At 38.8% G+C, this 72,089-nt stretch overlaps 5 protein-coding genes across 6 annotated transcripts; 3 read left to right on the forward strand and 2 right to left on the reverse strand.

The window, feature by feature from the left end:
- Positions 1-350: 350 nt before the first annotated feature.
- Positions 351-2,319, forward strand: LOC115627029 (innexin inx7). Its single transcript, XM_030522558.1, has 3 exons — positions 351-630; positions 707-1,413; positions 1,817-2,319. Exons 1-3 carry the CDS (start codon positions 397-399, stop codon positions 2,154-2,156), a joined length of 1,281 nt encoding a protein of 426 aa, XP_030378418.1. The 5' UTR covers positions 351-396; the 3' UTR covers positions 2,157-2,319.
- Positions 2,320-16,202: 13,883 nt separating this feature from the next.
- Positions 16,203-17,434, reverse strand: LOC115627033. The gene has a single exon (XM_030522564.1). The coding sequence runs from the start codon at positions 17,236-17,238 to the stop codon at positions 16,780-16,782; it is 459 nt and encodes a 152-aa protein (XP_030378424.1). The 5' UTR covers positions 17,239-17,434; the 3' UTR covers positions 16,203-16,779.
- A 9,124-nt stretch (positions 17,435-26,558) lies between these two features.
- Positions 26,559-42,532, forward strand: LOC115627032 (innexin inx1). Of its 2 annotated transcripts, none has more exons than XM_030522562.1 (6): positions 26,559-27,551; positions 34,267-34,772; positions 39,143-39,250; positions 41,144-41,299; positions 41,377-41,729; positions 41,798-42,532. In XM_030522562.1, the coding sequence occupies exons 2-6, from the start codon at positions 34,524-34,526 to the stop codon at positions 42,018-42,020; spliced, it is 1,089 nt and encodes a 362-aa protein (XP_030378422.1). In that variant the 5' UTR covers positions 26,559-27,551; positions 34,267-34,523; the 3' UTR covers positions 42,021-42,532. The 2 variants fall into 2 exon arrangements, with proteins under 2 accessions (XP_030378422.1, XP_030378423.1); XM_030522563.1 differs by lacking the exon at positions 26,559-27,551 and adding an exon at positions 34,010-34,056.
- Positions 42,533-46,772: 4,240 nt separating this feature from the next.
- Positions 46,773-54,143, forward strand: LOC115627026. The gene is made up of 3 exons (XM_030522556.1): positions 46,773-50,033; positions 50,106-51,019; positions 51,232-54,143. The coding sequence occupies exons 1-3, from the start codon at positions 48,199-48,201 to the stop codon at positions 52,230-52,232; spliced, it is 3,750 nt and encodes a 1,249-aa protein (XP_030378416.1). The 5' UTR covers positions 46,773-48,198; the 3' UTR covers positions 52,233-54,143.
- A 10,497-nt stretch (positions 54,144-64,640) lies between these two features.
- On the reverse strand, positions 64,641-71,800 carry LOC115626752 (transcriptional regulator ovo). The gene is made up of 5 exons (XM_030522207.1): positions 71,765-71,800; positions 69,896-71,509; positions 67,947-69,772; positions 67,086-67,772; positions 64,641-66,391 (listed from the first exon to the last, which is right to left on the reverse strand). The coding sequence occupies exons 2-5, from the start codon at positions 70,272-70,274 to the stop codon at positions 66,206-66,208; spliced, it is 3,078 nt and encodes a 1,025-aa protein (XP_030378067.1). The 5' UTR covers positions 70,275-71,509; positions 71,765-71,800; the 3' UTR covers positions 64,641-66,205.
- Between the last annotated feature and the right edge of the window lie 289 nt (positions 71,801-72,089).

Below are 72,089 nucleotides of genomic sequence, written 5' to 3' on the forward strand. Positions count from 1 at the left end.
TGCGAATAAATTTATAGCAGGATCTACGGACTTATTCGTAAACTTAAGTCCTGCATTATCCAAGGAGGTAAGCATCTCGCTCTCTCTAAATCGCTCTCTACATCAATCTCTCTCTCGCTCTTTCTGTCGCACCAATTATTAAACTTTTACAATTACCTCAATTTAATGCAGGTTCAGTTCATATTATCTTATCACATAATTTAAAGAGTCTTTAAACCGCCAGAGCGTAAGACATCTTATCGCATTTCAAAAGTGGGCTACGAACCACAAGTTGGTGAGTGACCCGTTTCGCATTTAGTAGACTACTTGTGTGTTTTGTGGATCAATAAACGAAACGGTGCGGAGCACTACGAATTTTTTGTACCATTACTTGGTTGTTCGAGCTAAGATCGCAAAATGCTGAAGACATTTAGCTCGATTTCTCAGTATATTAAGATCGATATCCATCGCGTGATCATCGACAACTTTGTGTTCAAACTTCATTATCGTCTAAGCTTTGTCATATTGCTGGCAGCCACTTTGCTCATAACCTCGCGCCAATATATCGGTGAACATATCCAATGCATATCGGACGCCGTGGTTGCCCCCGTGATCAACACCTTCTGTTTTTTCACCCCAACCTTCACAGTGGTAAGTAGTTGGTCAGGAGGCAGGAGAGCCAAGAGACTACAATACTACAAGACTACAAAGTTGTTTTCGTCGGCAGGTCGGTAATGGTACGGCGCCCAACAAGAGTCTCCTCTCTCAGCAAGGCATTCGACCCTATGACAGGGAAACGGATACCATTAAACGCCATGCCTACTATCAGTGGGTCCCATTCGTGCTGTTTGCCCAAGCCATCTGCTTCTACATCCCGCACGCTCTGTGGAAGAAATGGGAGGGGGGACGCATAAAGGCTCTGGTATTCGGCTTGCGCATGGTCGGCCTGGCTAAGTACCTAAAGGGCAAGAGTCTGGATGTTGATAATCTCAATCTGCCCTCAATCGGATTTGTAGAGCAGCGCGTTAGGGACATTCGTCGCACAATGATCGATCGCATGCGCCTGAATCAATCGTGGGGTGCACATCTTGTCTTCTGCGAGACGCTTAATTTATGTAATCTGCTGCTGCAAATCTACTGGACGAATAGTTTCCTCGGCAATCAGTTCATCTCGCTGGGTCCCAAAGTGCTTCGAGAACGTTGGGTGGACAAAGTGGACATTCTGGACATTGTCTTCCCCAAAATGACGAAGTGCACGTTTTTTAAGTACGGTTCGGGAGGCTCCCTGCAGGAGCACGATACACTCTGCGTCATGGCTCTCAATATTATGAATGAGAAGATCTATACGATTCTCTGGTTCTGGTATGCCGTTCTCCTCTGCCTCACCATTCTGGGTCTGATCTGGCGTGTCCTTACGTTGTTTATGTACAAAAAGTAAGTACTTTATGACTTTATTTAAGGCAAATATGAGCTAGTCTTTCTTTCTTTTTATATTCCATGATGTGTGCATTCTCTTAAAGAGTTTTCAATTTTCAAGTGCATTTAATACTTTACTTTTATAATTTTATTTTATTCAGCTTTCGGAAACGAACATATCTTGAGCATTTGGTAGCATTTCAGTAATAGTAATAATATGGAAAATTAGTAACATGGAAGGAAGATGCATACACATCTAGAATATGTAGAAGATGCTCTCAGATCAGTCTGTAGATCGCATATAAATAAGTTTATAAATATATAGAACAAAGGCAGTTGGGAATACAATACATATAGCAAATAGATAGTTAAATGAGGATTTACCTGAAATTAACTCACCCTTAAAATTGCTTCCTTTCAGCTTGTTCTTCAGCAAGTGGTCCCTGTACTGGGCCAAGCCGGGCCGCCTCGATGATAAAGAACTGTCAGCTGTCATAGAGAAGTGCAATTTCTCCAACTGGATGTTCCTATTCTTCCTGCGCAGTAATCTCTCTGAGTTCATGTTTAAGAAGATCATCTATCATTTGGCCAGCGAGTTTCCAGATCCATCGGACGACAACATCATTAACGCTAACTGGGCGCGTAAGCGAGAGCACGATGATGATGATGGCATAACCAGCTACCCAAAGCTGGACACCATCGATGCACCTCTTTTGCATCAACGCCCTACAGCTGCTACAGGCGGTGCACAGGCAGTCTAACCCGAAATAATTTATATTTACTATATATTGTTACATGTATTATTTAGGTTCTAAGTCTTCCCAGTTATAATACCTTAATTTTTAAGTCAAGTTTTTTTTTAAATACTTGAGAGCGGCATAAACTTGGTTCCAATCAAAAACCAGAAGGGAATGCTAAAGTCGAGCGGGCTGAACTCTTAAATACCCTGTACACCGCACCCCCCCCCCCACCCAAACAAAAAATAATTAGTTAAAAAAATTTAATTAATTTAATCATACATAAAATATTCAACACATGCATACACACATAAGTGTTTGTGAACAATTTACATCAGAATCGTGTCTATGTCTAAGAACAACAGCTGCCGGCAGAGCTGCAGGCAGAGCTTCGGCAGAGATTATGTTTATGGCTATAACTTTCTTCATAATTCACCTATCATGATGAAACGGCATACAGACACATAATCATAATCTGGAGGTATTTGCCAAATTTGAGTACAAAATTACAAAAGTACCAGGAGTTATGGAAAAAACAGGAATTGCGGGGAAGTGGGGGGGAGGGGTGTTTCAGAAAAAATAAACAAACTTGATCTGCTTAGGAGAACCTGAATACCAAGTTTGGTTATTCCAGCTCTTGTACTTGCTGAAATCCCTGCGATCATACAGACAGACAGACGGACGGACAGACGGACATGGTCATATCTACTCGTCTTCTCATGCTGATCAACAATATGAATGTGTGTTACATACATTCGCACGAAACTAGTATACCCTTTTACCCTTTAGATACATGGTATAAAAAAAATTTAAAAAAAAATAAAATTGCCCCGTAGAGGCCGTAAAAAATTTAAAATTCCAACTACAGGGGATCCCCAACGCAGATGCATGTGGGTGTGGCTTATGTCGCACTTGGAGATTACTGCTATCGAGTTCTGTAGCCTATCTGTTAACCTATATCTGTCAAATCCCAAGTCAATCCGACCAAAGCGATGTCTGTGGCTTGTCTGTCTTCGGCATATCAAGTATATGGTGCTATAATTGGAGATGGGTGTGTGTCGCGTTTTTATCGTGGCTTTTGGTGACCCTGGCAATAGCTTCAATTCGTATATTTGTTCACACATGAGACGAAAGAAGACAAAGCATTACTGTTATTGCTATAAACGAATAAAGAGAATAAATTATGAATGCTTGATAACTAGCAATTAATGAAAAGCTTTTACCAATGTGTCCATAGCTAACTTATTTTTGAAAGTCAAAGTAATTAAACAAATGGTTACAAAAACAACATAAATGTTTATTATTTATATGTGTGTGTTATAATGTGTAGAGCATTAATGTACCTTCTACGGACGGGCCACAGTTCTTCAACTAAATAAAAAAGCTTAAACAATGATATGGTGAAGCGAATGTGATCATATTTCAGAATATTGCGAGGCACTTTAAAATACCTTTAAATATCAAATTTGCCTATGATATATAAAAAAGAGCTTGTCACCTATATAGAGAATTGAACTAGATTAAACTTCCATTACAATTTTATTTAAATAATCATTTCATCCAAGCTCTTCGCTGTTAAATATAACACCTTCCCTACAGCTTTAAAGCTGTTTGGAGGCTGCTTTTGGGCGGACACAGATAATTAGTCCGATCTGCCTTTCATATCGCTATCATAAAAAGAATATTATAGTGCTTTTGTAATGTATGCATGCTTTTTATTGGCGACTAGTTAATGGACAGATTGATAGGACATAGTAGGATACATACTATGTACACAGTTTGTAGCCCATAGCCATTAAAAAATAACATACAAGTATTTGTTAAAAGTGAAGCTACAATGAAGAGCTTCTTGTTGGTTCTAAAATAAATCATAACATCTTTCCTTTAAGGCTTTTTTCCCGGTTAATCAGCGGATCAACCTGTGCAATCAATTAAACGGCAATTAATGGCGATACTTAGAAGATTTGAACGCAATGATGCGGAATAAATTAATATCAAGTTATGCGATAATAATGAATATATTGTACAAAAGCATTGCTTGTTAACCTTTAAATATAATTTGGGGGCTTTATTTAAAAATGAACACGCACATTTTTTATCTTCATTTTATAATTTGAACTGATTTAACTGGTTTCGAAGCCGAAAGACAAGTTGTGCCTTTCACCCAGTTACCTGGACATGTGGGTGTGGCTCTCTGTTTGTACTGTGATAATCGTGCTTTAAGCGTATAGCAATCAAAATGTCGAAGGCAGAATGGCAGTTAACCCAATTCTTTTAAGCCACAGCTCAATTTGATTTCAGCTCAGACAGTCCATAATGACATGTCTCGGCTCGGGCCCCTGTCTGTTCTGACTTGAGACAAGCTGAGCGTAGGCTGCACAATTTGTAGCTTAACACTAAGACTTAAGCTATCGCAAATGTTAAATGTAATTAAAATGTATGTATAAAGTATGATTACGCATTGAGCATTTTTTCTTCGCAACTCAATTTGTTTTGCAATTGTTTTTTTAATTTATTTGAAACTCCATCAGACAAAAGCACGTGTCGTGCCTCAGATTGTAAAGATCGTGATCGTTGACAGATTTATGTGTACATATATAAATAAGTTACTCAGAAGTTTCCACAAACTGATGTAAGCTGAATGTTAATCGTTAAAAACTCAAAATAAGTTTCAGACACGCTCAACACATAGAAGCAATTGACTTGTGTGTCATATATGTATGTTGGAAGAACAATGGATAGTTGAAGTGTCTCTGACAAAACTGATCTTTCTTAGAATACCCATAACATCGAAGCCATATTTATAAGAATTGTTAAGCACAACAATGAGAAGAATGCATTTATTTAGTTCTGCCTGACGGTCTGTTTCTACTACGCATGAACGCCCAGATCTACATAAACATTAATATTTTTATACACTATATCCAAAGAGTAAAACGGTATTTTTTGCGAGCATTTACAAGACCTTAATGGAGACCCCACAAACCATATATTCGTGCATACATTCCAAATCAATATAAGATGAGTTGATTTAGCCATGTCTGTCTATCTATATAACATAATATAATAATGTAAGAGCGAAAATAACCCCAAATCCAGACAAATTTGTTTTACATACAGCCCCTGCCCATGCGCCAGAAATATCTTATAATAACTGCCGTACATTTTGAAAATTTGTTTTCAAAGTCATATTCGTAATAATACGAGCTGAGTTGCATGTAGTATTTAGATCATATTTTATTTTTTTATTTAATAGATCAACAAATAATGCTGTCGATACAGATAATTAATTTATAATTTAAACTTTAAAAAATAAGAAAGCCTCAAAAATAACTAATCAATTAATAGTTATTATTAATGCCCCCAACACATTGCGGGAGTTTTATTTGCCATTTGGCCAGCTATGCCCCGATTCACAGCCATATAGTATGTTTCCAGAAACAGTATAGACCTAAAAAACTAAAAAAAAATAATAATATTTACAAAAAATAGACAGTAGGAGAAGGAGAAAACTTAATTCTACTTAAGGGCTATCTAGTAAAGCAAGTAAAGGAAAATCTCCAACCCGTTGGGGGAAAACATGATTGCCAGTCCAGAGAGTTAGAACAACTCTGATTGAAGATGTATGGAAGATAGTCATTTTTTCTAGTTTATTGCATAAAATACGATCTAGCTAATAAGATATATGATCAAATTTGATTTCCAACTAAATTATACAAAATAAATTGAATGTGCGATGTGACAAACTCAACGATGAGAAGTACAAGTATGACCAAGTTTAGAACAAACCATATGATTGCTATTCAAAGACTTCGATGTTTGCGCTGTAAGTTGGACAGAGCCGTAGTTTAGTGTTTGTTTGCATTTTTATTGCAAACAATTTGTACAGAAATACCTTTTACCATTTTTAAGTGTAAATTCATGTAAGTTATGACACCTGCTCAGCAACATATTTATTTAGCAGTCACTGCGCGCTTATTTCTACTTTTTTACTGCATTAGAAAAATAGCAAAATATTGTAAATGTTTGGTTTATTTGTATTTGTTGGCTGTGCTCGTCCGTTTTGCGGTCAATGGCGACGAGTCGGTATGTATGTATGTGTGTACATATGTGCTCGTATGTATAAGGCGGTTTTAAGTTCTGACCGCTGCCCCAGCCCCCTCCTCCTTGGATCCAGTGACATGTGTAAGCTGTCGTTTAGTTGAGAGCAGGTTTGTCAAAAAACTAAACAAACAACAAAATCCATTAATGCACATTTCAGTCCGACTCTTAATTGCAATATAATGTATTTGTTGTAACTCAACTTAAAGAACAAAAACAGCAAAACGAATAACAAATAAACACGTTTTGTCAAAATTTAAATAAAAGATAAAGAAATTTAAGAAGAAGAGCAAGAAGAAGAGCAAGAAGGAGAAAGAAATAAATCTGTCACATAAGCAATTTATTGTTGTTGCTGTTATTGTTCCCGATACTGTTATGGTGTTTTCGTTTGCATGCCTCGCGATTTCTTTAATATCATTTATTTATTTATTCTTGCGGCTTCTCAAACTTCTGCCCCCTTTTTTCTTTTGTTCTGACACAGCGAAAAATAGCCAAAGCGCCAGAAATTTAAAACTGTATTTAAATAAATGTAAATCCGAATATACTTGTTTGTGTGTTAGAGATGGACACAAGCTGTGGGCCCATCGCGTAACTTCTAACTTGTCCATCACAAATTTCCCTTAAAGATGGGGAACATACTTATTTGAAAATGTGATGCATTTCTGAAGCTTAATGAAGATATAAGTAATTTTCAAAATTATTATTAGATAAATATTACAAATTATTAAGAAATGTATACAAAAAGCGTGGAGTCGTCGAGACGACTTAAATTAATGTTTGTAATAGTTTGTCTCTCTCTTGTAAATAAAATGGATTGAAGAAACAACACTTGGGGTACGATTAGTGTTAAAGCAACTTGATGTTTCAAAATCTGAAAACTAATTATTTAAAATAAATCGTGAACTGACGTGTCAAGAAAACGGCAATAATTTAAATCGCTCAGCACATGTAACAGACACTTTCTTAACATCTTATTAATAAACTTTAAAACAGGTCAGCAATACATTTCAAATTTTATAAATTATTGCTCCCACATCGAAATTTGTAGCAAGTATTTTTTATTTATTTCTTAACAAATTAATTTCTTGTGGCCCCCGGGCTGTTAAAAATTTTGGCTCGTGACTCGTGACCGTGTCGTGTTGTGTCCATCTCTAAAATAGGTGATCGTATGAACGCACTTTCAATACATAACCTGCTTAGTTTTATTTCTTTTTGACGCACATATATACACATCGATATACACATACATATATAAGTATGTGTTCAGGTATGGTGAATGACCGTTAACATTTACGTTTGAAAGTTCGAGCTTTTTTGAATAGGTATTTGAAATTTTATGTGACAAGTATTGTCTAGCCGCCGAAGTAGAAAGTAGAAGCTTGACACACACGCATGCGCACAGCTGGAGCTGTGAACTTGATTCTGACCCACAAAACAATAGCCAATAGCCACAGAAGATATACTTGACATAATAAGTCCCCGACAATGCAGGCACACACACACACGAAGTAGCTTCATCTTATGCATAAGTATTTTGAATTTCACAAAGCTGTCCATTTGAAGAGTGGTTTTTAAAGATATCTTGACAAAACATATACTTGTATTCTACATTTTGGAGATATAACTTAAAGTCAATCAGCTTTGTTACTGCCGATCAGATATTATTGTGTGATATCTCTGACTATATATTCATAACAATCACTATTCAACATATCATTAAAGATCTATTTATATATTTTAAACTGCAACTTTTTAGAATTCTGGCTAAAATTATATTTCTTTACAAGCAAACTATTTACAAAAACAAATCGAAAAACTGCAAATATAACAATTATATCATAATTTCATCTAATCTAGATGCATAACAAAATGCAGAGAGATTACTAAATCCTTACAGTGAGAAAAAATTAAAAATATTAGTCAAATGTCAAAGAAATATTTAGCCCGGTGGCAGACAATTTATTAGTCAGTCTGGCAAGATGTATAATTTATGACTGCATTGACTTTTGCACCCATTATTTATTTACCCCACTCTACTATATCTGTAAGCAAATATTTCTACAAAGCCGATAGCTGTTTATTTGTAGTGCATTTTTGTATCCGGCAAGTGCAACCCAATAGAATTTACTTTAACATTTTTTAACAAATTTGTTGTAAGCAAACTTGTATGTAAGACAACACTGCAATTAATTTATTTATTGTTGGGTATAAAACACTGTTCTTTTTATTCGATGTACGAGTATATGAGGTAGCTCGAATGGTCTTTCTAGGCAATATTAAAGGCAATAAAAGCAAATCGCATGTCATAAAATAAGCCTTTTGTGCCACACAATTGCTTTGCCTTTGTCATCAACTCCTTGATATGCCATACCTTTCCGACCCCGCACTGGGGATATTGTACTTGTATATACGAATACACTCAAACTGATAAACGATTATGCAACGAAGAAAACGTATATATATATTAATGTTGTATAACCGGGTTCTTTATTTGCCCCTAATCGCAAAGGTTTGCTCAAAATTGATTTCTGTCAAGTGCTGTTCTGTTCATTGATAAAGACATCTGGTTGCATTTCGGCATTTATGACTTTATTGTTGCTTAGTGGGTAATCGGTCAAATGTTGGCCTTTGGCTTGATGACGTATAAAGCTCGATAGCTTTATATTTTCCGTATAAATCCTATTAATCAACAAGTGGTTGTTTGCCCTTATTGTGGGCGTGTCGATTGTGGCAGCACCGCTTCATGCGGCACTTGAGCTTCGAAGTTCGAACAGACAAATTGGTGCGAAAAGAGAACGTCAGAGTTATTTTCATTTTGCAAAAATAAAATAAGCAAAATAAACTAGTATGGAGAGAAACTAAAATTTCTTCGCGCAAAATTAATTCAATCCGGCATTCATATTTATAAAGCTTGATAAACCAGACACCAAGTATAGGCGAACATAAATGGATATCGAAATGGTCTGCCTAAAGATTGCCAATTTAAGCTTTTGTCAGCTTTGTATTGCTTTCATTTTGTGGCTAAACTCATGGGCGATGCTGTGTTGGTGTTAAACTAAAGCTACCAGTATTGGCAACAGTTCAAAAGGCCGCAAAAACAGAACAGGAACTTCAAAGCAATAGCTTGCATAGCTGGATTGGATGGAGATTAGGTGGACCAACTACCAATTGGCTGGCCACAGAATGGCACAATAAATTTAGAAAAATTATACAATTTGATGTGAGAATTAACACTCTTTAAACTTTAAACTATGGAAGCACTCTGGGTGCATTAGGGTGTCTGCTGCTGTCGTTTGCCTTACGCGTATGCACGGGGGTCACCTCTATCGGACGGCATTTGGAATTCGTTGCCAATAAATTTATGCAATTGGAGCAATTGGAGTGTGCCTGCCATGCCGCACTTGTTGCATATGCGAGTCGAAGCCTGAGTCTGGGCCGTACAGCTTGTGGTTCTTCTTGGCATGCAAATTTATTTCAATTGCATTTAATTTGTGCGGATTAGCAAATGTGTCGCCAATGGCACACGTTCCAGCCGGGCCAGCAGCCTCAGTGCCGCTGGGCAGCGGTCATCAGATCATATGTTTGCATAAATGTACGTGTATGTGTGTATGTATGCTCGTATATCCATGTGGTATGCATATTTTGCTGCATGGCATCATGCCCCTTTTATTGAGATTTATTAGCAATTTCGATTTCGATAATTGTCGTGCTCATTTAATTAACCCACGTGCTTTGCAGGTTGGCAGCACAAAAAACCAGCCACCCAACAATTAACCTTCGTACTCGCAAATAATCATCTTATTGCACTAATTATATATTAATAGAGAGAAATAGAAATATCCTTAGTACGCTTCTCAGCAAGTATGTAATGTAGCTAGGATTTCTTGATCCCCTTTTGGGTGAGGATTGTACTCGATTTTACGTCTGTCTGCCGGTCTGTCTGTTTCAATCAATACTCCTCGCTCCTACACAGATTATGTGTCGAAACCGATCATATCAGCTCACTATATCAAACAGCTATCATACAAAAGATTTGAATGCGAAACCAAATTCCATATTGTTGCATCAATCGTTGGATGGAAGGATGACCAAATGCAAAATGAGTAAAAAAAACAGCTTCTCATTGAAAATAAGATAGTACGGAAGCAATAGTATATATACTATATGTACAATGAAATCTTTAAAGACCTCATGAACAAAATAAAAAATAGACAGGTAAAGCACCTACAATTTGTTAAACATCGAGAATAAAATGTACCCAACAATTTTTAATTGTGGTTTTAGAATGAATTCTGTTGGTCACAGCTTATTACCATGACCATCCAAAATTAAAGTATTTAATAAATTAATTAAATGTTAAGCTTACCTTTAAGTTTTGTGAAGCTTATTATTTGTAGTTATGAAAAAAAGGTTTGTGTATTATGAACACTAACTTGTTCTTTGAGGTACAGGGTGCGCCTTTTTTTTAAGTCGGTATGTAAACATTGAATATCTTTGAAAATAAACAACCGTTTTTCAAGTATGAGATATTTTTGTTTAATTTGGTTCTGTACAATTTCTTCAGACTAATTTTTCAACACTGGTCTACTGAAGTAAATCGGTTCACTAATGACAAAGTTATTCAATATTTACATACCGACATAAAAGATGGCGCACCCTGTACATTGAAGGGATAAATGAGAAGTAAGGACACCCATTATTCTGTCTATGAGTGCAGGTCTTTTATAGTTTATTTTTTAACACTTCTGAATTGTGAGTCGAAAAAATCAAGCTATCACTCAAAAATGTAACGTGATGAGAAAATCCTAAGTACAAGACGAAATCGAAAGGGTCAATTTTAATTGGAACAATTTTGTATACATCGACTGCATTGTTTGTCGATGAAATAAATACGTTTGTGTATACATAAGTCTTAAGTTTAAATCTTTAAAAAAATTGTAAAACTAATGAGGCGAGTTGAGGGCAGCTAAATTCTTCAAATGATAATTAGTTATACAGATGAGGAATTTAAAATGTTTTCTAGACTAAGGGCTGCTTCCGCATCGCTTCTTGTAGGGCAGACCAATACATACACGTACTCATGTATATGCATGGGTGTACAATGCCAATGCCATCCACAAATGTGCGCACTTCCTGGGTAGGTCAGTTCGAACCAAATCATTTGCATGCCCGGCATTCCACTCAATCTCAGTACAGTTGGCAATACAAAACGAGCATTTGAGTGCAACTCTCGCGCGTTCGCAACAAAGAAGGCACCAGAGGTGCGCTCTCGCAGCACAGGATCGAAGGGTGTGTAGTGTGTGGTTGTGTGTGTAATTTGTGTGTGTGTGTAGCATTAACGGCGAGCAACCCTCGACTCGTGCTGTTCTGCGACGTCATTGAAATGACGTCGTCGAAAAACAGGAAACGCAAAAGCCAAGCGTCAAACTACACGTATAGCAGGAAAACATCCAAAATAATATCCGCAACACACCCGCACATGCACACGTAGTTCGAATACGGAGACGAACACGGGCCCGGACCCGGACCCGGACCCAGCTACGTCATGGCCCTGGCCGTGGCCCTCATAAAATGCGTTTTACTTTCATCTTCACAGACTACTCTGGGACTTTTCTAGGAAAATGTGTGCATTAGATGATGGCTGGGAAAACATTAATGCGCGACGTTTCTGCCCGGGGTTGGCTCTGGCTGGCTGGCTGGCTGGCTGGCTCGAGTGCATCGAGGGATGTTTCAGCATCTAGTGTATAGACCTACTACATACATATATATGAGTGTTTGTTTGCATGTGTGTGTGTGTGAGTAACATGTGGCACGTTTTATTGTCGTCTACGAGTAGCTGCATGTTGCAGGAAATTTTTCCATTTGCCCGTCTGCGCTTTGTTTACTGCCCGTCTGCATTTCCACTGCCATTTTCACACATCTGAATGCCATCAGTTCGGTTCTATTTTGTTCTGCTCTGTTCTGTTCTGTTCTGCTCTGTTCTGTTCTGTTCTGCTCTGTTTTGCTCTGTTTTGCTTTGCATGGCATTTTTATAAATACGAAAAGCTGCTGTTGTTGTTGCAGTGGCTGTTGCTGGTTCTGCTTGTGGAGCTTGTAATGTTTCAGCACTTGACAATGACCTTGACAATGTGCCTGGGCATCGTCTACTCCATTTGCCGGTTAGACCAAATGTTTATTCATTTCCCGTTTTAGAAACTACCGCAAAACAAAACAACAAGCAAATACAACAAACGAGCAGCAACCGAACCGAAGCATCTCTTCATATCAACACTTTGCAATGTTATTGACCTCTCGGGTCATAGCTGAATGAATAACAAACAAACTATAAAGTCATTTAAATTAAAAAAAAAAAAACACACACACACATAATCGACTAGCTTATCATATTCCACTTAATAGGTTCGATTAGTATAAAATGAAGAAAGCCACTTACGCGAAATATTAAAAAATAGTTATCGGCACGCGCCCCAATTGATAGCTACGTATTGCCTCATAATGCTGGGGTTTGTTCAAAGTTAAATCTTTTCGTGCATGCCCATGACCATAAGTATTAACACTAACAGACAAGTTACAAAACACTCATATACGAGTAGTTAGCCCACCTCTGTATTACTGAATATTCTGCATTTTTACTCCTAAATGTTGCCCATGTTTTATTTCTCACTACTGTCAATCAAATGGTAACTAAATATAGCAGCAATAAGTGGAATGCTTAATATCGTCTAAGGAAAAACGATTTAGTTCAACTTTTTTTCTATAGGCAGTCTACTAACATTAACGCTCTAAGTTCTACAAATGTAAACACTCATATTCATAAAAACTATATTCCATTACGTTACATAAGATTCAAAAATAATATAAGTGAAAACTTTTAAAGATAACATTGTGTTTTTTATAATAATAATAAAAAAGTATAGCTGTTACCCCACAAAGTAAAATGTTCAAGGTTTTCATAAATGTTTTTCCAGCTACTATGTGGCGGGTTCCACCTCAGTTTCTCGCCTTTTATAGAGAATGTGAAGATAATCTAATCTATCAAAAAAATGTACAAAATTCCAAAAAAGAAAATCATATTTCTGCATTTCATACACTCTTAAAACAAATGCCCAAAATTGAGATATAAGCGCAGATCGTTACTAAGCTGCTTGACGCAGTGGAAGATTTTGGCTTAATTATTATTTCCAAATGAATTTTTGTTCCTTAATGGGGGATCCTTAAAAAGGCTCTATCAAAATCTAAAACATCATGTGCTCTTACATGAATCAGGAAAGCTTTTAAGAGCGAACTGAATACATTCTTACAAATTTCGCTTCTATCTGCATTTTTAAATACATTTAAGTCATTCGCCCAAAAATATTACTTAAAAACACAAAATGAATGTTATTTACTAACATCTACAAAACTAAATTAATTGAAAAGCCTACATAGTACAAAAATAAGAATTGAAATGCCAATAATTAAGAAGCTTTCATGTATGTCATACATTTTGTATTCATTTTTATTATCTGTATTTTTAAAGCATGTTATATTTGTATTCTTTTGCTTAAAAAATAAATATATTTATAAAAAAGCCTAAGTATTACAATAATAATAATTGAAATGCCAATTAATATTCTGTTTACGATGTTCATTCATAAATGCCTTCATTGAGTGTGAGTGTCAATATACTTTATTCGTAGTTCTTTTTTAATGTCATTTTACTTTTTTATGTGCTTATTAACTCATCAAATTCACTTTTTAAAATCTTACTCAGTTGGCTTAAAACATTTAACACATATGTGCCACTTTTTCTTCCAAACCCTGATTTACTCACATCTGCTCATGTCTATATTCTCTTATCATCAAAAACTCGCTAACATAGTCACATTTTATGTTTGTAACAGAATATCTATGTATTTATTGAAATAAAATTGTAAAAGAAAACAAAAAAATATATATGTTATAGCTATGGACAATTTATCTACATACAGTGTACGTAAATATTTACAAATATTCGTATTCAAACAATCATTTAAATATAACAAAACAGAATGTTAGAGTCGAGGAGGAAGGGGAGGAAATAAGACAAAAACCTGGAAGGTCTAGAATAGTCAGCATACAATGTTTGTTGAAACCTAGCGGTCAATTAGATTTGTAAATAGATATATAAACATGATTAGATCGGTTTGTCTCGTTATGCTTATCACATATATATACAAGTATGTTGTTTGGGGTCCGATTTAGAGATTTCTCCTGGCTAGACTTTCACCTTCGAACGTTAAGTAATTATAAGAAAATATACTATGACCAGTCCAAAAATAGTAGTCAATTGATCATAGGTACATAAGTATATAAGAAAGTATCAGACATCTATACATAACAATAATAAAATAGTCATGCTCTAGATCGGGGCATCTCGGATTCTCTAGAAGTACGTTTTTCTTTTCTCAGCCCTCGTCTTGTCAGCAGGTCTCTCGAACAATAACAGATTAACGAGTACACTGGCTCACAAAGCGGCTGATAACAATTCCGCTTATCAAATACGTAACAATACCTTTAGCATGTTCGAAGCTTCCAAGTTAATCTAATTACAAGTGTCGAAAGGCGGCAACTAGATCGTGACGAGCAAGAAATTTCGTTGCTCAAAGTGCCTTTGGGTGTCGATGTCGCCTAGTTGGGTGTTCGATTCGTGTCGGCTTCGATGTCAAGTCGACATGGGGAGAAGACACATGATAGCCCAAGTCTGTATCTGCAAAGTGCGCAGCTCAAAAATTATCGCCTCATGCCAATGATAGCGCTCAAGGCACTTTCAATTTAGACAATTACGCAATTGTTGGGCTTAGGGGCAGGCTGGGTGGGTGTGTAAAGCTGCGATGTGCGTGTGTGTGTGTGTGTGTGTGTAGACACACAGGTTGTTGTTGCTTCATTAAATGTCGGGACAAGTCTCTACTCTTATAGTTTTGTCAATCGAGCTTGCGCTGCTGAGTCTTCGTTCAAATCGCCGTGTAAGTGGATTAAATACATTTTCAATTGTTTTTCTTGGCTCTTTTAATGAAATGTCAAAAACAATTAGACATCACACAAAGCGAGATGTGTCCACATGCTATATGTATATACATACGTGCATGCATATAGACATAAATATGGTTACGTATATGTATTTAGAAACATAAATTGCTATATTGATTGAAAACCGCACAGGTTCTACATTTGGATCGGGGGTCAGCCATTCAAGGCTCGCCTGGTTGCCGCCGATAGACAACTTTCAAAAACATTTTTTTAAATGAGCGGCACACTGCCTTTAAGTATGTCACAGTTGCAGTTGTTGTTTTGTTTTTGATGTTGTTGTGGCTGCAACAGATTGATTTCCGATTGCGAATTGGTGCGTACTCGTACACGTATTGTGTACGGCGTTCATTCCTATTGCGCATACGCCCCATGTGCGGTTGCTTGCTGGCATAGCTGAGCGCCGAAGGGCGGCCTGCGGCGTGCTTCGGATTAGTCTATATAGGTGAAGTATTTTGCATTTTAAAAATCATTCCAACGACTGCTCATGCTTACCATGTTTTGAAGAAATACTTAGAAATATTATAAAATTCCTATGCAAAAAAAAATGTTTTTAGATAAAAGATTTACAAAATAAAAAGGAATAAAAACAAGTACACAATAAGCAAAAAAGGCCCAGTTTTAAAAAGCGTGCACACCTAATTCTGTTTTTACACGGTAGATTGGTTCCAAAAAAAACCGTGTAAAAAAATTGATCATATGGTATTTTGAATCGTGCTAGATGGAATAAAGTCGGGCAACCATATATACAACTTTTAATTTTCAAACCGTGTAAAAAGAGACCTTCTAAAAACAGAATTAGGTGTACTCATAAAAAGCATATTGTTCATTTAAAAAATATAATAATTTTTTGTTCAACAAAAAGATAATGCCGGCTAAATGGTAAACTAAACCAAAAGAAGGCCCGACAGACCCCCCAACACATTTACTTTATATTCTTTTATTTCATATACAAGTATAGCACAGACATCAAAGTTGTGGAAAACATTTGGCACATTAGCATAAATGTAGTAGAATAATAAATACAAATTAATACTCGTAGATATGTAATACATTTTGGAGGAAACATTCATAATATACTTGTATAGTTTGAATGGTGGCAGCACGCTTTCCAAATCCGAAAACCAGCAGGTGTGGTGTTTTAAGCACCAACCCAAAAAAAGGAGCCACTTCATGGGCCCTCTCCTACTATCTTTATAGTTTGGTTGCCAATGACAGCAGTTGGTTGACATGGAAAACACACTGATTTGTTATTGTTTTTAAGTAACATTATTAGTAGCAACTTTATTTTTTGTTCGGCTTACAAACTAATTAGACACTATTAAAAAAAAAAACTAACGAAAAAAACGCTAACCGCAAGACAACACACAAAGACAATAGCTTGCTGGGGTTGTAGTTGTAGTTTTGTTATAAGAGCAGCATTGTTGTTGTTGGTGGCGCGTCTTCTTTGTTTACAAAGCTAAAAACGCTCTCTCGCCTGACTCTCTGAGCACAGCAGAGCTCAGCGTTGCCACACTGTTGCCAGAGACGCAGCGGTTAGAGCGGAGGCGAGCATCACACCCCAGCCAAGTGTGGACTGATGAGCCCCAAGCGGGGCTCCATTGCACCCGTCCGTGTCGCAGGTATAGATGCAGCTGCGATATTCCATGCGATCGCCCTTATTGCTCACATAGTCGCAATAGTTGCCCAAGTCCTTGGAGCTGCAGAAGCGCTTCGCACCAATGCCGCCCTCAAAGCGACCCACATGCTTCACACAGAACTTGGCGCCGTGCACGTTGGAGCAGTTGTGGGGCTGTATGTCGGGCTCGTCGAAGCGGTCGAACCATTCCCCGCATTGGAACGGATTCAGCGTATCGGAGGCATCGCACACGTAGCACTCGATGGCCAGGCAGTGCTGGAGGCTCAGCAGCATCAGGAAAGCGGCCAGCCACAATGGCAGAGCTCGGTGTGTCGCTGACATGTTCGACTCTCCTCGATTGCACAATCGGGCGGACGGTCGTGATGACGCACTAAGCTTAATGCCAGCTACAACAAGCGCACACAAACAAGCAAACAAACAATTAATGACGCAGGCGGCGCGCGCAGAGGAGAGTGGCAGCGGTAAAAAGCGGAGAAAAACGCGCAGCAAACCGAACCCACAGACAACAAACTGCCGTCGTCAGCGTCGCAAATGCCAAGCCCGTACTGAAGCGTTGTCTCAACTTCGTTTCAGCTCGCTTCATTCGTGGCCGGTGGCGGCGGCTGCGACGGCAGCGGAGGCGGAGCACGCGCGCTGAGAGCACAACAACCTGACCGATGGTTGTCCAACTTCTCAGCAGCCACTCTGCCACAGCCAGCCGTCGCCCTCATCAAGGTCTAGACTCTAGAGTTAGCCGCTAACTGAAACAAGCCTCTCTCAATCGGTAGCCGCTAACGAGTGTGTGTGAGTGACTGTTTTTGTCTGTGTGGGTGCCTGTGTCTGTGTTACCAATGTGGCTTGGCTCTCAGAAAAAAATTTGCCGACTATTTGTAACTCGGTTGCTAGGCGCTGTCTCTAGCCCTAGCCCTCTAGCCAGCCCCAGTCCTCTCTCTTTCTCTCCCTCTGTCTCTCTGTCTCTCTATATTGCTTTCGTTCATTGGATCCTTGGCGTCCCCGAGCAATCGCTTGAGACTCGCCTTATCGTTATCGCTTGACCCCCAAGTCTGAACCCTTAATAAAAAATTTCGTAATGCTTGCATTTCGTTGCGTTGCTGCTTCAATGTACGAGTACGAGTATACTATATGTATGTATATACGATATGTGCTATATATGTAGTTATTTTTTCCAACCTGATAGTTGGAGCTGCTGCTTTTGGTGCATGTTTTTCTTCTTGCAATGCGCTGAAACTTGTTGCTGCTGCGCAACACTGTCAGCAACAGGTATTCTGTGTATACACACACACACACTCACACAGACACAGATACAACACACTCACATACCAAGATAGGCAACCATTGCTGGCAACTCTTCAAACATGTCCAAAATGTGCGCTTGCCGCCGCCATTACTGCCGACGTCGACGTTACCTCTTTGTTCTTGTTGGCTTCAGCCGTGACTTTTTCTTTTTCATGTTTTCTGTTCTTTGGCACTATGGGACATTCGAACAATGTTCTGCTCAAAAAAAACACATTCAAAATCAAATTTCTTGGTTATAGGAATAGCAGTTCCCAGTTTTTTGGGCCCATTTAATTTTATCCCACATTCTCCTTCACATCTATCTCCAGCCCAGAGAAGAATAGGAATAACAGAAAAGGCCCCGTTCCTTTAATTACCAAATGGTATACGATATACGGTAGGTCCTACAGGATACATTTCAGCCTTGATAGCAGACTTCCCAATTTCAATTAGTTGCTGTGAATCTTTGCCCAACAATTGTTGCCGCAAAATTTGCAAGCATTCCAAAAAATAAAAATTAAACAGTTAGTGTAAAACTAAAGTGATTTTACCTCAATTTTGGGACGAATTGTACATAACCATTTTCATTCAGTAATTCAATCCGGCATGGCAGCAGCAACGTTTTCATATTTGATACCGATTGGAAGAGCGGTATTAATTTTATTTCATACATTTTTATCGCTATTAATCTTGTTAATCTAATCTTTTTGCTGCATCTCAGTTGTCTTCAAAGATGTAGCCCTATGGGAATATTGTACCTGCCAGTCATCCTCTTGATATGTAATATGTCTAAATATGGTGAGACATTATAGCAAAAACTCATGAATACCGAATTATCTCCAGAAACAAAATCGTTATTGGAATTTATCAACTAGGCAGTCAAACGTATACTTGATTTCTGCCCCAATCGATGCTATGACACCTACTACTAAAAGTGTTTTATAATCTGTTATATATAACTATATAACACAATAAGGCTGCAAATGGTTTGTACGAGTAAGAAACTTGGTCTGATATCCCAGCTATTATGGTTCAAAAGTTCTCGGTGTTCATACGTGCAGACGAACTGTTAAAGCATATATGTACCTATAACTGGGAGTCTGCTGTTTTTCCCCCAAATTCTTAAAAAGTGTGGATAGCCAAAGAAATGAGATCATATCAGTTTACAAAGAGTATTGAGGAAGCATAGTTTAAGAGAGAGAGAAGGGGGACTAAAAGATGATTGAAGACCCCTATTTGATAAGTTACATTAGATTGGCGTTCACATTTTCATTTATTTTTAATCAACTTACAGTTTAGGTAAGTCCAAACTCAAAACTTCACACAATTATTTGGATAATTTCGAACACTCAACTTTTTCATTTCAAGTGTTCTTTTGGCATACCATTAATGTTTCTAGGAAATATCAATAGTTAAGTACGTGTCTATAGTTCAAAATAGGTTGCTGATATCGCAAAATATGATTTAAATATCATTCTATTTATTTATTTGGTTTCGCTTTAGAAATTTCTATATTTTTGTTTATATTTGTCGTCACGTAAAGATTATTCACATTCTTAAAGTTATTTTTATGTTGTTTCCCGACGAGCATTTTGTTTAGTTTCAATCGCGATTTGTCCCATGGTAGATATTAAGAATGAGGTATGGAGTGAAACGTCTGCGATTGCTTATTGGAATTTCATTAGAGGTGCTACCAGCAACGTCATCCTTCCTTCCATCCCCACCGCCCCCTTTGCCATTTGGCTTGCTTCATCGAACAACGTTGTCTTCGTCGTCGACTTGGTCGCCTATTGGCGGCGTCGCCGTCTTTGTCGTCTTCATCGTCGTCCCAATGCGGTTTGTTTGAAAGAACTCCAATTTAAGAAGCAACAAGAACCACGCATACCACAAGAAATCAACCGAACGAGGGCAATAAACTTTGAAGAGCCAAACGCTCACACACCAACACACCAACATACCAACATACATATACAAACATCGCACTACACAAACAAAGCGAAAGCTGCTTTTGGTTGTCGCGGTTTCAGTGGTTCTGCTCACAAGGCTTAAACCGTTTTTGTCAACGATCTTGCAACGGATTCTCAAACCGCACAGCCTGCGAGTTCAAAGTCTCGCCAAGCCAAGCGCTTGTAATTGAAACCATACACAAATGCAGTCAGTCTATGTATATATGTATGTACAAGTATGTACAAGTATGTATATGTACATACATATAAAGTATATAAATAAATGCGCAGACAGACCTCCAGGTTTGGTTTCTTTTCGTGGTTTATGCTCCATTGCAATAGCAGCGCCAACGTTTGTACTATGTATGTACGTATACGGATTGTAGCTTTATGGCAAGAGCAACTTGTGGCTTGGCCAACAAATTTCCCCAGCGATCTCAAGCATGGGTGTGACCACAGAGTCTTGTTTACAGTTGTGAAAAGCCTGCGTTGGAAAGCCTATAAATACCTCCACACCTGGGTGCCACTTCACACATGCATCGTTTTGTTTCACCAAAATGAAGCTTTGGCCAAACTTCGAGCTAGTACTTGAAGCTGGCAGGTACTCCTCTTGGAGTGTAAACTTTTCAAAAAGAGTACGAGAGGCTTTCGAGAATTTATAAATAGAAATTCTAAATCGAATGGAAGCATTTTATTGTACGTGTATTGTTCAGAATAATGTGCTTGACAAGCATGCTGAACACAAACAATGCTACTCTAATCCCAAATGCGTGCTTGCCTACAACTTCCTTGTAGCGATACTTGAATTGGTATGCTTCCAGGCATTATTTCGAATAGTATCTCGTTCACGTAGAGTGTGATGGCCATTAAGTTTGAGTGGTACTTGAATTCGTTTTTTATATCCAACAGTCCATTAAAAATACATAAGCATGATCTTTTATAGAACCTAATGCTCGGCTTTTTACTCGCTGCTTCTCACTACTCTCCATCCCACTAATTAGATCCAACCAACGTGACTATTGTGTGAGTTTCGATATCTTTCTTATAAAAATTGAAGTCTTCTACATATAGAATATTCAAGATTGATATTTTAATGGTTGAGCCCAGATGAATACATATGAATGCCTTTGTAGATCTATCACATCTCCTAAGAACTTGTTATTTCATATGCGATAGCGTTTGTTTCACAAAACACCTTTGTTTAGACAATGGAGATAGTGATTGGGTCTGACAAACAAATTCTTAACTTTCACTTGCTCATGAACGCAGGGCACTATTTGGGTCGACCATAGCTGCACCCTTCTAGAGCGACCCAAGCGTATGCGTACGTTGCGCGTACTTCACAGACCCGGCAACATTGTTATGTTATGGTTGCACATTGAACAATGCGTTTATCGTTGGATGGCTGTGTGCGAGACATCTAAGAAAGGATTTATAACGAAGCCAGCAATACAACGCACAGTGGTACGCAAGTCATTGAATGCTGACACAAATTGCATGCCCTTCTGAAATTAGTAAAACGGTAAGAATAGATTTAAGAACAAGTTTCGCCCTGCGAAAGAAAACAAACATTAGATACATTCCATTTGAAATGCAATTTATTAACATTTTAAATATTAATGGACATCATATGATATAATGGGAACAGGAAAAAAAAATCCATTGATTGTTGCACTTGAAGTTTATTCCTTAAAATATCAAATTTTGATTGAATATATATAAATAAATATAAATTTCAACAATATATATAAATAATATAAAACATATGTATTTTTCTTAGGCTATATATTTATACGAGTATACTTGTATGCACATATTTAAATTTATTTTGGAATATTTTTCTTATTATTTTCATGTTTTGCGCTCACGCTTCAAGCGCTCTACGAAAAGCATCGAAAATGAATTAATCCGTTCAGAAGCAATTCCTACTTCATAAACTAAGCTGGGATAACAACCTAGGTTTGCCATCGTAAAATACAGGCTTTTTAATTCAAAATCTTCCATTAGTTGCAATCCGTAAAACTATCCTAGGTGCAATTGTTCTTCACAAGCTGGTGCTGTACTTGTAGAACCCTGTGCCCTCTTATGCTGTAGACTTAACTTTTCTCTGCCTTGTAGATCAACATGGAATTATTTTTCATTTATCTTGTCCATATTCATTACTACACATATATAGTGGTTTCCTTTTAAAAATTAAAAAAAAAACACTCATTTTTCGGCAAACATTTCTATTATTTATGAAACACGATTACATCATGTGCCTGCCTGGGCCAGATTTGTAGTTGCGCCTCCTGTTAAGCAAGTTTTCTAAGGCTTTGGTGACGGTTTCGATATCTGCCTTAAGGACCTGAATCTTGAATGGATGCCTCGCATAAAATCGGTTCTTTACAGCACCCCACAAACAAGTCTAATGGTGTTAAGTGGCTTAAATATATTTCTGTACTATATTAAATCTGAACCACTGTGCCATATGTATGTATGTATGTGCGACATATGTTTGTAAATTGTATGTACATATGTACAGAACGCATTAAAATGCAAGATGCATCATTAAGAACAGCATCGAGAGAGGCATAATCTGCCGATGATGCTGCCGTCGCTGTGGTTGTTGTTGTTGTTGCTGCCGTTGCTGTTGCTTTAGCGTCGTGAGCGATGCCACGTAGCCAGCCATGCCACAAGCGGCAAATGTTTTGTTTTGCTGAGTTTTACGCTCGAGAAGGGCCATGCACGCACACATGCTCAAACAACAAACACACACACACAGTCGGACAGTCCGACAGTCCGACAGGCGGACAGGCATGGAATATGTTGCACAAAACGCAGTCGCGCAAAACCAAAATGGCTGCAACAAAAAAGGAAGCTGCAACAGCATCATGAGGAAGCAGCAAACCAAGAAGGAAATGCTAAAAACAGGAACGCACTGAGCGGCAGCTGCTCAGAGAAGTGAGAGAGGCAGGCAGAGCGGGAGCAAACGAGCGGGAGAGCGATGTAGAGAGGGAGAGAGAGAGTGCAAATGAAGTGAGACCGGGACCGAGTGCGCTGAAAAGCTGGAGAAATCATGTTCGAGTTCCAATGTCCAACATATCGCCCACATATTGGTCAGCCGATGTGACTGCGTGTGTCACGCAGCAGAAAGATATCGAAGAATGCAATCGGCTGTGGCCGCAACATAAATCAATGTCACGTTTGCGGCCCTTGCAACACCGCCTTCGTGCACCCGCGCACGTAGCGTCCAGATACCACAACAACATACTCGTAAACAATAACAACAACAACAACAACAACAACAACAGCGCACACAACTCAGGGAGTATCAGGAACGTGACACGTTACTTAAATTTGCCAGCCATTATGTTAACATGTACAAACACTGCCGCTCAAACGAATAGGTTCAAAAAAGTGCGGAAAACAATTTCTTCAGCTTTTACAACATTCTAAATAAGCAATTTATTTAATTTGTATATTAATAAACTATTACAAATTAAAAAAAGAAACTCAAGTAGTGTCTTTTAAAACAAAAATACTTACAATAATAAACAATGCTTCAACATTTATAGCTAGAACAGAAAATATAATAATATAAAATAATAATAAATAAATATAATATAATACCAGGAGCTAAATATAGCGACTCACCAGCCACGTTTCTTAAACATAGAAATTTGTCAATCTGCTCAGAAATAAAGCTCCACCTTATAGAAAAATATCCGGAATGCTTTTCTTTAATGTTTATCGAGCCACGTTTGGAAATTGTAAAAACTGTATGAAACAAACACGGATCGGTTGGTCTGCTATACGAAAAATGATCAAGAGCAGCTAGATCGCGTGATCTGAAGCTCCAAGAACAACTTCCTTTTGTGGAGGTGCCTGTCATCCTAACACGATCAGCTTTAGAAGGATACATCAAGCGCGGAAGTCGCGAAATACCGATTCAACTGATTGAAAAATTGAGCCTGCAGAATGCACTTTCACAGACACCTCTATATCATGTCCATCAATAAAACTATCTACCGAACAATAAGAAAAAAAATGACTATTTCATTTATAGCAAGTAGGTCGGCAGTAGGGAGTGTTAGGAAAGCAATCAAGAATAATTATATTAATACTACCATTCCGGTTGTTGCCTCTCTTCATTTGATCAAATAGCTTTCCACTAATATTTTTCACATTAATTGTATATATTTTTCTTTTGTAAAATTTGAATACCTATTCAATTGATAGGCACTGTATGAATTCGCGGCGGCCAAGTGAAAGGCGTGCGTCGCACATAAGTCAGACTTATAGCCCGATCGCCAACCTCATCCCAGCCAAGCCGTGCCAGCAGCTTTAAGACTGTTGTTGTTGTTGGTGTTGTGGTTCTTCTTTTTTTCGTGGTAATGACAACGCACTTAAATTTTTTAACTTTCGAAGTTGCTACTTCAATTATGTGAGACGCGGCCAAAGTGCGGAGTATTGTTATTGCCCATAAAAAAAGAGCAGGCCAGCTCATTTCAGTCCAGACCGGGCTTAAACAGTAGATGGCTGGCAAGAAAATAAAATATATACATACATGCATACTCGTATATAAAAAAGTGTATACATGTATGTACAAAAGTATATACAAAATGTATTTTTGAAAAAACCAAACACGAGCTCACGGCATGACCAGCATATGTAGGGCTTTTGCTGCCATTGTCTGCCACGACAAAACCTCAGACCCACACACACACACACACACACATACACAAATTATGGCACACACGCGCAGCTAAAAGTTTGGAAAATTTGGTTATAAGACGATGACCGACTCTGACTGCACTGGATATACGACATAAATGTAATTTGAGAGCTCCCCTAGAATGGCATAATGGCTCACTGATTGACTGCATGACTGACTGCATGATAGATGTATCGCATGACGGCTGTGTTTGGTTTGCTGATCTAGTTGTTTGACTTGCTCAAGCTGGCATTGCCTGAATGATAAAACTGCCTTTATTTACATTGGAACCACACTGCAAATATACAAGTACATAATTATTATACAGTATTTATTATTTAAAAGTGCTCATTTATACATACTATATGTGCTAATTCTAACAAAGATTGCGCCCCTTAAGAGATCAATCCTGAGATTTGCTTTTCTCCCCCACAGGAAATAGCTCTCGCCCTTCTTTATTGGAAATTAAACCAAAATATATATAGTAAATAATAGAGTTACGATCCCTTTAGACCGAAATTGAAATCTTCTCTGATGACTGAAAGTATTTCTCTCCAAAAGCAAGATCTTTTTTAACTTAAAAGCATATTAGAACTTGGTAAGAACTAAAACTAATGTTAACAAGTTCCAATGCAGTTTTCGATTGATCGCCAAACTCTCTCACCTTGGACCACTCTAAGCATAGCAGAGCATTCCGTGGGCGACTTGTCCCATTGTAACCAAAAAAAAAAAAAAAAAAAAAAAATCAAATCAAATACATACTTGTATATACCTGATTGTTTTCCGTCTTAACTCGCTTTTTGGTATCAACAGACTCAGACACAAAGCTAACCTTTCAAAATATACACAAACTGCTTTTTGTTATTCTCTTTCCTTTCCTTTTTTCTTTTTGGTAATTTAAATTGGACATAAAAGAAAAGCAGAATAATGAAATTCGAAACATTAAGAAAACAAAAACTAAAAACCAAGCCAAGAATCAAAAAATGTAACCAAAGAACGCAGCAAGATATGGAAATGGGGGGGGGGGGGGGGAAGAATACAAAATTGAACAGAAATTTTGAGCTTCAATTAAGAGGGTAACTGGTGAGCTGCGTCGCGCCGCGCCGCGCCGCCCCCTCCTGAAGGTGATTTTAAATTTTGGACAAAGTTTCAACTGCTCGTGCCCGCTCCCCTCACTCTAGCCCTCTCTCCAGCCCCAACAATTTATGGCTTGCGCTGCAATTGTTGCTCCAATTTGTTCATTGTGCGCGATCAGTTTAATTTAAGCTTAATTCGTTTAAATAAATAAGACCTGCTCAGGCTTGGCCAGTACGAGAGAGCGGGAATGAGAGTTATAGAGAGATAGAGAGTGAGAGCCAGAGCCAGAGCGAGAGCGAGAGAAAGAGAGTTTGTGTGTGTGAGAGAGAGAGAGAGGAAAGGAGCAGAACAAGTAATGAGAGTGGCTCAATCAGCTCAAAGCCAGTGTGAGCGCTGAGTTAGGAAGAGCGCGAGCACACACACACATATACAGACGCACACACATACATAAACTATAAGAAATGAACGCATTGCTCGGGCATTGAGCATTGAGCGTTTTATAATTTGAGCCAAGCTGCGAACCGCCGTCGTCGTCGCCGTTTCCTTTGCCATTTGAGTGAGTTTTTAGCAATATTCACAGCTCAGCGCAGTCGCACAAGCGAACGTATCCACGCCACACCGCAGCAGACGGCGAAGCTCGAAATATATGTATATATATATATGCATATATATATGTATATACGTTCAGTGTGTGTTTTTTTTTCGTCTTTTTTGGAGTGCGTCTTGGTCTCGGTGACAACAGATACAACTTATTGACGGAGAGCCACAGATACAGCTGCAGCAGCTACGAATACGCCAGAGACACTATAGCAGCAGCAGCAGAAGCAGAAACAGCACTATAGCGTTTTATATATAGACAGCGTCGGTTTTTGTTTAAGTTGCGCGGTTTTAGTTTAGTTGCGCGTGTTTTGTTGCAGCGACTGCAGCGGTCGCAGCTGCTGTGAAAATCGCGCTCGCCGCTAACGACGACGACGTCAACGACGACAACAACGTGCGAATTTGTTATTACAATTTGTTTGTTTGGAGCCCAAGGGTAACATTGGACATTGGAAATTCTGCCACCCCCCACCCACCTACAAGAGCTCAGCTCAGCTCTGTTCAGCTCTGTTCAGTTCAGTTCCACAGCATCATCTCCAGTTCTGAGCTCCGTATTTCAAGCCCAGGCACAGGCAAGCCGCCCAACTGCAACTAACCAAGTGGAGAACCTGTTCTAGGTCTCTGTGCCTGTGTCTGTCTGTCTGTCTGTGTCTGTATCTGTATCTGTATCTGGGTGTTTGTGTGAGTGTACGTGTGTGCATGTGTGTGTGCTTGTATGTTATTGTCGCTGCTGATACTACGGCCGCTTATGCAAATTTATAAGCCAGAGCGACGCTCGCACACCTAGCCCTGGCACTGGCACTAACACTGGCAGCTGACTTGCAACAGCCGCAGCACTCGCCGCATCTGACGCAGAACAATGAAAGTTCAGCAGCTGTGACGCAAAATACAATAACAACAAAAACAACAGAGCTAACGACAGCGACAGCAAGAACGCGGGAGCGTAGAAGGCAAAGAAAACGACGCAGAACACAGGACGAGAGGACTAGAGGACGAGGTCGAGCCACCAGATTCAACAGCCGCAAAACCCAAGTGGATTCTGAGTAAGTTCCAAGCCAAACCAATCCAACCCAAACCCCAACCGCAGCCCTAAACCCACCTGACAAACATTTTCTTTGTTTATTTGTTTGTACAAGTATATTGCAACTGCTTTTGTTTCTGGTGTTGTGTAACGCGTTGTTTCTTACCACACAGTGGTGTGACAACAAACTCGGTTCCTAACTGATTGAATGATAACCCCAGCGAAAGAATGAAACGAACTGACAGATTGTGACATTGACTAATCAGAGGCAAGCACCCACAGCACCCACACCCTATACTTGTATATACTTGCCTCATTAGCCAATTGTCACCAAGTTGGGCAATAAAAATGTGCTGTCACAAAGCTACGCTTGCCATTATTAAAGTCTCTCACGTTCTCCCATTGCTAAAGAATGTGGAATAGGTTCTTTGCAATGGAAAAAGCCAGGGAACAAATTAAATGAAATCAAGATTGAAATTCTAAAGATCAGAGTCTCACACAAGATCATCTCTAACGGTAACTTCAGACATTATTGTTGAACATAACAACTGGAAATTAAATGATCTTACACCAGAATGGAGATCTTAGCTGCCATTACCATTTAAATTATTTGCAAGGCCTTGATCAACTTAATTTTGAGATGATTATGGAATTTGCATTTAGAGGACAATAGGTCCAGCACGATTTACTCATGGAAAGTGTTCCGAATGATATATTTTTGAACATGCCGAGGGAGATACTATGAGAGACTGGGTTAAAAAGTGCCTCATGATAACCACCTGATTAAACACACAATGATAGCTGTTTAAGCTATGAAAAGATCAGTTCTCTGTTCTCAGATGCCTCACTCTCTCACATTTGATTGCTTTTCGCTTCTGTTCTATTGTTTGGTGGGGCCATCAAAGATCCACTTGGCAAGCGGCTTTTGAAGCACTTCCAGAAACATAAGTTGGCCGAGCGCGTAAGAAAACATTCCCTCGCAGCCACATAAAGCCTTTCATTATGCCGCCCAGCAGCCAGAACGGAAACAGTCAATTGAAAGAGAGGCTAGGCATTTTTTTTATATACTCGTACAAGCATACCCTATTGTTCTGGAGGTGGTGAGCTTCCACAAACACTAGCCACCGGGCTATCCATTTGTTCGGTAAGGAGAAGACCGATCGGATACAAAGAAATACATTTTGCCGGTAATTGGGATTTTTGGGGCCTTTTTCTTTAACACAGGTCATTTCGATTTTTCAATGCCCGCTATTAATGACAAGCCATTAACTATGTTTTCATTCTTGGTTTATACTTATTATATCAAGGCGGTTTATTCATTAAATTAAAGTCTCGTTTCGTAAGAAGTGGGGCCGGTGAGAAAATGGAATTCTCTTGATAGATAGGGATGCATTTTTATAGATTTTGTATTTTTTTTTATGTCTTTTTTATGGGTAGATGTCTTGATTGTTGTGGACGATTGGTTTCCATAGTCCCTAAGCTTCAACGATAGCTAGAAATATAGTGACTTACTATTACTTGATCGGTCCGTTACAAGAAAGGCAAACCAATGAACCAATAACCAGAAGGTCTACAAGTATATGCTACAAAATTATTGAAAACATCTAAGATCGTTGCATTTACAAACTTTGGCGACCCTTCAGTTCTGTAGCTTATGCCACACATACTACCTTCCAGCTATTTTTTTTTACTGACCACGCTGTGTGTGTCTCCCATGGGACTGGCTGGACCTATTATGTGCACGCTTCTTGCAATTATGTGTACATAGTTGTGGTTTTCGTTTAGTTATACGCGTTTTCAATGCAGTTCCCGACGCAGACAGAGTTGCAGCTGCCACACACAGGCAAACACACTCCCTAATGGTTGATAGACAAAGAACATACGTGCGTTGGGTTAATGGAACGTCGCAGACACGTCAGCAACTTCCGCTTTTGTTTTGCTTTGTGTGTGTGTGTGTTTTTTTGTGCTTGTAGTGCAGCTGCTTTGGACAAACTAAAAAAATAATTATTAAAAAAAAAAAAACAAAGCAAAGCAACGGCTACGACAACAAAACAATTGTATAGTTAGTCAATGCAATTAAGCAATTCGTTTGTGCCATCGCTTGTGACGTCACAAGCAGCAGCCAGCATCGGAAGCTGCGCTCCCCCGCTCTCTCGCAATCTATAATCGGTGCACTGCAGCCCCATGAAGTTTTCAGCCGGCGATTATATATACACACGTATATATACGGAGCTGGTAATACACACGTATTTATGTTAAGGTTAAAACATCTAGCGAAAAAATGTAAAAAACTTTAGCTATTTTAATTGCTTCCACACACTCGCTCGCACGCTCAGACTGAGGCAGGCTGGCAGGCTGGCAGGCGGCTTAGTCACAAATCAAAATGAATCTGAATCAATGTGTCAACAGTTGTCAAGCAGTCTGAGTTTCATTTGCTATCGCACTTAATTGCCATTTGAATAATGTTAAGTGCATAAATATTTCAAAATACTTGCATGTCAATATATTACTATATATTCCCCATACGCGAAGATTATTTGCAAACGTTCAGACTGACTTTATTTAACTTCTAATAACTGAATAAGTAATTGCAATTACCATTCTTTTGCTGCAGTTAGTAATAATTGTTTTTGTTAGAATAAAGGCTAGGCCAGTATTATTAGTACCAAAGAAAAACAAGTGCTTCTAGAGTTTACCAAATTGTTTTGTTCTACAAGTATATAAAATATCTAATACTCCAGCATTAATACGTGTTCTCCAGAAGCTCCGAAAGTTTCCTAGAATAATGCAAAATTTGTCTCATCTGTTTAATCACTCTTATCAACCCCATACATAGTTCAGTTCCCGCTCATAATGCCTTTCTCGTCATAACTCAAGAGCTCAAATTATTGGTATTACGAAAGACAAGGCAAATTATAATTTAGCACGAAAATTAAATAAAACCCTCTTTTAAGCTAGACATTATCTTGGGCTATAGTTCTTGTACTTTGATTTATCCTCCACTATTCAAGCTTTTAGTACTTTTTTAGACTGCTCTTAGCCTTCACTATCTCATCAGTGCACGATTACTTGTTCAGCTGTAGTTGCTGCCACTTTAGAAATGGATTATATTTCGTTAGAGTTTTTAAGTGAATATTCATTGTTAGTTGGTTGGTTGGTTTTAAATCGAACAGTAAACTATAGTTAGATTTGACAAACTACTTCACACTCAGAGTCGCCCTCTTCTGTGGGAATTTAAAGCTAATTGAAGGTAGCACCTCAATGCTTGCCACAGTAGTGTGTCCGAAAGAACCTATAAATGTGGATAGCACATCAGGTAGGGGTTGGTTGAAAAGCTCGGCTCTCAAGCCAGATGGTTCCCACCCCAATGTTATTTTTGTTTCGCTCTCTCGCTACCGACTATATGTGGCTTGGGTTGATGGCGAAACCACACAACACCTGTCACACTAAAAAATTAAAACAAGAAAAACAAATGCACGTGAACAAACGAACCCCAAGCTAAATGCCGACCCCATGAAATTTGCAATTTGAGCTTCGCAAGTGCCTGCAATTTTTTTTTTTTTTTTGTGAAATGATAACGACTTGGTTGAAAAATTGCACAAAATTTGCGTTTTGCGTTTGCAGGTGTTGAAGAGGGCGGCAAAAATGACAGCGACACGGCAGCAACTAATACCCATGGCCTTGACAATGAATGTTGTGCATGTTTAACTGTACATACATATATATGTATCTCCACAAGCGTGTGTGTGTGTGTGTGTGTGTGTGTGTTAATGTCTGTGGCTACTTGCTGCCGCCTTTGTTCTACTCGTAGTAGAATCATAGTTGCAATTCTAAAAGGCATTGCCAGTGGCTTGGGCCGTCTTTCACGCAACTGAGGGGTTAAGCATTAAAGGCAACTCATTATCTAAGCAGCTTTTACTATTTAGCTTCTACTATTTTAGCCACTCATATTACACAACAAATAATCTGGTGCCTAGGGAGTTGCACTGCCGAAGCTGTTCTTTCAAAATTCGCATATTTTCGAAATGATTTCAGAATAGAATCCTATTCTGAGTTACCAAAAATTTATACTTTCCATTATTTTTTCACCAGCTACTGGTTTTATGTATCTTCCTGCTAATTGAGAAATATTTTGAAATGTTCATTTAACATTATTTAATCATACTTTATATAATATACTATATTTGTTGTTTATCTTATGTATTATATTTAAAAGCTTAGGCCGCCGTTTTCATTTACATAAATAATTTTGTATTCATTCCTGATTTGCTTGCGTTAATTATTACATCTGTTTCTGCTAATTTGTTTATTTTTTTTCTTGGCTCATGCTATAGCAAATATTTCCTAAAGCGAGCACGTTTTGAAAATGTATACTATACTCTGTAAGCCGGGTAATAGGATATGCTGGCTTTGTGCGAATGTTTGTGATAGACAGCATGAAAGTATGCCATTTGATACCCTGCACCCAAATGAAATAACCCCCTTTATGAGTCAAAATAGCCATTTTCGTCTGTTCGTCCATCTGTACGAGAGTACCTTGGAAAGCTAGACTAACTCCTAGGTATGCTTATTCCCCTAAGTCTGAGAAAGGACAAGTTTATGTTTATTTCTCTGTTGCAACTCCACTCCCACTTCCGTCCTTTTCAAACCCTTATGTGTCGTCTTATTAAGATTCTTCTTGATGTGCCATTATAAAGGAATTAAAAGCCACAAAAAAATTATCTGGCCATGCTGCCAATAGCATATTTTTAATGAAATTGTTGTTGCATAGTCAATTAAGATTTTAAATATTCTTTGAATGGAACTGGCATGAAACATTTGTTTAATGACTTTGAAAAATGTTTTTCGCCAAGCCGTTGCTTGTTTCAAATTGATTCGGCAAAAGAATTATGGAATGCTAATAATTGTTAGAAACAACTTGCTGTAATACTTGTATGTATTTAAAAAATTGCCAGTTGAACTAAGTTCTATATTCTTTATAGAAATTGAAAGAGTAAAGAGTAAATAAAACTAACTGTTGAAGCTACGCAATTGATGAACATCGCGTACTTCATTTATAAACATAACTCAATTATTCAACAGTTCAGGGATATATTTCATGGTTTATCATTAAATATAGCGTACTCTTTTGATATGTTCAGAATAAGTTAGGATTTTACAAAAAATAATTCAAGAATTAAACTAATAATAATAATTAGAATAAAGAAGGTTCATTTGGAGTCTAAGAAATTGGTCATATATATAATATGAAATGTAAGTTAATGTTAAAGAATAAGAAGATAAGCTAAAAAAAAAGCCAAAATGTATGGCCCATAAATATTTAATCAATAAATATGCCGATGTATGCATTCAGTTATAAAAGCGCCTTATCGGTAAAAACAAAATACTTTATTTCTAAAGAAAAACATGAAATGAGTTTAAAAAATGGCAATTAGGCAATTAATAAAAGGCAAGTTATGCAAAAAATGGAATGAAATTGGAACTTACAGTCCATTAAAAACTCAAAAGTGACAACGTATCTTAATAGAAGTGTTCCAGAATTCTGAGTACCACCTTTTGATCATTTTTTTCAGCATATGCAAGAGTATTTTTTCCAGTTTTTGCACAAAAATGCCAACAATTTTATCGTCAAATATTAATTGCACATATGTTTGTAACTAAATGGTTTTAAGATCGACTACATCATACGTAGAGCTGGCAAAGCAATAATCCGTATATATGTATGTACTATACTTATGACAAATGTGCTAAGCCATTAATTTTTTCACAGCGCACCAACAATCAGTTCTGCTTCACACACTATATTGGCTAAATCAGTGCTCAAGTCTGCATCATTTGAAATGTTTTACTTTTCCCAGAACAGATTCCAGCATGCCCCCGCCTTCAGATATTTGACTAATTGACCCAATACAAAGGCATATATGTACATATATATCGGTATAAGCATTGCATAGCTGAGTTAAAAAGGTCGCGGCACCTTAACAATTTGTTGTCACCTCGCCTGAGATTTTTTATATTTTTTATTGTAAGTCGTCTTTTTGAGATCCAATTTCGTTTGCGTTGCATGCAAATCGTCTGGGACAGAGGGTGGGGCAAAGGCCGCAGCAGCTGTTTGCGTGCAGGGTGCATTGCACCCAAGTACAACAACAACAGCAGCAACAACAATAATAACTACACACATTTGTGGAGCAAACGCCAATTACAGATTTAAATGGCGCATCAATTTCACTCGAAAAACGAAAAGGCCGGCCGCCCCAGCCAGACGACCAACGATTCTGTCAGTCAGGGAATTGATAGCGTTGCTTAATTGAAATTGAAGCTGTAGCGCTTGTCTGCAGATTCTATTAGTTGATTTATGAATATGCCTGTGGCAGGCCACCCCTTTCCCATCCCCGTCCCCCTCCCCATCGAAGTTCGACATTAAAAATAAAAATAATAACCACAAGAGCAGCAATCAGCAGCATTTGGAAAACTATCGTGTTGTATTGATTAAAATGTTAAGCATTACGATAAACAAATGACAAAAAGTGAGGCAAAAAATTTACATTTTTCGGCAAACTTCAATTAGCAAGCTATTTGTTTTGTTCGCTAATCGAAGAGACAACGTTTTCAAACAACAAAGGTCTACAAAGGCGAACAAGCTGCCTCTTCGCCTGCGACATTTTCAATCAAACTAATGTTTTCAATATGCCATCGCCAGCAATCTAACAATCTCGCATTGTTCCTTATCTTTACAGTTGATATGCGTCGGCTGTGTGTTATCATTAACAACGACACCTCCAACAACAACAACAACTACAACATCGAAAACAAAACTAAATTGAAGATCACATTAAGAGCAAACGCCTAGCCGTCTTACGTTTACCAACACTGCCGCACAGCGTGTCTTCTCATAATACAAGAACAACAACAACAACTACAACAGCCACAACAAAAAAAAAAAGACTACTTTTTCTCGCACTTGCACTCCCACTAAAGCCAAAACCGTGCCAAGATGTATAAGCTATTGGGCAGCCTGAAGAGTTACCTCAAATGGCAGGACATACAAACGGATAACGCCGTATTCCGCTTGCACAACTCCTTTACCACGGTGCTCCTGCTCACCTGCAGTCTGATCATCACGGCCACCCAATATGTGGGCCAGCCGATCAGTTGCATTGTGAATGGCATACCACCGCATGTGGTAAACACATTCTGCTGGATCCACAGTACTTTCACCATGCCCGATGCATTTCGCAGACAGGTAAGTCAACCAAGTTTATCTTCGCCGCTCTCCGAGAGCATTTCTTTTTTTAAGTCTACAAAGATATAAATACCTCAGCAAAAACACATTGAAGCCAGAAAGCTTACACAATAGTTACACTTACGAAATAGTAATCACAATAGTTACACTTACGAAATAGTAATCAGAATAGATTCTCTGGAGAAGTCTCCAGTCTCCCCTATTTTCCATAATACTAACTCTACAAATTTGATCCACCTATTCACAATGAGTGCACTCTTTGCACGATAAAAATAGTCTTTATTTTACTACAAGCTCTACACAAATATAGCTTACCACCGCAATAACACAATTAAATAGTTACACTTACGAAATAGTAATCAGAATAAATTCTCTGGAGAAGTCTCCAAATAAATCCAAATTACTAATTCTACAGATTAGATCCATCTATTCACAATAAGCGCGCTCTATGCAAAGTTAGTCTTTATTTTACTTACTCTCCAAACTCTACACAAGTATAGCTACAATGATATATCCCCGCGATATCACAATTAAACCAGAGAAACTTACATAAAGCCAAATAGTAATCAGAATAGATTCTCTGCAGAAGTCTCCAGTCTCCGCAAATATCCAAAATACTAACTCTACAAATTCGATCCATTTGTCACAATAAACGCGCTCTATGCATATCAAAGTTAGTCTTTATTTTACTTACTCTACAAACTCTACTGAATGCAAATATAGCTACAATGATATATAATTAAGCCGCAGATCTTTACATAAAGCCAAATAGTCATTAGAATAGATTACAAACCCTACATATTTGATCCACTTATTCATAATAAGCGCACTCTATGCACAAAAAAGACTTGCAATTTATTCTACAACAACTCGACAGCTGAATGCAAATAAAGCCACAAAGATACAAATTTTTACACTTACGAATAGTAATCAGAAGGGATTCTCTCCACTTGAATCCAAATTACTAACTCTACATACATACGTTATCCATATAATCACAATAACCGCGCTTTATCCACAATAAAGACTCACTACGTTCTCTACAAATAGAGAGGAGTCTATTAATAGTCAGCAAAAAGTGCAATCTCTACAAATCTATTATTTGAAATTGCAATGCAAACCTATATGTAAAACCTCATCGACAATTAAATAGAACAAACTCTTTTAAAGAAAATATCATAAAACTCTACAAACTCTACACAACGAATTCGCATTATCGCGTTGAAATCTCTGCATAACAATTTGTTTTGACAAACACATTTAGTGCGCAACCAAGCTACATAAATTCTAAAGATGCAGTCTACAAAGTCGTAAAACCATAAAATGCTGATCACCATGGGGGCATAAACAATCTCCAAATGCAAGTATTGCCTTTACTTTCATTATTATCATTTGGGATATATATGAATACATGATAAGTAATTGCTATATACTCTCCACTCTACACTTTATTTTAAATTTTTGGAAATTAAGTGTTGTTTGATACTCAAACAAACGCGGACTGTTGGGTGTGTTGTCTACAAACTCTCCATCGAACAATTTGAGGCTTCGGAAACATCTAAGCAATCTTCAAAATACAGAGAAGCGTACTTCATTGTTGTTGGATCAATTTAAATGCCACTTCCTCTATGGCATAGTAAGTAGCTGCGATTGAGTTCTCCATTTATTCTCGTACATACAACTATACCTCAGTCTATTGAGCCCATTGTCAAAAGCTGTATGCCGCCTGCCATTTTGGAGGCTGTCACATCCTCTCTCCTCTATCGCCGCATAAAGCACACAATAGCCGCGCACGTCTCGATCTGGCCAGGTAATACCTATATTCGTATTCAGGTATTCAGGGTGCGGGAACGGGAACCACGCAATATTAATGCGCGCCACTATAAAGCAATTATAAAATGGGCGTTGTCCGCGTTGCTCTGCCACGCACCGATTTATGTGCGAGTTATTATTTTTGTGGTTATTGTCGATGTCGCTCGTGTTGTTGTTCTTGTTGTTGTTGTTGTTGTTGTACTGTCAGCCCGGCCGCCTGCATGTCGCGCATGCGCAAAGGCACACCATAAAAGCTTCGCCCCAAGTTGTTTGTGACCCGAAAAACAGAAAAGAAAAAACAAAGTTGAAAATAAAGCAGAGCACACACACACACACACACACAGATGGGCTACCCACAAAATAAATGCGTTTTAAATTGAATTTGCGAAAGAGGCTCGATGAATACGACCAAGGCAGACCCAGCAGCCAACCGAGCAGGAGGCTCACAGAAGCTCAACAAGGCACAAGATTCAAGTCTCGGCTCAAATTTCAAGGGACGCAGGAAACCGTCTGCTTCCATTCGTTTCTTAGAATTTCTGCTGACTGTAAATTTTAAATGCAAACTCTCTCTTATAATTGTTTTTTCATCAGGGAATTTTTTGACAAAGACAGCCTTCAGCCACCACCCTCGAAACGAAAAATTGTTTATTTGCTTGTTTGTTTTTCAAAGGCAAGAACGGATTGAGAGAAGGGTTGTGGTATCTACTGATTTATTTATTTATTTATTATTATTATTTTTTTTTTTTATTTAAGTTAAATATATTATAAAATAATATACTTAAGGGGTAAGAGTACTAGCTACTGAGGCCTACGACTCTATGGTAATACTATGTACAAAAATTAGTTATTATTATTATTTCCTAGTGTGACAAGAAAAATTCTTAAATATAGTATTAATGCACTAGTCAAAAGAAACATGCAATTTTCATTAAACAAATTTAAGAGGGTTTGATTAACCTACTTAATCTATTTCATAAAATTGGAGATACATCTAAAAGACTATTTTATGTTGCAGACATTTTATGTTGTTAGTTACTTATTTTTAAGAACAAATTGAATTGTTCCCTAAATTCCGATGCACTACTAATTTTCTTGAAATATTGAGGTAGTTGATTCCACAGGCGAATAGCATGAATAAAGATATTGTTTATATTATTAGTTCTTGAGGAGGCACCAAAACGTAGTTTTTCATATAAGTAGCCCGGTTCTCTGGTATATCTTTTATGCAGATTCCTTAACTGACCTCTTGAGGTCTAAAGTCCAGATCTAGACCTATATATCCTGATCTTATTCGTCAGTGCCTACTCAGTTATTTTCTCCTCTTTGGCTAAACTCTAATTATAATGTTACCATTAAAGAAGTTCTCTCTTGCCTGAGAGTTATAATGCCTGTCCTATAAGAACTCAAGAGCAGGATATGATATCAGGATGTGGACCAAGAATTACAGTCTTAACGCAAATTCTTTCTTTTAAGTCACATACGAAAGATGACTATAATTTAATGGTTTATTTTATTGGAGTTCCAATCTTATCCAAGTCTACCCATCTTCTTGTTTTGTCAATTGCCAAAATATTCAAATATCTCTTCTTTTAATTAAGCCAGTTTCAGTTCAAGATGTTTGTATTACTCCCAAAAAGAAAAACGGTCTTTAATCCAAAACAGGCTAACCTCAGCGTAATATATACTATTCATAGGTGCTATGAAAACGCAGATAGAGACTCTGAAGTAGAAATCTTTGGATGCAACGAAATATAGAAAACTGAACCAATCGCTTTTATATATGACTGAAAAAACTAGGACTAGTAATTAGTTTATGAAATAATTACTTTTCGATTACGATGGCAACTTAATATGAGTTTTTTTTATCTCTATTGGTTCCTACCTCCGTGCCGGTCTGCTATAAAGAGCTTCTCTAAAATATATTTAATTATTTTATTATTATAATATTATTTTTTTATAGCTCATGCTCTTTGTCTTCTATGCTATGAAGCTGTTCTGCTTTGATTTTAAAAACCTATCATCGTACTTATAATAAAAATATTATAATTTATATATATAACATATATATAATACATATATATACTTATAATATTTTACATTGTCACAATATTGTAGATGAAATTAATGGAAGAAAATCCATAGAATCGTATACACAACACTGGCAGATAAAAACCCAGAAAACATATTTCTAGATTACAAGATAAAAATCTTGGTCAGGCAGGCAAATAATTTGCACACAGATTTGTCGAGTTTTTACAAATAAACTTGAATAAAATACAAGTATAATACAATAATATTACTTCAATTGAAGTAAATAAGAACTATATTAGTTTTCTGGTAAAAGCGTCTTTACGTATTTCTTTCCAACGCCTGCTGGTAGAATACAAGTAACACAAAAATTGTGGCCTATAACTTATTGTACACATATTGTATACAGATTACTGAAGAAAAGACTGCTCTTTTCTTGAATATAAGAAAATACACTAGATAGATGCGAACAGCATTATTTTTTTAACCTATGATTATTGCTAAATTTTTTGTTGTTCTTTTTCTTGCAGGTCGGACGCGAAGTGGCGCATCCTGGCGTGGCCAATGATTTTGGAGATGAGGACGCAAAGAAGTACTATACCTACTATCAGTGGGTGTGCTTCGTCCTCTTCTTTCAGGTAAGTGATTGTCTAGACGGCGGTCGTGGCTCGTTGCACGTGGCGTATGCGTAATGTGCTTCTAATGATGATTTATGGGCTGTCAATTGAAGGCATAGCCGGTCCCTGGTCCCAATCAAATGCCAATCAAGCGAGTCTAAAAATATACCCCTTGGTATGTAAAATAACAGTCGTTGTCCACTGCTTGGTTCCAGAGACGTGCTTTCAATTCCATACGCATAGACATACTCCAATTAAGTTTAATTGGACGCATGCGTGTTTTGTGTGATCGGTGATGGGGGATGGGGATGGTGATGGGGATGGTGATGGGCATGGTGATGGGGTTCGGGGATAGAGCGGGGAAGGTGGTTGTGTGGTGGATGTGGTGGGTGCGATCAACTCTTGGTATTTGCTCAGTTCAATGTTTCAGCAAGTGCGCTCAATCAAGCATGATTGCGTGCTGGTTGCGCAAACGCACAGCAACTTAGCGCGCCCCTTACATATTATGAGCAAACATGAAGACGACAACAATGCAAACAACAAAAAACAAGAGGCATGAGCAACAATCACTGGAAGTTGTGAAATGCCAAGCTTTTGTGTAATGACTTGTCAAAAAATAGCAACAAAAACAGCAACAAAACAACAACTACAGCACCAGCCGCTTTGACGTACTCGTCGTATGTTAAGAGTCAAGGCAGTGCTTAGCATATGTTTGTTTTTTTTTCTTCTTCTAATTTTCTATTTTTTCCGATTCTGTATGCCAATCAAATCAAGTATTCGTTGTCGGTGGCTCACAAAACATTCAGTTCATGATTCAATGGAAGAGAAACTTTTGAAAAAGTATCGCTTCATTTGCTGCAGCAACAGCGGCCATTAACATTGCCATAACATTGTAATGTAACATTAACATTGTTCGGCCCTTTTAACAGCGCTGTACGTAGCAGCAAACGGAATTGAATGGCAGCTCTGTTGTTTCCAGATGCTGTTAAAATTCAATTGAAGAACACCACGAAATATTTGTTACACTACCGTCTAAAACAGAGTCTAAACTAAAGTCTCCACAGATTTTATACCCTTTACTCATACAATTTTTCCAGAGTTTGAAAAAAAAGAAACTATGTAGAAAAGAAATCATGAGTAGATTAGATATAAACATAAAAATAAAACTTGTAACTTTTATAGTTAACTGTTGTTTGTGTTTAAGCTTCAACAAAGAGAGCAACAACAACAACCGCAGCTTGGCAAGGACTACTTTCTTCTAAGTTCACCCATATATCAGGAAGAAACGTGACATGAGGGCAAAACAGAAAGAAAAGCGGAGGTTATTGTTTAATAGAATAAAACATTTGCTTGCCCTTTATCTCTTATAATTCGTGAGATCATATCGACTCATCTTGCATACTAATCGAAAATGAATTTTGTGAGATCTGCCATACGTTCTTCTAGGTGTTTACCGAGTTTGCTGACTCTAGCTCTTACAATTCTTGAGATACTTGCGTTCATACAGACGAACGCATAGACGTACCTCATCTTGCATGCTGAGCAAGAATATATGTATGAACTCTGTGAGAAGTGTACAAGTAGGGGTGTTTTACGTATTCACACAAAGTTATATAACTTTCACGAGATTTCATTCTCAGTTGCATGCATTTTGTAAAAATCATAAATATGTTTGCTTGACCAAATCTGGACCAACCCTCAGCCAGCTCTGCAAGGATAATCTCTCTTTACTGAGTGGAACTGCTGTTCATTTTTATGAATTGTTTCTAGACATTATGTCGTTGTTGTGGGATATATTTGTGATGCATAACAATTATATATACGATCGCACACATGCAACGAAAATGCCCAAATAAATTGGTCCTTTATTTAAATCGGATCTTTTGAAATTATCATGTTCTTGCTCTTCCACAGGCCATTGCGTGCTACACTCCAAAGTTTCTTTGGGACAAGTTTGAGGGCGGCCTGATGCGAATGATTGTCATGGGTCTGAACATAACGATCTGTACGCGCGAGGAGAAGGAAGCTAAACGCGATGCACTGCTCGACTATCTGATCAAGCATGTGAAGGTGCGTACCCATTCAAGGGCCCTCCAAATTAAGAAACTAATGTGAAATATATATATATATATGTATCTTCTCTGTAGCGCCACAAGCTGTACGCCATACGCTACTGGGCCTGTGAGGTGCTGTGCTTCATCAACATCATTGTGCAAATGTATTTGATGAATCGCTTCTTCGACGGGGAGTTCATGTCGTATGGCACGCGTATAATGCAGTTGTCGGATGTGCCGCAGGAGCAGCGCATCGATCCCATGGTATATGTGTTTCCACGGGTCACCAAGTGCATCTTCCACAAGTATGGTGCTTCCGGATCGCTGCAGAAGCACGACTCGCTCTGCATCCTGCCGCTGAACATTGTGAATGAGAAAACGTATGTGTTTATTTGGTTCTGGTTTTGGATTCTACTCATCCTGCTCATAGGCCTGATGATTTTCCGGTAAGTGCGGCTAACTTTTGTTGGTTTTGGTATCGTTATTTGTTGATGACACATCTTCCTCAATACAGCGGCTGCATCATCTTCATGCCCAAGTTCCGGCCACGTCTTCTGAATGCACGCAATCGCATGATTTCCATGGATACTTGTCGCGTGCTATCACGCAGACTGGACATTGGAGACTGGTGGCTCATCTATATGCTGGGTCGCAATCTCGATCCGGTCATTTACAAGGATGTGATGGCCGAGTTTGCCAAGCAGGTGGAGCCCTCGAAATATGAACGCACCAAATGATTGGCGCACCATCAGGCCCATGAATTATTATTATTTAGCACAAATCATGACAATTAGTTGAAAAGAGAAAGAAAAAAAGAAAACACAACAGCAACCGAAACCGAAACAATATCTGCAACAATATGCAACGCCTGATCACAACAAGCCCAGCACCGCCCCGCCCCAACCCATTCCATTTCCGATAATTCGACAATGAAAAAATCTAACGTAGTTCTGTGATTCAACGCATTAATCCGAAAGTTCTTCGTGTTGCAGCCTTTGGGGCAAAAAAAAAAACAACAACAACAACAAAAGAAACACAAAGTTCAAAAGGCTGGCATATGCCTGCGCCCATGCGCCGCCCACTGAATACAAACTAACATGCAACTGGAATCGTTGTGTGCGCCCTAACTTGGACCAATTCTTAATCAATGATCACAACTCGAATCGCATGGACAGCAAAGAAAATGAGAAAAGAACCGAGATTTTCCTTTGAACGTTTTCTGCTATAAAACAAAAAAGAAGCAACTAAATTTTTTTTCTTATTTTTAAATTTAATTTAATTGATAGCACGTATTTATGTAGTTTAAAAGACAAGAACGTAGCGTAAAGAAGAGAGTACCCGATTACCCTTTGGGTACAGGGTATAATGAGCCCCACGAAATTCTAAAAAGCTGCAAAACTGCACGCATTCTATGCAACTACTTGAGTGCAACTTTTTGCAGCAACCATTTACATACATTATAATACCTACATAGATATGCAACAAATGTGCGACGCTTCACAATAATACGAAAACATACACATAATAATAATAAATATTGCTTTTGAGTCTTTCATAACATAATAAACACTGTAACCGTTACTGTTGCATTAATGCATGAATGAAACAGCATAATTTGTACCTACTTAGCTCGAGGCGTTTTTTCGGCACATCCTTGAAGCGTATTTTGAAATCAGGCTCTTGGGCTGATTTTTATCGATGAAATGCTCTATGTTAAGTTTATTGTATAGTTTTAGGCGAAAATTGCAAGTTTTTTTTATAAAAATCAAAATATATATAAATATATATGTATTTAATAAAACTTCAAATACATAGATTGTGTCATCTTGTACTTTTATTTCGGTGATAAACAAATTCAAATTTAATTTCAAAATCTAGTTCACAAACATTACAACAGGTGGCGTATTGACACTTCTATGTTAAGTACTTATCAATGCTACCCATCCGCAGTGCAGCGATACCTCGAACAGTTGTGTGTTTGTACTCATAGGCATTATTTTCTGGCGGAATTCCGACAATTCAATAGATATTTCTAATTAAGACAGTTGAAACAAGTTGGCTTTGAGCGCAAATAAAACAAATCATTAAAATTGTCAAATATTACTGCAAATATTTTTCGCGTAATCGCAATTGCCTACTGTGCTTTGCAGCACTGGCCTGCCAAACAAACGTTTCCAGTTTGATTTCAACTTCTCCATAAGACGACTGTAAAAATCAAATTCTTCATAAAAAAAAAATACTTACATTTTGAACATCCCTGCCTGCGATTTATAGCTATAAAATAAATGGAAATTGTACGATTTAAAATATATTTTGACCGTCGAAAATTTAGCGTAAAAACTCTGTTTTTTACTTAAAACAAAAATCTAACAACAATAGAAAAGTAAGAAACAGTATTCATGCTTAACTGCTTTTATTTTTCAAAAGCTACCCTTTTCAAAATGAAAATTCAAAATTACGGTCCCTCTTAGAGCTGCATAGTGTTTGAAATGGTCACCGATAATTTTGATATCGATGTCTGCAATACATCGATTTCTTTTCACCACTAGCAGCAAAACGCACATCACAACTTTAAAGCATCAATAAATTTCCAAAAGAAATTGAAATCGAATTGTGCATAAATAAAAATAAATCAATAGTTTTTATTAGTGATAATTTGTATACACAACCCAAAATGTGATGTTAAGTGTATGTGTCCTCATCGCGCGAAAAACAACCTCGGCAAAGGCCAGGCAAGGCCTACGTTTGCGAAGAAAAAAGAGCAGTAGCCTAAATGTCGCAAAAATAAATAATCACACACAAACGCGCACACAAAACACCGATTAATTTTTTTTGCACAATTATGTGTGCATATGACGCAGTAGTAAAAAAATCATTAGCAATAGTGAGTGCAAGACGCTAGTGTGTGCGAAGAGTACGAGACGAAAGAAACACGCACGAAATGGCGGTGCAGCAAAATAAATAAATGAACGCAAACGCAAAATAAAAGAAAAAAACAAACATATCGGCACACACACACACACACATGCAAACACGCTCAGCAACTAAAATGTGGGCGCCGCTATTGCTGGCGCTGGATGTGCCCTACGTCAACTTTGTGGGTGGGAGTGGGATGTTCGGGCGGGAGGGAGGTAGTTGGCTACTGCAGACTAAAAAGTAATTAGGGGCCTCAATCAGCGGTGTGTCACAGTTACGGTGGTCGGCAAGTCGTAGTTAAATCCGTCAGATCTATGTATGTAAACAACAACAAGCCAGCACCTACACCAATACATATGTACATATAGGTATTATATACATATGTACGTACATATTTACATATGTATATAGATGTAAACATTTGTTAACTACTACTTTTATGCTAGAAAGAAAACAGAAAATCTTTTCAAGATTTCGGCAAAAAATGGCCGCACAAACGCCAAGTCTTGAACTTTAGTTGCTCACGAAAGTCACCTATATTTGAAAATTCGAGTGCGTGTTTTTTTTAAACAACCTTCTGATTTCGCCGTGTGCTAAGCGTTTAGTTTTCATTATTTGTGTCTTTGTTTGGCGCCAATTTCGTGCATTAATTATTTTCAAAAAATGTGTATGGAAAAACTGTTCTATGGAGTAGCAGGTTGACAAATAAGCAATCCGTTGACTCCAAATTTGCCTTTGTTGGTCGAATAAACGTTGTTGTAGCGCCCTTTAGTTCCAATACAGACGAAGCGAGGGTTTTGCGTATGTGTTTTGTTTTCGCTTTTGTTTTTGTATTGTGTGTTAATTTCTTCACGCCTGTGGCTGGTCCGTTCATGAAACGGTGACTGTGACCGGAGGAGGTGGCAGGGCAGAAGTTTGAGTGTGTGAAAAAAGCGCATTTAGCAGCGCTGTTGAGGCATTGCCGTAAGCTGATACAATATTCAACCCCCACAACACCCCAACGATAGCCCGCGGGCATATTTTTGCCACCACCACCTACCCACCCCCAATAACAACAACACAGATACGGCAACGTCGACGCCAGCGTTTTGCACGAACATTTCTGTACGCTGGACTCTGAGGTCAGTGTTGCCAATTCTTAGATGTTAGAAAAGGCCAAATCAGCAATTGAAAGTAGCCAGATTGGTGTATTAGTAACCTGTGCCAAAAGATTTCACCATTTCTTCAAGGACTCCATATCTATTACTACAAATTGATCTAAAATTACAATTGAAAACTTTGTTGTTAATGACATTAATACAACTCTCGCTAGAACAAATCTATTCAATGACTGATACGTGACAAGTGGTCGGATCTAGTAAATCTCGGTTCAGTTTAAGCCATACTATACTTATTTCTGAATGATAAATTCATCTTGCAAATATTAATAACCCAAAAATGATGCCAAACAAATACTGCAGCCAACAAACACAGATCTAAGTCAATATTAATACACAAATACATATATAATTGTTATAATACAAGGATTATTATAGGATAATAAAGAGTGCAGTCCCTTTTATTTAAGGGTCTTTTTGCTACCTGTTTTGTAGAAAAGTCAGTTGCAATAATCCTGTGGATAAAGGCAGCCGCGATTTTACAATACATATCCGCAATCGGCATTTTAGTAACTCCAGAACTGACGGGAAACAGCTAAATTGACAGCACTTTGTGGTCTGTCGGTCGAACGAAGGTGATGATTTTGTTGTTGTTGCTGGAGTACACGGCTAAAACAAGAAGAAGCAGCAATTCCAAAACTGTCGAAATGAAACGGCCTGTGCTCCACTCGCTCGCTCGTTTTGCCATTTCTGGCTCTCTATCTCCCTCAATCTCTTTTTGCTTCGCTTCTCTGTTTGACGCTCATTTTGCTCTCTTGCCCGTTTCCAAAAAACTTTTGGGCTCCAACCGCGCAGTCCTTTGTATTTTTATTTTTCACACGGCTTGGTAACTGTGTGAGTTTGATTGTTGCGTGTGTGCTTGTGGTGGGTCGACTGTGAAAATGCGCATAAAATATAAGGCAAACAAAATACCAGCGGCAACGAATAACGAGTTCAAAGCAAAAAATACAATAACAACGCGTGCGCAGGGTTGCTTATTATTTATAATTGCAAACCGAATTTATGTTACTTTTCTTAACACCAAATGCGTGCTTAAAAACATTTTTATTAATTGGCCACAAGCTCAACATTTCGCTGCTGCTCAAATTATTTTCCGTAGACTTTTTGCGACTTCTCGCAAACAAATTATGTGTCTTTCAACAATGACAGTTTAAATTTGTGTAGGTTTCGCGCTGCCTACGATCCAGTGCTACCCAACATTCTGCGCAACTACCCAGCACTGTTCTCGCCCGCGCATGCAACCCTGCGCCGCGAATGTAAATGCTAAAGCGTATGATCGAAAAGTAAGAACGGCAACAAAAATGTAAGAGGCAAAAGTGCTCTCTTTGTACCAAAAGGCTAAGACATGACCAAAAAAAATGCGCGCGGGGGAGCAAAACGAATGAGCCTAGCCAAACAGTAGTAACAGCAGCAGAAGGCAAGCAGCGCAGCCGCTAATCGTGCTCGTTGCCTTTTTGCTGTCGTCGACCGTCGCTTCCGCTCCCGTTGGCCGTCGATGTCCGTCGCGTCGCAAAAGCGAAGCCCCGAAAATTTTCCATTTTGAAAAAAAAGAATAAAATGTTCAACTTTGACGTTTTTATGGTGTGTGAAATAAAACGACGACAGCACCAAAAAGGAAAAGGCCAAAGCTAAAGAATAAGGCGCTAAAGCGCAAGAAAGAGCAGTGGCATAGAATGAAACGCGTGCAGTAAAGAAAAGAGAAGAGGTGGGCAAGAGCAAAAAAAAAAAGAAAAGGGAAAAACTATTGGGAAACTGTGAAAAAGGTCAAAATGTGGTGGAAAAATGAAGCAAATGTGAAAATTAAAGTTGTGTGGAAAAGCTAAAATTAATTTTTGTTGTTGTTCCCGCGCGCATGCCTCTGTATGTGTGTGAGTGCCCATCTACATATACGCGTGTTTGTGTCGTACATGTAAATGTTTCGCTGTCGGTGTTGCGTGCGTTTGTGTGTGTGCGTGCGTGCGAGAGTGTGTGAAGAAATTAATTCGTAAAACGCATTTACCCTTAAATACAAATTGTATATTTTAAACATACAAACAAATACCTACCTACATATATTTTTGATACGTATAATACTTTCAAATTGCAGTAGAATTATTGCACAAAAGATAAACGTAAGAAGCAAAAGCAACAAAACAACAACCGCAAAAACACTCAACGAGAATATTAAAAAGGAAATCAATAATAATAACAATAAATAAGCTCTGCTCCGTCAGTTGATGGTATGTGTGTGTGTGTGTCGATGATTGTATGTGCGTGTGTACGAAAAATAAGAAACTAAAAGAAAACAAATAGTTGCTGCAAGGAAAGGTTAAAGACAAATTAACCAACCAGAGGCGGCCGCAACAAAAATGTGGACGGCGAGCGAACGCGCCACAGCAGCGCCCCACTTCGCAGCATCTCCAGCCACCGCCACCACACGAACGACAACAACAACAACAACGTACGCAGTAGTAATAGAAGAAGAAGCAGCGGGCAACGCATCCGCATGGCAAGTGCGAAAAACCGCATGACCGATGACGACGAGGAAGCGAAAAATTTTGCTTTTAAGTGAACAAAACTTGCAAAAGAAAAAGTAGATGAAGAAAAACGAAATACGGGAATTACGGGAAATTGAGAACGCCAACGTGAAAAACGGCGCGTAAACGCTAAAAAAAAGAATAAATAGAAAAACAGAAAAAACGCAACGGGCGACTAACAAGTAAATAAAACAACAGTCGAATAAGCAACAACAAAAGCGGCAAGAGATATAAAACACACACACACGCATACAAAACCATTCATACATACGAAACATACAGGGGAAAGGAACACACACGCACACATACACCAAATAGTTGGTACGATGGCCAGCAGTGCCACAAATTCAGCTGGTGGCGCCACACGCGCCGCCACACGGGCCGCAACAGTCACACTCACCAGCAGCAGCAGCACTCTGCCCTCACTGTTCGCCGGCGGCGGCGGCAGCAGCAGCACCGGCGCCGGCAAAGATTTGGACGGACTGATTGCCATCAATGATAGCGCATTATCGCAACAAATCGAATTTATACTACAAGATGCTCCCATGGAGCAGGATGACGAGCATGAATTGGAGCTTGGCATGGCAGCAGCGACGGCGGCAGCAGCGGCGGCATCAGCAACGAAGCTCGACAACAACCACCACCACCCACCGACAACAACAAATACAACAATAACGTCAACAAATAGCGCTTCCGCATACAACCACAACAACAACAGCAGCAACAGCTTAAGCAGCGTAGAGGAGCAGCACCTGCAACAACAGCAACAATTGTTGCAACAACAGTTACACCAACAACAACAGCAACAGCATCATCTGCTCAATGGGCGCCGCATCATCATTCAATCAACTACCGGCAACGCGGCGCTGATTGCTGCCGATGACATTAAAGAGGAAGAAGAGGAGGAGGAGGATCCTGAGCTAAACGATGAGAATCTGCAGGACATAGAGGAGGAGGCACAAGCAGCAGAAGCTGACGAGGAGCCAGAACCAACAGCGCATCATCATCAGCACCACCACCAACACCACCAACAGCAACAGTTGCATCTGGAGCAGCAACAACAACAGGCGGCTGCCCTGCAACAACAAATACAGCAGACACAGGTGAAGCTCGAACTAGAGGATGAGGAGGATGATGTCATGTCGCCACAGCAACAACAGCAGCAATTAGAATATATCAATGCAGCACAGTCGACGTCACAGGCAACGACCCAACAATTGGTGCTGCCTGCAGGTAGTATTGTAAGCACCACGACGCGCGCGCTGGCCGTGCCCGTGTCTGAAGCGCTGGTGCAGCTGCAACGTCGTCCCGTATATATTAGCAATACGGTCGGTGGGTTAGCCGGCACAACATACGTGCGGATGCCAGCGGTCATCAGTCGCAGCCCAATGACCGTGTTGAACGTTGTCCAACAGTCGGTGCCCGGTGGTGCACCCACCACACAGCTTATATTGCAGGCGGCGCCAGCGACAAGTGCCACAAGCGGCACACCTGTTGTGGTTAGCAGCAGTACCGCTGCATCCTCATCCGCTGAGCAAATGACAGTAGCTCTGGCTCAACAACAGACATCACAGTCTCAGGTGGTCAATGGGAATACTGGCAGCAATATAACAAGCAAACAGCAGCAGCAACAGCAGCAAGTGGTGGCCAACAGCAATGGCCAAGTGACTGCCGTGGCCACCGCTAATGTGGCCACTGCTAGCACCAATACTGTCTCCACATCGACCTCCACCACCAGCTACCAGTGTGTTGAGTGTGTGGAAAAGTTCGATTCGAAGGAACTGTTTGACATCCATCGCTCCGGTCATGCCAACAATATGAAGTGCGCCATTTGCAACATGGTGCTCAAATCACTTAAGAACTATGAGAAGCACTGCCTTCGTTGCAAGCCCTACGAGTGTCAGATTTGTGGACGTGTTGTCCGTTTCCGGCCCAATTTCATTAAACACATGCGCGTCCACACCGGTCAGCAATCGGAGCGGCATAAATACAAATGCGAGGTATGCCACAAAGAGTTTATGAGCTTCGAGTACTTCAAGGTGCACAAGAAGATCCACAACGAGAATGTTAATCTGACGTGCGAGATTTGTGGCAAAGTATTCAGTGCGTTGGCCTCCTTACGCGGTCATTCCAAGCTGCACTCAGGCGTCAAGCTGCACAAGTAAGTGAACTGCAGTAAATGCACAAAATGACAGTTTGCATTATATTAATGTATTCTCTATTCCTCTCATAGATGCGACGTGTGCGGGAAGGGCTTTGGCCAACGTTACAATCTCAAAATACATGCTCGTACACACACCGGCGATTTTCCATTCGAGTGCAAGATCTGCAAGAAGAAATTGCACACCCAATCATCGTTGCAGACGCACATGCAGGTGCATCTGCGGGATCAGCCCTCGCAAGCGATCAACGCTGTTAAATTTCAGGATCAGCAGCAGACGTCAACAGGCAGCAGTGGCACCTCAACAGCCACAAGCACAAGCGCTTCCAATGGCGGCAGTGTGGCCGCCACAATTGTCAAGCTGGAGCCGCAGAGTGAGCTCGATGGGCCCAGCACTAGCGGGCTGCTTCATCAGCAGCAGCACGACATCGATATGGACGAAAATTCTGGACTGAGCGATGACGATGACGAGCTGCAAAACAGCAGCGGCGTCGGCGTTGTGAACTCCTCGCATATTGTAACCACGACCACCAATCGTATTACCACCGGCGAGGACTCCTCGAATGAGTCCTCGAATGCCTCGCTTCATCAGCCACTTTCATCATCGTCATCGTCGCACTCCCTGCCGCAACAACAGCAGCAGCAGCAGCAGCAACAGTTCGTCGTCTCCACGCCAACACGTACCATTGTTATTAAGAACTACATGCAACAGCAGCAGCAGCAGCAACAGTCCTCGGTATCCGAGCAACAACTGTCGCACCAACACACACAGGTCATACAGAGCGGTGCGGGCACCAGCAACGGCCACAATACGAGCAACAGCAGCTGTAGCAGCAGCAATGGCAGCAGTAACAGCAGCGGCGTAGGCCCTGGTAACAACAGCAACTTGACGCAGCAACTGCTTCGTAAGACGCCCATTATCCACTCCACCGGTGGCGCAACCACGCTCTCCTCCGCCCTGGCGAGCGTTGTGCAGCAGGCATCCGGTAAGTAAACTTAACTTAATTAAGCTAATTAAAGAGCATTGTTAATTTATTTTTGAAACTGAGGCCACATTTATTCTTCATACGTGTGAGGCATAAATAGGTTGTCCATCCTATTTAAAATTATTAATGCATAATGACAATTATCTTAGTACCGTATGTACGACGAGCTGTTAATGAGCTGTCTAACAACTCTTTTGCGATATTTTGTATAGGAGTCGGGGCCTCACCAGCGCCATCGCCATCATCCTCCACATCGTGTTCCTCCACTGTGCTGGTATCCAAGGCAACTGGTGTGCCGCTGTCCATTGCCTCATCAGCTGCGCTCGGCGGCTCCACGATCATACGCAGCACTCGCAACCATCACCATGCCCACACGAATTCACAGCAGCATCAGCACAATCAGCAGAGCACATCTGTGGCCAGCACTGGCGGCAGCAGCTCCTACAGCACAATGTCGACGGGCAACAGCGGCACCGGCAGCGGCAGCAATCAACGGGCTGCAGCTGGAAGCTCGTCGCAGCAACAGCAGCGCAATAACCACCGAAACCACCACCGACGTCGGCATCTCGCCGATCTGGACGATGATGATGATGATGACGCGACGGCGCAGTTGCGTGCCAGCGCCACAAATGGTCATCAAACGGCGTTAGGGACGCAGCAGCGAACGCATCACAATCATCATCACCATCATCACAATCATCATTTTGACGACGATGATGATGATGAGAAATCCTCCCCGTCCCTGGCCACTGCGGCCATCATAAAGGTTGAACCGAATCTCTATTCATCCGGGTCCGGCGACAACTCCAACGATATGTTCATCAAGGAGGAGGTAATGTTCGAGGATTCGGCGGCACCGCACTCGCCACAATCACCGCCCAGCTCCAAGTTTCGCATCTCGAATTTCGACAGCGATCTGGTTGATCATCATGTCGATTTGAATCACTCGCTGCCGCCGTATGGTAATCTCTTTGAGCCGCATTCCATACCCGACACCATACCTGTGCAATTGTATCCCGACGACGATGATGATTTCCGGCTGGACCACAGCTCTCTGGGTGCCCTCCACAACACATCGTCGTCGACCACCGATGGTGATTTCATCAAGAAGGAATGGGTCTATGGGAGTGGTACCAGCAGCTATGCCATGAACGGCAAATTCGACGATGATAGCGATGCTTTGTGTGATGCCGCAAATTTCATATATAATTGAGACCCCGCCGCACCCACCACTACCACAGCCCTGTCGTCCCCAGCACTGGGAACGTCGCCGCTGCCGGCGCCATTGGAGGAGCGTAGTGTGGTGCGGCGCGTACACGATGCGGCTATGTGGAGTGAGTGTTGAGAACAGAGATAGTGATCATAAAACAGATGCTGAGGCAGTCGCTGCTCCAAATGCCAATACCTTTACATACAACATACATAAATATATAGAAAGTATTCGTAAAGCATAGATGCCAGCAGGATAAACAAAAAAAAAAAATGATTTAAAAAAACAAACAAAACATAAAAAATACATCAAAAAGAGAACTTGTGAAATACAGTCGATTAGTTATGCGTAAATACACACACACACACTCGAAACATACAACATACACACAACACACATAGTTATAGAATGAATTTTTGTGAGAAGAGAACGCCTAACTAATCAAATCCTTGATGGAAAGGCAACGCACACAGAATACGGGAAGGAGGGGGGAAATGGACAAAAGGACGCACAAATACAGCTACTACCGTACAAGTATCTAAGCAGAAATCATATGGAACACATGTGAAGCAATCACACACACACAACACAAACATAAATATATACTAATTTATATATATACATTAATATATAGTACATGCTATCTCTGTCGCGCTCGTGATCTTAACGTGATCTTAAACTAAATCGATGTGTAAAATGTACGTATATGTATTGTTGCATAATTCTCGCTCTCGTGGTGAGTCTCTCTCACTCCCTCTCTTTCTCTCTCTCTCTCTCTGTCTCTATTTGACTGTATCTCCTTATCTTTCCGTCTCTCTTTGTCTTTGTAATCATTGGTGTGTTGTGACGCAAAAAAGCTTTTACAAGTGTTTCTCTTTAGAAATAAATTAACTTAATTTTTAGTTGTATCTTTTGGGTTGTAATTCTACACCCACGAACACCGAACCAGCCAACCCTACCAACAACCAGCCATAACTGTTTAGTCTCGCCATCTTATTCCCTTTCTCTGTCGCTCTGTCGCTGCCACTAATAAGCTGAAGATCCCATTCATAGTTCTAAACAAGACAAGCCAAGGTTTCCAACCCACCACCATGCGTGCGTGCGTGTATGTGTGTGTGTGTGTATGTACATATGTATGTATTTATGTACTTGTGCTCCCTTCACACGTGAAACACCATCGAATTACGACAATCTCGCTAATTCTCCCAAAACATTTTTCATTTAATTTGCTTGTATTTAAGCTCGATAACGTATTCCTAAATGTCTGCCCAAAAATATAGTCTATATATAGTATATCTCCTAAAATATGAGCGCGTCGTGCTCCTGCTCCAAAGAAAGAAGTGCAAACTAAAGTGGAAGCAAAAGAACGAATGATATGAAATGAAATGCAATGTAAACGTACAACAACAAATTGTTCAGCCTGATTTCTGTCGTGAGAGAACAAATGAAAAGGAAAAGCAAAGCGTAACAAATTCTGTTTTATAGTGTGTTCCAAAACTAAGCTAAGAACAACAACAAAAATACGAAGAAAAAAAGGTGAAAAACATCAATTAAACAATTTACCAGTCTTTAAGGCCCGTTAAAACTCTAATATCTAGCAAGGTAGTAGTTTAACTTTTGAACTGAAAACTGTCGCTCCGATCTCTAGTTTAGGGGTTAAACTCCAATTAAGCTGGAATATCTGACGGGTCCTAAACCGCCGGGTCCTAGTGCGTACCACCACCTATCGATGCAATATTTTTTTTTTTTTTTCTACACTTTCCACACGTCCGCTCTCTACACTTGCATGGGATTTTCTTCCTTTATTTTTTTTATAATGGCAATGTTTACACATCAACAATCCTCTATACATACATATAGTATATAGCTAGACAGCACATTGTTTGATATTTCCTTAGAGTTAATTTTACTTTATCTGGCTTTTTTCATAAAGTAACTTATAGTGTAAAGATCCAAATCTACTTTTATTTATTGAGTTTTTTTTATAGTTTTGATCTCGCATTTGGTATCAAATTCTATGCAGATGCTGTTTAGAGTTGATCTGAATATAATTTACAATTTAATTTTAATAACTATAATCATAATAATGCAGATATTCTTTCACAATGAAGCATGATGGTTAACTATTCCAATACAATATTTTCAAACACAAACACTTTTTAACTTTAGAAGGTTGTAATTACATTTTTAAAACTGATATATAGCCAGGTCCGTCTGTCCGCGAAATTAGAAACCAAGTGTCTAAACTGTAATAATTATATTTTTGTTTGAAATCCCTATTTGAAATTGTGAAGGATATTTTGGGGTATTCGGCCTGACCGAAGCTCATTAAATGTCCCATGATGTGCTGTCTGCACATAATACATACATAAATATGTGCACTTAGTACATAGGTATGTATGTATATACAGATAGAGATGTATGCAACTATGTTTTAGTAGTCTACTGTGTAAAGATTTTGAACTGCTTTTCCAATTTCTTAAGCGTATGCATTCTTCGATCTTTCTATCTCTCTCTCTCTCTCTCTCTCTCTGTCTATCTTTCTTCCATTCTTTACTCGAGTATGAAATGGAATAAAATGTTTCTAACTGTGTTTCTTAGACCAAATACAACAATTATCAAGCAATGAACAGTGAAAACGATCTACATAGATACATAAATGATTCTAATTATTATTATAAATTATATATGTGACATTTATTGTTGACCTCAAACAAAAGTTAACTAAACAGATGAAGAAGAAAGGATGTTAAAGAAAAAAGGAGAAAGAAGCGTAATATCAAAATCAACATAACATTAACGAAAACATCCAGATTAATCATCAGAACATGCGCACGCACACAAACAAAAATATAACAGTAAACCCATAAATACATTATCCTTTTTTAAGTTAATTTACGACACACATTTTGTTGAACAGCCTTAAGCTTTGGGGATCGGTTTCGATCAGCCGCCAAGCTCTTGTTCTTACCTGAGGCGCAGAAGAATCGCAAAGAAACGAAAATCGATGCTCGCTTATATTTTAATTTACATACATACATATATTAGTTTTAATTGAAAAACTTGCGCTTTATGTGATGCGTGGTAGAGCTTCCTAATACTGTCTATCCTAGTTTGTGTCCACAATCCTTTGAAGGATCTGTCAAAGTCGGTAGCCTGCTATGTTTATCATTTCTTCTACTTTTTCTTCTAAGTACTTTCTGCTACTACGCCACTGGATTAGCTTTGTCTCTGCGACTGCGACGCCAGTTGAAAAACAAAAACAAAAAACACAACCATGTGCAATCACACAGACATACACACAAACCCACACCCACACTCATTCAGCCGTACATGCCTCCACACCCTCACTTAACCCACACATTATTATTATTAAAACACATACAAACACACACACAGATAAACCTACATTGTACATGAAAGCGAAATGAAAATCGAACTTTTTTTTGTTTGTTTAAGTTTAGTTGTATCTTGAGAAAGAAAAACCAATGTACGAAATATTTGATTGAAATTATTGTGGTTTCCTTAATTAGTTACTAAGTTGTATGTTTTAGTGATTTACCTATACATATGTATGCTTAGTTACGTACATATAAATAATTATATATATATATAAAATGCATATTTTTTTATAGTCATAAGCTCTAGAGCATGCTTTACATAAACATAAAGAAACACACACCCATACACCGACACAGACATATAAACAAAAGCTACATATAATCTGAATTATATAACAGCGTCCACAATTGCATATACATATAAATATATACATACATACATATAGTTAGACATACACTATACATACATACATATATATAACATGATCTAAACATGTAATTTTAATTTGCATTTAATGAAGTTTAAGTTGTGCGCCTTTTTGTATTAAACTTTTTAACAAACACTGACACACTTCGAAGCATGTAAATTTACTAAAAACCAATCAACAAAAGAACAAAAAATATACAACAAATTAATAAACAAAACATAAATGTATGTGTGTGAATATATGATACAATTAATAAAATGGCAAATGCTTATTAGCATAGAATGTTTTAAAACAAACAAAACAAAACAAAAAACCAAACAAATGAAGAAGTTAGCAAAATTTAACTAACAAATTTGCCGAGCATTTAAGTTAGAGTGAACGTCTAAATATATATAAATATATTACATATGCAACATACGAGTACATACATCCACATAAAAAATATATGTACATTATCTGACTAGAGATTAGCCAACTACTCGTAGTAAGGGTAATCAAGTGAAGAAGTAGCTGAAAATTGTAGTGTAGAACAAAAGTGAAGAGAACTTTGAACATATATTTATCATTTCGTTCGCTTCAAGGTGTTGCATATATGTACATTTGTTAGCGTTGTTGCAGTTGCTATATTTAAAGTTTTTGGTTTACATACATGCACACACACACACACACACACGCACGCACGCTTATTTGGCCAAAACGATGCCCAAATGTCGCGCTAGGCCTAAGAGCCAAGAAACGCTTGCAACTTCTAGGCATTTTAGTTTGTTTGTTTTTTCAGTTTTACGAGCATATCCTGTACCCAACATAGATCATACTACTTAACTGTCTGTCCGTCTGTATGAACCACGAGATCTTCTGAACCACACAAGTAGGAGCCACCAAGCTAAAAGCGACGTACTCTCACTCCATTTGTACAAACACCAAATTGGTTAGAAAACTATTGGCTTGTGTAGCTGTCATAGGTACGATGGAAAGGACGTGGGAGCTACAAAAGTTGGAGCCATCAATTGATCAAGATGATTTGCTTGTACAGTTGCCGTAGGACCGATAGGAAGAATGTAAAGGATCTTGAACACTTCCTGATCTATTAATCCATCGCTAATTAATTCTCCCATTGGCGATTGTCACAAAACTCAAATGCCATTCAATGTTATACGGCCGCTGGGTACAGGACATCTCCAAGGTCGGGCGCATTCGACTGTAGTATTTATTTTTGTTTTTTGTTATTTCCTTCAGCGTTAGCTTTGCATTTTGTTGCCTGACCTACATAAACCGATCCGCTGCCATCGATGTCGAGGCCTGGCACGCTCCTAACCGACACCAATATGGAAACCACTCAATCAATAATGAACTAATTTTCTAATGAAAACCTTCAAGAGTCTTCCGTTCACAGTCATGAAGATATAACGTCAGCCAGTTGAAACAAATAATTAAAATTAATAATGTATAGACAAAACCAACAATAAAATTAGTTACAAATTGAACAAAAATAGCCTTATAATATAATTTAAAAAAAAAAAAAAAACACTAAAACTAATACGCTTGAGTTTGTTCTCGAGGAAGGTACACGAATAATTTTAAGATATCAGATATTAAGAAGGGCATTGGGAACGCAGCAAAGGGCCCTTGTGAGTGTTTACATTGCATTAGAGAGAGAGCGCGATATAATAGGAAAAGGAACACAAAGAGAGTGAACAAGAGTCGAGCCACTTGATAATAAACAAGAAGAGAACTCCAAACAAAAACATTTTCCCAATTTGATTTGTAGGCGAATCGTATTCGTTGGCAAATCTATCGAATGTAACTCAAGCAAGTACCCTGAGTGTGCAGTTGAGGCGCATCTCGAGAACCTATCCTAGGAATGTTGTGCGACAAAGTACGCTTTGATATAAATCCGATTGTGAAAATGTGAACTTGAACATGAAAGCAATAACCAAACTCTCTGCCTAGCCCATTGAGTAGTTGCCTTAAGAATACACTCCATTGACACACAGTACTTTGGGTGCGTAACCCCATCCATCACAGATGAAACTACACGCCGCAAGACCACAATAAGACATTCAATACATAGATGATGCCCATATCTAACAATTTTACGTAGACATTGTAATCTTTTGTTGAATACCAGCCCCGGTTCAAACACCCCTTCAATCAAACTTGCTAGCCCACAACAAATTAACATAATGATGATCGTACTGTTAAGAGCAGAACCCACACACAGAATCCAAAACTTATTTTATATACTGTACAATGCGATATACATATGTATTTAACTCATTTATATACAAAAAACCCCAACAAACAAACTACGGTGCAGTAAGAACAACAACAACAACAAGAAGAGCGCTGCGTATCCAAAGCCCCGTCCAATTTTAAACCTGGACATGGGGCGGATGACGCAGTTGCGGAAAATTCAACACAAATTAGATTATTGTCAAAAAATAAAAGAAAAAGGAAAAACAAGAAACAAAAACCTTGCACCACAAATCTCAACGACTGCGCACATGAACAAGTGGACAAATTTTTTGTATTATATTGAAATGAAAAAAACAAAGAAACAAACAAACAAAAAAAAAAAAACATGAAAAACCCTCTAAAAACAAAACTAAATTAAATTTTAAATAAGAAAGAGAATGAAATATTTTTTTAAGTGTAAACCAAGCCATTGAGCTTGGGCGCCAAATTTTCTGCAATATAAACAAAACAAGAAAAACGTAACAAAAACTTTATAGGCATATACAAATACACTACACCAACAAAGAGCAAGAAAAAGAAGAAGAGCACACACACACAAACCGAACACACAAAAGTGCACACACACACAAACAAACCAAAAAACAAACACACACGAACACAAAAATCAATACTGAGATGAAAAACAAAAATGAAATGAAATGAAAATAAATTAACATTTTTGTACCACAAACATACTTACTACCTATAACTCGAAATCTTTAAGTAAGCTACTTTGTAGTGTTAGTCAGACTTTGATAACTTCTTGGACTGCGCCACTTCAGCAGTGACTCGAAAGATTGGAGAAAACCCTCTCCCAGCCCTCTCCCTCCTCTAGAAGAAGCGCGAGGAAATATTTTGTATATTTTCAAACAAACAGAAACCAGCAACAGACTATAATTAAAAGAATAAAAATGATAGAAAATAAAAAAAACTATGTACTTTTAACACAAACACTCTGTAAACAATAATAAAAGGGCGGGTGGGTCGCAGAATCAACTGAATACCGACAGGCGCCGATAGCGCGGAACAGAATCGGAGCAGGACTGTGATGTCACAGTCACAAGCAACCAATTCTTACACTGAAAAAAAAAAACAATATTGATTCCTCTCGCCCACAAGTACATAGTTATGTACATAGGTATTACACTGTCCGGCTGTTCAGCGCTTTATGGCACCCACCCCATAACATATGAATGTCGAAACTTTTAAAAGTAAATGTACCTAAAAAAACGCAAAAAGAAACAGCAAATACTTGTACATTCATATTGAATTTAATTTAGCAACAAAGTGTAAAGCGTCCTTAATTTGTTTTTTTTTTTGTTCTTTTTTTTTTTGAGAAAAAACGTTTAATTAAGAACAAAAGCAAAGAAATCTAGGTTGCGCTTAAAATTGAAACTATGAGAAGAATGCGATTTTCCAGAAAAACTTTTAATGATTCAATATGAGCGTATAAATTTATATAAATATATATACATGCATATATATATTTAATGTGTAGTTCGAACATAACATATATAACAAAAAATGAGAAAACAATGAATCGTATATTACTTACACTACATAAAACCTAATGATAATAACAAAGAAAAGCAAAACAAAAGTCTCTCTCTCTCTCTATATATATATATATATATATATAGTATATACAAATAATATGAAAGAAAATTGTTTTTTAATGTTAACGGAGGCAGAATTGAAATTATAATTGAGATGCGATCGAAAGAAAATTGATCTGGTTTTTAATGAACTTTAAAAAAATTTGTTGATGCTTGAAATGAGTTTAAAATAGCATAAAAAATAAATCAAATAAAGCCAATTTCTTGTGTTACGTTGTCGTCGCCTTAAATGCAGGCCCATTTATGTTTGTTAACGATTGTTTAACGCAGCCATATTCCTTTTTTTATATGGATATTAGGAGACTACAAATATATATAAAAATTACTACTGTAATAAAATCTTGTGACACTGACACGCCCTAAACGATGATCATGAATCAATGCAGAAGTCTTTAAGGAATTTTGGAGAAACAAGTCCGAAAGTTTTCAATCTGAACAAAACATAAAGCCCACGATAAATTGATATATATATATAAAATTATATATATATATATATATTTAAATAAATTATAAAAAGGCAAAACATATTTATATTCTATGAATGTCTAGTCGTATTTTCAGTATTATATAAAACTAAACAAATCAGTAAAAACAAAACACAGTATATGTATACATATATATATATATACAGAAATATATATATGTATATATATATAGATATATAAATATAGTATAACAACAACAAAAATGAAAGCAAAGCAAACATGAACAGAACAAATTTTTGAACGCGAACAAACTAAAAAGTTATAAACAAAACATATATGTGTAGCATGTACAATAAAGAACAATTAATATAATATGGTAAACAATTTTTAGAAGCATTTTTAACATATTACAACAAACAAACAAAAGCAAACTGCAAATAAATAAATGTTTAATAAATGTCGAACGTAAATTATGTAAAACAACAACTATATGTATATATATATATATTTATATATATGTAGATATATATATACATATATACTATATATATATATACATATATACTATATATATATATATATATATATATATATATATATATATATATATATATATATATATATATATATATCTATATATATATATATATATATATATATATATTAATAAAAGTTATATACAAACATGAATAAAAATGAAAATAAAATCGAAAATGTGTCTGTTTTTAGTGTTAGATTCTATATAAGCTACCATTAAAACAATAATAAATAATTATAAAAACTGATGTGTATGAGAAGAAGCTCCCAAAAAACTCGAAAATAAATGTATGAGGAGGGAATTGTGGAGAAACAAATAAGATAAAGAAATCATTTCTAATGAGGATCTTCATTTTTACTGAATAACTAAACGGCCAGGAAACCATGTCGAGACTCGTGCAGCTATTTTTTAATTATTATGCTTATAATTATTTGTATAATAAAATAAACAATACTTACCAGCGTCTACATATATAGTATACTTGTATTATGTATTTGTATCTTTTTGTATATTTTTATTGAACTTCATACAGAACGAGAATACATTTAACTATTTTTATATACCACTTTTAATAAATGCATCATTTAAATTGTAATGTTTTGGTTTTGTTTCTAAAATAATTCTGTTCCCCCACATCTATCGTAGTATTGGTTCGGTACTTGTGTTTTATTTCCTGCCTGTGCGTGTGGTTCATATCAATAAAGTAAATGAATATACATACTTATATATATATAAATTATATATAAAAAGTTTAAGTATATGTATAGATAAACAAATAAAATAATAATAATATTAAAACAAAGCAACAAAATTGGCGCAAGATTGCTCAAAATATGAAAATTGTTTTTTATTTAATACTTTCTGTTCACTCACCGATTTTTTAATAGATGAAATTTTCTAAGCCCTTAGTTCAACTAAAAACAAAAACTCTAAAAGAAAAAGCCCAACAGATACCACATATAAACATAATTGATAATAAGCGGTACATATAATTAATTAATGTGAACAAGAAGCAAATGAGAAATCTAGTTTTTATTGTAATTCCGTGTCTGTGTGTGTATTTCAGTAATTATTGTAAAAAAAAAACGAAGAAAAACTAACAAAAAAATGGAAAAACACCGAATATAAAAATAATGAAACTAGCGAAATAAAATACAAAATATTTGAACAAAATGCAAATCGTTTCAATTCAGAGCAGTGGCAATCAATTGGTCAGCGACTGTCCCTTTCCGGGAGTTGCCCTTTTTCCCCTTTTTGACCATCTACAATTGAAATGGCAGGGCACCAGGTGCGTCGGCCTAATCGACTTACCTCATCATCTTTTGCGTAATCTGACTTTTGCGATTCAATAATTGAACATTGTTGCATTTTAATGGGGCTGGCGAGTTAGATGTTTGTACTTACTAATTGGAATATGGCATGCGATCGACTGCACTGACAATGCACTCTTTGTTGCCCTTGCGCATAAAAAAAGTTCATCCAACTCTCCTCAGAACTTATATGCGGTTAATTTTTCTTAATTCACGTTTTCGATCTCTGTGACTGTTGGAATATAGACTGAATCTGATTCGAAAACGTTCCAACAGGAGGAATGTCGGCCAACTCCCCTCAGAACTTATATCCTTGTATGGTTAGTTTTTCTTCACGTTTACGATCCCTGTGGCTGTTGGAAAGCAGACTGAATCTGATTTGAAAACGTTCCAACAGGAGGAATGTCGTCCTCCTTATGATATGGATTTTTTTATAATACCATGGGTTAGGTTAGGTTCCGATGGCTGGGTGATGTTCTCACCCGCCCACTTAGGCCAAAGAGGCCCGTTCTGATGCCATATAATCTCTATTTATTGTGATGGTGCGCTCCAAACCATCTAAACCACCTTTAAGGACTTTAGTTAATCTCGAAGTCTCAATACTGGATTATTCTGCTAGATTGCTGAGAAATGGTCGCCCTAGTGCCGCAAATCTGTGCCTGTTTAAGGCAGGGCAGCGACAGAGGAGATAATCTGTGCTTTCTTCCCCTTCTGCGTTCTAGCAGCTTCTGCAAAAATCGTTATGTGGGTTGCCAAGTCTGACAGTGTATCCCCAGGAGCTATGTCGTTCTTTTAGCGTCCAAAGCTAATATTATTATATAATCATCCACAATTATTTATTTAATTACAAAACAGAGTTACGCACATTCTGGGGGAGTCTGCTTCTTTGATTCTTCTCGATTCATAACATGAGTCCATTACTTCATATCTGAAATAGTCAACAACAATGAACTGAAAGTGAAGAAGAATCGGCTCCAAAGGCTGTTCTATCTGCAGGCGAGTTTTTATACCCTGTACCCGTAGGGTAAAAAGGGTATATTAGGTTTGTGCAAAGTATGTAACATGCAGAAGGAAGCATCTCCGACCCCATAAAGTAAATATATTCTGAATCAGCATGACGAGAGAAATCGATCTAAACATGTCCGTCCGTCTGTCCGTCCGTCTGGATGAACGCGAGGATCTCAGAAACTATAAGAGCTAGAATAACCAAAGTTGGCATCCAGATTCTCCTAGGTCCGAGAAAAGACGAGTTTATTTTATTTTTTGGAATTTCGCCCCCCTTCCCCCGCTACAGAATTTCGTCAATAGCGTCCACATTTCAAATGCTACCTAAACCAAACTTTGCACACATAATTTCTATACAATTATCTACTGTTGTTTAAATTTTATCCAATTCGGTCAATTCTAAGAAAAGTTATTAGCGAAACAAATTCTCGCCAGTACAATCCCCCCAAACTGCAGCAACAAGTTCGCTCTTTTTCTTCCTCTTTTTGCTTCTGCTAAAAGCGCACAGTGCCGGAAGTTTACCTGGGTACAGGGTATTTCACTGTCGAGCTTGCTCGACTGTAGCGTTCTCCCTTGTTTTTATTGATTATCTTCAAAATTGTGAGAAAGCAGGAAAACACCTCCGTCTTTGGCCAAATAGATAGTCATAGCTCGTAGTCATATTTTGAATTCCTTTCTCATGGACCCAATTCTCCAAACTTTAACAAAATGGCTTGCCAACAATGAAGTTATGGTTAGCTCTTTTGAGGAGCTCGACATTTCTCGGAAAAGTTTTATGGTGCTGAGAAATAAATAGAATTTTTCCCCCAATTTCTTGTGTTTTCGTTGTTGGACCCGGTCTACCCTCTGGGAGTACCTCCGTATCATTATAGCCATTGAAAGCCATTTTGTGTTTAATATTCAATATTTATTATTTAATTTCTTCTCGTAATATTTATAGTATACATACATATAATTATTGAAAAAAGATATGCTTATTCAATGTGATTTCTTTTAATTTTCAATTGTTCGTTTACTTCTTAACTTCAAATCAAAACGCAATATTTTGCAAATTTCTCTTGTGATGCTAAAAAAAAAGTATATTCATAAATTTGTTCGATTCGTTTTCCTTCTTTTTTTTAAATTAAAGAATTAAATTAGAGTAAGTTCTTGTTCCTTGTTTAAAGCTTAATAATGTTTTACTGAGAGAAAAAAATGGAATGAGAGGAGGGGCGTAAATATGTGCTATTCATAGAAATCTTGTTCCAAATGTATGCCAAGTTCTTCGTATGTGTATAAACGTGTTGTGCACGTGACTAAGAAAAGATCTAAGCCGACAAGCAATTCAAGATCAGGCGACAGCGTTGACATCCTGAATTGTTTATTCAATGCTTAGCCTGCTGCATTGGGAGCTCTAATATTACTTTGCATCATTTGTTTTTAGTTATTTTATATGTTTATGTTAACCAACACCAAGCGATTGCACAAAAAACCCGTTGTTGCTTACGTAGCTAAGCAAAAAAAAAAAAAGAGATAAAGTAATCGCGTACGTGTTTAATATTATTTCTAGTCCTAGGTCAAAAACAATTCAATTCAATTCGCTGCTCAGCTGCTGTTCACAAACAAAGTTATGCCTTAGAACTAGAGCCTTTATAATAAACTTGCGTACCAACTAGAGAAATTAAATTGTATCGTTTGTATTCCTTATTTGTTTGCTTTTGTTTTTGTTTATAAATCAGTACAATTGGTAGACCGTTATGCTTAAAAGTATTTCGTTTTTCGTTTAAAGCTAGCTACAACAAATTAAAATAAAGAATCGTTCATTAGTTTTTGCTTTGCTTCAGAGAAAATGCGTACAATGTTGATTATTATTTAATTGCTGCTTATATGCCTAATAAAAAATACTAAAAATAAATCTAATCTCTATATAATTATCGCGTTGACTTCATTTATGAACAGCACACATAAGCATAAGCATTTAGCAGTAGCTTTATATATCAAATCATTGTTTTGTGCTTACATCTAAAAACATAATTGGCTTATTCGATTGATTATATACTTCTTGTTTATGTTGGTTTTTGCCTCTTTACATGACGTATGTGTATTTATGTGTGTTAATGTGTGTGTGTGTATGTATGAGTTTCTTAAGTAATTAGTTTGTAATAAATATATATATATCGAATATATACGTATGTATATTTAAAGTGTAGGTTTATGCCTTTTCATAATACATATTAGTGCATTGAGTGTAGAGCATCAGCTCAGCTACACTTCCGCTGCTCTGGTAGCTATACTTTGATTTATTCACGCATATGCTATGTACTGCCATTAATATACTTAGATAGCTCTACAAACAGTCAAAATCTTGCCTATACTTGGTACTTGGTATGATCGTGAAAATGTTTCGTGTAATTGTGTTAATGCTTGTAAATAAATGCATAAGGTTGCGGTTGTTCATTTTGCTAAGTACTTATATTCTAATGCTAAACTCAAAATATAACGTTGGTGGTTGTTCTTACCACTTTTTAAATACTTAGGGAGACTACGTGGTTGCTTAAAGCAATTAGTAAATAGTTTTATTTCTCTTTTTACCTAACGTACTTTCGACGGGCATATGGAAGCTTTTCCTTAAAGCGTAGCCTGAACTTTATTCTTAAAAAAATATCAAAAATGGATTTTAAGCTTAACAGCTATAATAAAATAAATATAAAAAAATTAAGGAATTCGAAACTCAAGTAAATCAAATTCATGGTTTGCGAAAAATTTAACTACAAAATAGAAAACAAAATCTAACCTATAAAAAAAAATATATTTTAAGCTTATTCAAATGTGCCCCCTAAGATGTGTGTTTCTATTCCATAATGTTGTTGTTTTTTTTTTTTTTGCACAGCAAATTCTAGCCAAAGTTTTAATTACATTAACTAAAAAATCTACAGTTACGAACATAATCTCCTTCCGTGGGCAGTTTTCAAAAACTTCAGAGTCACGTTAAGCAACATAGCGCTAAGTACATACATAGGTAATGTCTATATCCGTAATTATATGCATAAATCTAGCTAAAGAGTGTGATGTGGGGAGGCGGAGCTACAACTTCACCGCCTAGTTGTGCACCGGCATGGGCAGTTGGCCCAGCAAATTGTTGGCGAACTGCGAATTGGTGAACTTAAAGTGGCGCTTATCGTAGAATTTTAGCAGCGCCGGCGAGTAGGGATGGTTGTCCTTCAGATGAAGATAATGGACCTCCGGCTCGCAGGTAGTGTGGCCGCACTCCTCGCACACGTACATCTGTATCAAAAAAGAAGCAAATCAATTAGTTTAATACAAAAATTGAATACGAACTCCTTATATACTACATACATAAAGCAAGAATTTAATATTGGAATGGTTTTAATATTTTAATCATTTTGTCTTCAAGATACACTTACAACAATGCCCTGAATCTAAACTAAAAGATCACAGATCGTCTTCATTTTGTCCATTCAACTAAGATGTTTTTACATACTACTTTTCAGCCTTATAAAAAAAGTTGGTAAAGGTTTAATTCTACATACTATATATACAACTGAATTGGCCGATGGTTGTGAAATATACTTAGGATATCTATTGAGCAACGAAATCAGTTTCAGCTTGAAAGAAGTTTGTAGTTAATTTCTGCCACACATACTTTCCTAGATTTTTAGACATTTTAAAAGTATGTCGCTTCACAGGTAAATGGGTGGGCTTCCATTTTGTGTTCAATTTTGTGGTAATCTTTATTTCTCTTTACTATTTCTTTAATACACATTTTTTTGTGAGCCCTTACTAGCCTAATGCTTGGCTGTTTAGGCTACGCAAAAGTTTCAGAATCTTGTTAAAATTTGAATTACTTTGGAATCAAATGGCATTGGGAAGTAGTACGCCTATATCGAACCTAATAGATTGCAGCATTGTGTCTACAATCGAAGGAGTATTCGCGATTGGATTACAATTTTGTACTCACCTTGGCGCGTCGTTCCTTATACGCATACTGGTGTTGGACACTGTGCACCTTTTGGCAATGCGACTCGAGCGAGCAGCGCTGGGTGAAGCTCTTCTCGCACAAGTTGCACTTGTAGGGACGCACGCCGGTGTGTGTGCGGGTGTGACGCTTTAGGTCGAAGGTGTCGTTAAATCCTTTGCCGCAGAATGTGCACAGATAGCGTTTGATGTCCGAGTGGCACTTCATGTGACGGTTGAGCAGACGCTGCAGCGAGAACGTTTTCAGGCACACACGACACACAAACTTGTTGGCAGGATCCTCGGCGCTGTTCGATCCACCGTTGGCACTGCTGCCGCACATACTCACATCACCCAAACTGCCGTTATGATGGCTGCCACCCTTGACGCTGCTCTGACTGCTTTGGCTACTGTTGCTGCTGTGGCTGTTGTTGTTTCCATTGCCACTGTGGCCAAGATGCGGAGCCACCTGCGACTGCTGCTGTTGTTGTTGCTGGTGGGAATGTTGCTGCTGCTGCTGCTGTTGTTGTTGCTGCTGCTGCTGCTGGTGGCTGTGTTTGAGATCATCGATGCAATCAATGTTGCGTATGCGGTGGTGATGGCCACCATGTGAATTCTCCACAGCAAGCGGATTCTTGATGCCATGACCGCCATTTACAAATTCCAGATGGAGATCCGGTGGCAAGCCCAGCTGTGGGGCAAAAAGACCGAGTTAGTTCAATCTGCATTATGCATTTACAAAGCATTAGGGTCGACAAGACATAACAATAATGGGGAAACTATCTGTTATTCAAAATGGGTTAACAAATCATACGACGAACACAAACAAACAGGTGGCAGATGCAGAAGTTTCTCTTCATCTTACCCGCTGCTGCAACATCTTGCTCTTATTCAGAATCGCCACGCTGGGTGAGGGCGGCATTAAGCCGGCCGCTGTGGCCGCCGCTGCCGAAGCCAAAGACCGTAGTGTTGTTCGGTGCACAGTTGGTGCTTGATGCGGAACTTCACTATTTGTGGATGTAGTTGATATGAATGTGACTAAGGTGGTGCCATAAGCGGCAGCACAGGCACGGGTTTTCAACTTTCCCGGCTTTGCATTGCCGCCACCGGTACCGCTACTGCTACTTCCATTCCCACTTAGCTTATCAGTATTTTCTTCAGGGTTCTTTGTCTTGCCCAAAAAGGTGGCTGCATCCATTGCCGCGTCCATAGATGCTGGCTCACCCTCTGTTTTGGGTATGATAATAACCTCGGGCTGAACTTTGTTGCTGCAGCTTTTTTTACTGGGGCTACTCCGGCTTACAATAGTCGCACTGATGCCCCTTCTTGACGATTCTACATCGCTCTCCTGTTTAAAGGGAGTCGACGGAAAGCATACATATGGCAAAGCCTGTGTGTTGTGGGGGGTCAATTGCCTGATCACTTGGGTCTCACAAAATCTGTTCTTGTCTTTGGGCTGCTGCATGGGTAGTAAAGGGTCAAATATTATAGGAAGGGAACTTACGCTTTGGATAAGTGGCTTGGTGTCCAACAGAGCGGCTGCAGCCACATTTGCATCAAGCAGACCGCTTGAGCTGCTGCTGCCGCCGCCGGCATTGGACGAACCACCGCCCGAACTGCTGCTCGACATGGGACGATGGGCCGACAGATGTACTGCAGCAGCAGCTGCAGCGGCCGCAGTTGGCGAAGGAAGCGACAAATTGCTGTTGTCGCTGCCATGGTGATGTGCATGATGTAGATGCGAGTGCTGTTGCTGCTGCTGCTGTTGTTGTTGCTGCTGATGGAAGGCATGGTGGGCATGCTGTTGTTGCGCCTGATGTGACTGTTGTTGGGCTTGGTGTTGTTGTTGCTGTTGCGCGTAAAGATTATGCTGTTGTTGTTGATAGCCATTGGCGTGTTGATGATGCTGTTGTTGTTGTTGCTGCGATTGATGTTGCTGCTGCGCTTGATGCTGTTGCTGCTGCTGTGGCAGCATTAGTTGTGGAATCAGCGAATTCTGCTGCTGTGTCTGCTGATAATTGCCGTGTTGCTGTTGTTGCTGTAACATAAGACCGCGAGTTGCATGCTGATATGAGGGCGGTGGCGCCTGCTGCTGTTGCTGCTGATGATGGTGTTGCTGTTGCTGGTGTTGCGTGTGCTGCTGGTGCTGCTGCAGATGTTGCTGCTGTGCATTTGCAACATGTTGTTGACTGTTTCGTTCAAAGCCATACCCAGAGCTACCACCATTGCGAGTAATGTTGTTGGTTAGCTGCGTCAAAAGATTCTCATGCAAAGCGTCCAGCTGGGCGGTGGCCACACTTTGCTCCACGGGGGTCACTGACACAGAGTCCGGTGTCAGAGATGGTGTTGAGACCAATTCGAAGTCCTGGCGTGGACTGGTGGAGTTCTCATCATCGACGCAGCTTCGCTGTAGAAAGGAGCTCAAATCGACCGCATCAGAAAGCTGTTCGAGCAAATGATCAGTTTGGGAACTGAGCATAAGTGTGGCGGTGAATTGCAGCGGATCGACTGTGCCGTTGGGACATTGTGCTGTAGCCAGATCTGACATGATAGCGTCTTCGTAGGCGCTGGCATTGAAGTTTCCCGGATTCCCCATCGTTGCTTGAATGATGTTTTGGGCAAAGGTTCCAATATCGATCTTGGCCTCGTCGTACTCAATATCCGGCTCATCCTTGAGTATTATGCCGTAAGCTGAGGGATTGCCACCATAAAAGGGATGGCCAGTTGGTGAAGAATGTATATTATGGAATTTGGAATTGGAGTCGTTGTAATTAGAAGAGCCAAGACCATTGGCAAAGTACAAAATGTTATTACCATCATGAGCGGCGCCGTGGGTGCCACCACCACTTACTCCACCACCACCACCACTACCTCCATTTCCTCCTCCTGCTGCTCCTCCAGTGGATCCATTGGCGCCTGCGCCATTACAATTGAGAAACTGCTGGCTACCACCCCCGCCTCCGTTCCCTCCATTACCACTTGCTGCTGACATTATATAGGCAGCTGCGGCTGCGTTTTGTATTAGAAAATTCGGATTTCCGTTGAATGCGGATTGGCCGTTGGCTGACTGTGCGGCCGTATTATTGGTGGCCGTATTCTGGCCGCCTTTCAGGCTTTCGTAAAATGGTGGCAGAGCGCCTGTTGGTGGTGAATTTGGTCCGTAGTTGCTGCGTCCGTCACGTCCGCCACCCATTCCACCGCCTCCTGCTCCACTACCGCCGAGTGCGCCACCAAAACCGCCGCTAGGCGAACCGGCTCCGCCACTAGGACTCTGTCCGCTGCCGGCAGCTCCACCGTTGCCTCCAAAGCCAGATGCCTGAAAACCCTGACCGGCAGCACCAGATGAGGAACTGGTGCTTCGTCCGTGTCCCGCTGCTGCTGCCAAAATACCCGGCAAGCTGCGTACTAAGCGCGGATTTAGCCGTTGCGACTGTGCGAGCAGCACACGAGCTGCCAAAATCGTGTTCCGGCGACGTGCCTCACGCACTCGACGAGCACGCTCTAATCGCCGAGCGTTAAGTTCCTCGTCACTATCGTAGGACGCACTGCGTCTCTTCGGCACGTGATAATCGATAGGTTCCTGTTGTTCTGGTCCGAGATGATCAAGTGCGCTTAAGGGCAAGAGCACGTCACCCGGGACTGGGCGCTGATAGAGCTGATGATTCGGATGGTGCTGATCTTGTTCGTTCTGCTGAAGGGTGGGCGAAGGCGAGGGCGAGCTACTGGGCGACTGATGTGCTCCGGCGTGAGGAGCACGCTGGATAACGCTACAGCGTACAGCCGGCTCACGTGGAGGCGGCGGACTTGGTCGTTTTTCGGGCGGAGGCGGTGTGTTGCGCAAACGCAATGACAATGGCTTGTCTACAGGCAACAAAGGCTTTTCGTCTACAATAAGTTTGCAGCCGCCGTCAGAGTCACTGTCGCTGCTGGCAGCGTCACTGCTGCGCAAATCTGGCCGACTGTTCTGCTCCTCCTCCTCTTCCAAATCAAAATCTATTGGAGCACGTCGTCGACTGACAATCTCAACGGGATATTCTTTACGTTGAGCTTGGGTTAGTACAACACCCGTGCCGTAAAAACGCGGCTTTGGTGCTTCGATGCCGACGTCAACGTCAACGTCGTCATCCGTGTTTGCGTTTGCGTCGACGTTTTCGTCTATTGGCTGCTGCTTTGGGCTGTTCGCTTTTGGTATGCTTGCTATAATAGAAAGAGTTGGTGTTGTTGCCGTGAATTCGCGCGAATTCTCGTCGCAGTCTTTTGTGTCTGTTGTTGTTGTTGTGGTTGTTGTTGGGGATGGTGTGGGGATTGCAGGTGTAGTGGGTTCTGCTATTGGTGTGGTGCTTGTGGTTGTGGATGTGGTTGGTGTGCAGCTGGCGCCGCTGCTTAAACGCTGCAATAATTCTGCTGGCGTCAGGCAATTGTATTTTTCTGGAAATATACGAAAAAAACCAAATAAAAGTTCTCATTAGTCTTTGTACATACCGTTTTAATTAAAGTCTATAAGTATGTATATATGTATGTACATATACATATGTATGTATGTACATATGTATGTATGCATGTACATGTAACCCTACATTACTGCGTGAAATATTTAATTGCTTGATTTGTTACAATTGAAAACACTCGCGACAGTTATTTCAATATCGAATTAAAGAAAAACTACAGAAAACAAAAACGCACTAGCTTCTCCGCGTGTGTTGAGCGCTAATCGTCTACTAACTGTAAATTTAATGCGTTCGTCGAATATTCGAGGATCTAACTGCACTCTTATTGCGTGATCTTTTTCTACGTAGGCGAATAACTGTTATTTGCCGCCTTCCAGAGTTGCCAGTTTACTTCAGACAATCAGATACATTTGTATGTATGTATATTAGCACTTCATAATAATTTATCACCTGCTACTGTAGGCCTATTGGGCTGCAATATTATCAATTTTACAGGTAGACCCTTCATTTTTGTATTTCGCGAAATAAAACGTTTACTACTAAAATGAAGTTGCGTCGCA

Source organism: Scaptodrosophila lebanonensis, unplaced genomic scaffold (genome assembly GCF_003285725.1).
Source record: "Scaptodrosophila lebanonensis strain 11010-0011.00,11010-0021.00 unplaced genomic scaffold, SlebRS2 tig00000089-arrow-pilon, whole genome shotgun sequence".
In the NCBI taxonomy this organism is placed as follows: domain Eukaryota; kingdom Metazoa; phylum Arthropoda; class Insecta; order Diptera; family Drosophilidae; genus Scaptodrosophila; species Scaptodrosophila lebanonensis.

Coding starts and splice junctions, on each gene's coding strand:
- LOC115627029 (XM_030522558.1), top strand. CDS start 397: ATGCTGAAGACATTTAGCTCGATTTCTCAGTATATTAAGATCGATATC. Junction 631..706: donor TCACCCCAACCTTCACAGTG/GTAAGTAGTTGG, acceptor TTTCGTCGGCAG/GTCGGTAATGGTACGGCGCC. Junction 1,414..1,816: donor ACGTTGTTTATGTACAAAAA/GTAAGTACTTTA, acceptor GCTTCCTTTCAG/CTTGTTCTTCAGCAAGTGGT.
- LOC115627033 (XM_030522564.1), bottom strand. CDS start 17,238: ATGTCAGCGACACACCGAGCTCTGCCATTGTGGCTGGCCGCTTTCCTG.
- LOC115627032 (XM_030522562.1), top strand. CDS start 34,524: ATGTATAAGCTATTGGGCAGCCTGAAGAGTTACCTCAAATGGCAGGAC. Junction 34,773..39,142: donor CCGATGCATTTCGCAGACAG/GTAAGTCAACCA, acceptor TTTTTCTTGCAG/GTCGGACGCGAAGTGGCGCA. Junction 41,300..41,376: donor ATCTGATCAAGCATGTGAAG/GTGCGTACCCAT, acceptor TCTTCTCTGTAG/CGCCACAAGCTGTACGCCAT.
- LOC115627026 (XM_030522556.1), top strand. CDS start 48,199: ATGGCCAGCAGTGCCACAAATTCAGCTGGTGGCGCCACACGCGCCGCC. Junction 50,034..50,105: donor TCAGGCGTCAAGCTGCACAA/GTAAGTGAACTG, acceptor TTCCTCTCATAG/ATGCGACGTGTGCGGGAAGG. Junction 51,020..51,231: donor CGTTGTGCAGCAGGCATCCG/GTAAGTAAACTT, acceptor TATTTTGTATAG/GAGTCGGGGCCTCACCAGCG.
- LOC115626752 (XM_030522207.1), bottom strand. CDS start 70,274: ATGGGTGGCGGACGTGACGGACGCAGCAACTACGGACCAAATTCACCA. Junction 69,773..69,895: donor CCACGGCGCCGCTCATGATG/GTAATAACATTT, acceptor GCAATCCCTCAG/CTTACGGCATAATACTCAAG. Junction 67,773..67,946: donor GCAAGATGTTGCAGCAGCGG/GTAAGATGAAGA, acceptor TTTGCCCCACAG/CTGGGCTTGCCACCGGATCT.